At 41.4% G+C, this 52790-nt stretch overlaps 1 protein-coding gene across 1 annotated transcript; it reads right to left on the reverse strand.

The window, feature by feature from the left end:
* Positions 1 to 4160: 4160 nt before the first annotated feature.
* On the reverse strand, positions 4161 to 40543 carry LOC121555452 (protein phosphatase 1 regulatory subunit 14C-like). Its single transcript, XM_041869303.2, has 4 exons — positions 40223 to 40543; positions 7183 to 7266; positions 5606 to 5638; positions 4161 to 4820 (listed from the first exon to the last, which is right to left on the reverse strand). Exons 1-4 carry the CDS (start codon positions 40454 to 40456, stop codon positions 4746 to 4748), a joined length of 426 nt encoding a protein of 141 aa, XP_041725237.1. The 5' UTR covers positions 40457 to 40543; the 3' UTR covers positions 4161 to 4745.
* Positions 40544 to 52790: the final 12247 nt, after the last annotated feature.

A 52790-nucleotide genomic window follows, 5' to 3' on the forward strand; every position in this document is an offset into this window, starting at 1 on the left:
ATATAGTAGAGTTATGGATATAGAGTTATGGATATAGAGTAGAGTTATGGATATAGTGTAGAGTTATGGATATAGAGTAGAGTTATGGATATAGAGTAGAGTTATGGCTATATAGTAGAGTTATGGATATAGAGTAGAGTTATGGATATAGAGTAGAGTTATGGATATAGTGAGTTATGGATATAGAGAGGTTATGGATATAGAGTTATGGATATAGAGTAGAGTTATGGATATAGAGTAGAGCTATGGATATAGAGTAGAGTTATGATATAGAGTAGAGTAATTATGGATATAGAGTAGAGTTATGGATATAGAGTAGAGTTATGGATATAGAGTAGAGTTATGGATATAGAGTAGAGTTATGGATATAGAGTTATGGATATAGAGTAGAGGTATGGATATAAGTAGAATTATGGATATAGAGTAGAGTTATGGATATAGAGTAGAGTTATGGATATAGAGTAGAGTTATGGATATAGAGTTATGGATATAGAGTAGAGTTATGGATATAGAGTAGAGTTATGGATATAGTAGAGTTATGGATATAGAGTTATGGATATAGAGTAGAGTTATGGATATAGAGTAGAGTTATGGATATAGAGTAGAGTTATGGATATAGAGTAGAGTTATGGATATAGAGTAGAGTTATGGATATAGAGTAGAGTTATGGATATAGAGTAGAGTTATGGATATAGAGTGTATGGATATAGAGTAGAGTTATGGATATAGAGTAGAGTTATGGATATAGAGTAGAGTTGTGGATATAGAGTAGAGTTATGGATATAGAGTAGAGTTATGGATATAGAGTAGAGTTATGGATATAGAAGTTATGGATATAGAGTAGAAATTATGATATAGAGTAGAGTTATGGATATAGAGTAGAGTTATGGATATAGAGTAGAGTTATGGATATAGAGTAGAGCTATGGATATAGAGTAGAGTTATGGATATAGAGTAGAGTTATGGATATAGAGTAGAGTTATGGATATAGAGTAGAGTTATGGATATAGAGTAGAGTTATGGATATAGAGTAGAGTTATGGATATAGAGTTATGGATATAGAGTAGAGTTATGGATATAGAGTAGAGTTATGGATATATAGTAGAGTTATGGATATAGAGTTATGGATATAGAGTAGAGTTATGGATATAGAGTTATGGATATAGTGTAGAGTTATGGATATAGAGTAGAGTTATGGATATAGAGTAGAGTTATGGATATAGAGTAGAGTTATGGATATAGAGTAGAGTTATGGATATAGAGTAGAGGGTTATGGATATAGAGTAGAGTTATGGATATAGAGTAGAGTTATGGATATAGAGTTATGGATATAGAGTAGAGTTATGGATATAGAGTAGAGTTATGGATATAGAGTAGAGTTGTGGATATAGAGTAGAGTTATGGATATAATAGAGTTATGGATATAGAGTAGAGTTATGGATATATAGTAGAGTTATGGATATAGAGTAGAGTTATGGATATAGATAGAGTTATGGATATAGAGTAGAGTTATGGATATAGAGTAGAGTTATGGATATAGAGTAGAGTTATGGATAGTAGAGTTATGGATATAGAGTAGAGTTATGGATATAGAGTAGAGTTATGGATATAGAGTAGAGTTATGGATATAGAGTTATGGATATAGAGTAGAGTTATGGATATAGAGTAGAGTTATGGATATAGAGTTATGGATATAGAGTTATGGATATAGAGTAGAGTTATGGATATAGGTAGAGTTATGGATATAGTGTAGAGTTATGGATATAGGTAGAGTTATGGATATAGAGTAGAGTTATGGATATAGAGTTATGGATATAGAGTAGAGTTATGGATATAGAGTAGAGTTATGGATATAGAGTAGAGTTATGGATATAGGTAGAGTTATGGATATAGAGTAGAGTTATGGATATAGGGTAGAGTTATGGATATAGAGTAGAGTTATGGATATAGAGTTATGATATAGAGTAGAGTTATGGATATAGAGTAGAGTTATGGATATAGAGTAGAGTTATGGATATAGAGTAGAGTTATGGATATAGAGTAGAGTTATGGATATAGAGTAGAGTTATGGATATAGAGTAGAGTTATGGATATAGAGTAGAGTTATGGATATAGAGTAGAGTTATGGATATAGAGTAGAGTTATGGATATAGAGTTATGGATATAGTGTAGAGTTATGGATATAGAGTAGAGTTATGGATATAGATTAGAGTTGTGGATATAGAGTAGAGTTATGGATATAGAGTTATGGATATAGAGTAGAGTTATGGATATATAGTAGAGTTATGGATATAGAGTAGAGTTATGGATATAGAGTAGAGTTATGGATATAGAGTAGAGTTATGGATATATAGTAGAGTTATGGATATAGAGTAGAGTTATGGATATAGAGTTATGGATATAGAGTAGAGTTATGGATATAGAGTAGAGCTTTGGATATAGAGTAGAGTTATGGATATAGAGTTATGGATATAGAGTAGAGTTATGGATATAGAGTAGAGTTATGGATATAGAGTTATGGATATAGAGTTATGGATATAGAGTAGAGTTATGGATATAGAGTAGAGTTATGGATATAGTGTAGAGTTATGGATATAGAGTAGAGTTATGGATATAGAGTAGAGTTATGGATATAGAGTTATGGATATAGAGTTATGGATATAGAGTAGAGTTATGGATATAGAGTAGAGTTATGGATATAGAGTAGAGTTATGGCTGTAGAGTAGAGTTATGGATATAGAGTAGAGTTATGGATATAGAGTAGAGTTATGGATATAGAGTAGAGTTATGGATATAGAGTAGAGTTATGGATATAGAGTAGAGTTATGGATATAGAGTAGAGTTATGGATATAGTGTAGAGTTATGGATATAGTGTAGAGTTATGGATATAGAGTAGAGTTATGGATATAGAGTAGAGTTATGGATATAGAGTAGAGTTATGGATATAGTGTAGAGTTATGGATATAGAGTAGAGTTATGGATATAGAGTAGAGTTATGGATATAGAGTAGAGTTATGGATATAGAGTAGAGTTATGGATATAGAGTAGAGTTATGGATATAGAGTAGAGTTATGGCTTCTATACGTTAGGGCTGGGCGATATATCAAATGTATGTTTTTGCGCGGTATTCCAAATGCCTGTATCAAGATTTTTTTTATTTTGGGTTTTAATGAGCGTTTATGTCTGCTTGTTCTCGTGTTGTCATTCTGGTCTCGTCTCCTTCACTCCTTCTGTACTGTGCACCTCCCCATTTACACCAGAGATCTGGTCTCCTCTCCTTCACTCCTTCTGTACTGTGCACCTCCCCATTTACACCAGAGATCTGGTCTCCTCCCCTTCACTCCTTCTGTACTGTGTACCTCCCCACTTACACCAGAGATCTGTATATAATGATGAGATGCTCATGTCTCTGCTCTAACAATGGGAGTCGTTGTCCCAAAGGTGGGAAGGCAGCTTAGGTTCAAAATAAGCGCATAGAAATGAATTGGGCTTATTTTGGGACAGATTTTTGTCGAGTGTGAAACCTCTCGCTACGCCTCTTTCTCCCAAGCCCCTCCCCCTGCCACTCACAGCAACAAAGTTGAGAGATAACTTCTGCCTCTCCGACAAACGGTTTCAACTCACTATTTGCATTTGAGGTTTGGTCCAACAGAAATTGGTCATATGGACACCGAAACACAGAGACATTATTTTACTGTAATAGAGGAGAAGTTAACCTTTCAAACCATACCCTGTATATGTTTGTCACGCCCTGACCTATAGATTATATATACCTATAGATTATAGTTTGGTCAGGGTGTGAATATCGTGTGTGTGTTTTCTATGGGGACATTCTATGTTTGTATTTCTATGTTCGGCCGGGTGTGGTTCCCAATCAGAGGCAGCTGTCGCTCGTTGTCTCTGATTGGGGATCATACGTAGGCAGCCAGTTTTCCTGCCTGGGTTGTGGGATCTTGTTTGTGTTCGGTGAGTTTTGGCTTGTTAGTGTATAGCCTTCCGACGTCACGTCACGTCGCCTTTTGTTGTTTTTGTATGTTTATTCAGTTTAATAAACATGTATGCATTTCACGCTGCGCCTTGGTTCATCAACGACCGTGACAATGTTTCAACTCCTCAAACGTAGAGCAGACACTCATATAAACAGATGTACCAACGAACATTCATTCATGAAAATTTATGCTCAGTTTGTCATGCGCGCATTACGGTACCACATATCGGTACCGCTAGCAGTATTTTAGCCAAAGACTGTTATACTAGCTGGACAGTGGTGATGTATCTCAGCTGGACAGTGGTGATGTATCTCAGCTGGACAGTGGTGATGTATCTCAGCTGGACAGTGGTGATGTATCTCAGCTAGACAGTGGTGATGTATCTCAGCTGGACAGTGGTGATGTATCTCAGCTGGACAGTGGTGATGTATCTCAGCTGTGCAGTGGTGAGCTGTGTAATTTTAAGCAATGCTGTAGTATTGTGTAGAGCTATTGCTTCTGATTAGCATGTTAAGTTATTGTATGTTAAGTAATCCATAAAGTAATGTTGTAAAGTGACTCAGGGCTAATGGTCACTAAGCTACTGGGTAGCTAATCCATGTTGACATGAGCGGTTGCGTTGCAGTAGAGTCCAGTTTGACTTTGACTTGTCTATACTTGTACATTTGCCGTCCAGCTGCAGTTGTTATGGTTGAATTGCAGTTGGGTTATGGCCGATCCACAGTAGAGTTGTGGTTGAGGTGGGCAGACGACCATTATAGGCCCTTCTTGGTGGGAGCACTGAGTTTCATCATTCCTCTTATCCTCCTTAACAACTCCCTGACAAAGACCTGCAGAGAGAGAGAGAGAGAGAGAGAGAGAGAGGGAGAGACAGAGAGAGACAAAGAGGGACAGAGAGTGACAGAGACAGAGACAAAGAGACAGAGCGACAGAGACACAGAGAGAGAGAGACAAAGAGAGACAGAGACAGAGAGAGAGAGAGAGAGAGAGAGAGACAGAGAGACAGAGACACAGAGAGACACAGAGAGAGACAGACAGAGAGAGACAGAGAGAGAGAGACACAGAGAGACACAGAGAGACGCAGAGAGACAGAAGCACAGATGGTGTTCCTTTAGAGTGTACAGTCAGAATGCCTTGTGCAGAGGTGGGATTTATGTGTGTGTTCTCTTTTATCACAAAACAGCTTAACCCAGTCACACCCAAACACTCAACACCTAAACACACACACACACACACACCAAGTCAACTGAGAGATTTTCTCACACAGCGTGAGCTTTTTGATGTTATGTATGGTTAGAGAGGGTGGGTTCAGTGTGTGTGTTACCCATTCAGCATATGTGTGTATTCAGGTCAGCAGAGAGAGAGGCTGTGTCTGGTTGCCTGAGCCCTACATCCACCCCCGCCATTAGCCATCAGGCCCCCAGTGTCTGGTATTAGCGGTGCCAAAAGTTGTTCTTATTATGATCAAATTCTATTTTTTTGGTGCCATTCAGCATTCATGCGCCATCGGGAGTTTTCCACAGGAATACGTGGATAACGTCAGCGCCATCACACACACACACACACACACACACACACACACACACACACACACACACACTATGTCACTACTCACCTCCGTGGGTTTATAGCAGTCTATTAAGGATTCCTAGAGAGAGACAGAGTGAGAGAAAGAGGAAGAAAGAGAGAGGGAGACAAAGAGAGAGGGAGGGAGAGGGAGAGGGAGAGAGAGAGAGAGGGGGCAGAGGGGGGGAGAGAGGTAGAGGGAGAAAGGGAGGTAGAGGGAGAGAGGGAGGGAGAGAGATAGAGGGAGGGAGAGGGAGGGAGAGGGAGAGAGAGGGAGAGAGAGGGAGGGAGTTGTAGATTGTTTACAATGTAAGTGATTTACCATTCCATATCAATAAAGTTTATTGAACTAAATAGAGAGAGACCAGATATTAATGTACGTCAACTGCTAGGCACCAGGTGATTTAAAACTTCATCAATTGATTCTATCCAGGCTGTATGTTGATTGAACAAGTCCTACAGAAGGAGAGATCTGCTCAACATCTACTTCAACGAGAGAACAGGACGGTGTTTCACATTATTAAACCACACATCAAATCGAAATGAAGAGTTATCACACACCTAAACACAGTGTAACACACAGTTCTATGAAGTTACTATAAATTATTATAATGTTTTATTAAGTGTTATTAAGATCTTATGAAGTATTATGAAGGTCTTGTGAAGTGTTATTAAGTATTTTAAATTGTAATGGTTTAGCAGATCATAAGAAAAGACGATCAGTATTTACCTACTAAGAGAGAAGGAATATAATATCTATTGTTTACAGGAAAGTCATTCAACAAAAGGACTGGGGGGGCGACATATACTTCTCCCATGGGCAAAGAAATAAAAAAAGGGGTGATGATATTAATTAACAGTAATTTCGATCCGAATGTGCAAATTGTCCAAACAGATCCTCAAGGTAGATGGATTATTTTAATTATGTTATTGGACCATAAACAGATATGGCTCATTAAGCTTTACGGACCAAATAATGATGATCCACGCTTCTTTGACAATATATATAATAAATTATCAACCCTACAAGCAATTCAAGACTATTATTATGGTGGGAATTATAATACTGTTTAATAAAAATAGCTCAATGGACCGTAAAGGAAATCACACTACACACTATCACCCTCTTAAGGAAATCATGAATGTCATGGATACATTAGAACTAGTGGATATATGGAGGCTGAAATATCCTGACCTAGTGAGATATACATGGCGGAGGCTCAATCAAGCTAGGCGTCTTGACTTCTTTCTTATGTCATTCTCTCTGGTACCAAACGTTTTTAGAAAGTGTTGGTAGGGGACAGAATGTAGTCGGACCATCACATAACTTGCATATACATTACTCTTAAGAATAATTAATATTCTTATTAATTATTTGATTTCTACATGATTCCATGTGTGTTAGTTCATAGTTTTTATGTCTTCACTATTATTCTACAATGTAGAAAATACTAAAAATAAAGAAAAACCCTGTAATGAGTAAGTGTCTCCAAACCTTTGACTGGTACAGACTATTTTTACCAAAAAATATATATACGGGGGATTGGAAATGAAGCAGACAATTACATTGATGGAAGCTACAATCATTATGCAATATTACCCACACAAAAAAATAAAATGGTGTACCTGTAATTTGACAGCTCTCTCATCTTCACTGTTGACTTCCAGCAGGTCATCAATATCAATCTCTACCTCCGGCATCTCCTCTTCCTGCAAGATCACACACACAGTCAGAGATACACACACCAGAAATTATTACATATGGAAATCAAGCACGACAATGGGCCTCAGGATCTCATCACGGTATCTCTGTGCATTCAAATTGTCATCGATAAAATGCAATTGTGTTCGTTGTCCGTAGCTTATGCCTGCCCATACCATAACCCCACCGCCACCACGGGGCACTCTGTTAAAAACTTTGACATCAGAAAACCGCTCGCCCCCACACCATGCCATCTGCCCGGTACAGTTGAAACCGGGATTCATCCATGAAGACCACACTTCTCCAGCATGCCAGTGGCCATCAAAGGTGAGGATTTGCCCACTGAAGTCGGTTACGACGGCAAACTGTTGTCAGGTCAAAACCATGGTAAGGACGTGCACGCAGATGAGCTACCGAGACGGTTTCTGACAGTTTGTGCTTGTTGTAGCCAACCTGCCGCTAGCTAGCTTCACTGATAAACACATGGATGTAATGTTAGCTAGCTAGCTAAGGATGTTTGGTACTGCACTGATAAACAGCATGTAAATTGTCACTTATTTAGGATAGTTTGACAGCTTTCTGATGAAGTTGTGGACATGTTACCATCATCAGTCAGTCCGTACTTCAGCATGTTTCCAAAGCACCAATCGCTACGTTGTAAAGTTGGGTCAACTAATTGCGCAGCAGCAGAATTATATGTCTGCACAGCATTGTCTTCATCTTGTCTTCATCTTGGCAGATTCACTTGTTTTGTTTTGCCCCTTTCTTTCTTCTCAGGAACCTAGGCAACGACCCACACTGTTCCTAGGCAACGACCCACACTGTTCCTAGGCAACGACCCACACTGTTCCTAGGCAACGACCCACACTGTTCCTAGGCAACGACCCACACTGTTCCTAGGCAACAACCCACACTGTTCCTAGGCAACAACCCACACTGTTCTGTTCCATAAAGTCAGCCAGAGTTGGTACCAAGATTGATGTGGGTCATCATTCAAAAAGAGATGCCTCCCTGGCCACCAGTGCATATTTCCAAACCATGTTCGCATATAATGACTATAAAATCTCTAAACTATGCTGGTATTGTTTTGTCAATTAGCTTATTTCATTGTTTATTATATTCTATTAGTAGTAGCCATAATTAATAAATGGAACCAATTTTGGTTCAGTGAAGAGGAACCGATATTGGTTCAGTGAAGAGGAACTCTAGGGTCTGGTCGTGAAGAGGAACTCTAGGGGTTCTATATTTGGTTCAGTGAAGAGGAACTCTAGGGGTTCTATATTTGGTTCAGTGAAGAGGAACTCTAGGGGTTCTATATTTGGTTCAGTGAAGAGGAACTCTAGGGGTTCTATATTTGGTTCAGTGAAGAGGAACTCTAGGGGTTCTATATTTGGTTCAGTGAAGAACCCCTAGAGTTCTGATCAAGGAACCCTACAAAAGGGTTCTATATTGTCACGATCGCTGACTGATGAAGCGGACCAAGGCGCAGCGTGATATGCGTACATTCTTTTATTGCAGTACACAACACGAACCAAAACAACAAAACAAACGATACGTGAAGTCCTGGGTTAAACAACAAACCTTACGCAGTGATTATATGAGGTCTGTGGGGCTGAGGACATGATGATGAAGATAATGATGATGATGATGATGATGATGATGAAGATGAGTAATAGGAGGAAGAGCGGGCGTTAGGAAATCTCAAAGCTCAGCTCTCTAGAAGATCCCTCCCTCCTCCCCATTGAGACAGAGAGAGAGGATGGAGGACAGAGAAAGGTTGAAGAGAGGAGAGAATGTTCAGGACAGAATCTCCCTCCTCTCTCTCTCTCCCCATAATCTCCACTCCCACACAATTTCTCAATATTCATCTGTTCCCTTTATAAATCCAGTAGATGTAGTGTTCCTTAGCTGGATGAAGGGATTCAGTGAGCTGGGGAATGAAGAAACAGCTAAGTGAAGGGACACAGTGAGCTGTGGAATGAAGAAACAGCTAAGTGAAGGGATACAGTGAGCTGGGGAATGAAGAAACAGCTAAGTGAAGGGATACAGTGAGCTGGTTAATGAAGAAACAGCTAAATGAATCACACTGAACAGGATTAAAGAACAGAAAGAAAGAGAAGACTGTGCATCTTTAAAATAATGGTGTTAATGTTTATAACCCACAAAATAATGGTGTTAATGTTTATAACCCACAAAATAATGGTGTTAATGTTTATAACCCATAAAATAAGGGTGTTAATGTATATAACCCACAAAATAATGGTGTTAATGTTTATAACCCATAAAATAAGGGTGTTCATGTTTATAATCCATTCAAAAGTTGTCTTAAGTCTAAAGCTGAGATTGTATGAATCATTTATAGTCATCCGTCATGTAGATCCCTCAGCATCAGGACACATCTGCAGGCCTCAATTTCAAATGAATAGGCACCAGCTAATTTGACACCGCAAGACTGAACTATCGCTTAAACTATGGTGTTAATTTTCAGTTGCAATCCGTTTTGCTACAGTGTGCTCTAATGAACACTACCCTGCTCGCTGAGCCGTTAAGAGCAGCATCCTATGTGCTGAACACCATGTCAACAACAGTAAGGTCCCGAACAGTCATGAGACTGATAGATACACTGACAATCCATTCAACACTAAAATCAGGAAGGAATTCACACACACACACACACACACACTTTGGGCTTGAACATTGACACACTTGTGATGATTTTCCCTGAGAGGCAAATGTGAGTCAGTGGTTGCATGTGGACTGGCTGGCCTGACAATACACCGTCTCTCTCTATAGTTATGTCTCTATAAAGGGTTTTAGCTTCCTCTTCTTTTCCTCTGCTGGTCTCTCTGGGGAAGAGGGGAAGATAAAAAGGACAGGAGAGATAGAGAGAGAAAGAGAGAGTCACAAAGGGAGAGAGAGGAGGGGGGGGAGAGAGGACGGGGGGAGAGAGAGGACGGGGGGGAGAGAGGAGGGGGGAGAGAGGAGGGGGTGGGGGGAGAGAGGAGGGGGTGGGGGGGGAGGGGGGAGAGGAGTGGGGGGGAGAGGACGGGGGAGAGGAGGGGGTGGGGGAGAGGAGGGGTGGGGGGAGAGGAGGGGGGAGAGGAGGGGTGGGGGAGAGGGGGGAGAGGAGGGGGTGGGGGGGAGAGGAGGGGGGGGTCTAAACAAGCTTTTCTCCTTGTTTTGAGTCAGACATATTTGGCACCGGGCTATGTGTGTTGTGATGTACCATGATACATCATCAGTTCCACAACACAGCAGAGGTGTTGACGAGCACGGATTAAATCCTGACAGATGTTCTTATCTGTGTATGTTCTCTATTCCAGGCAGTATCTAGCAGTATCCAAGTTTCCATCCAATTGGCGACAGATTTTCTTGCAAATATTCTGAAATCCGCATTAAAAGAAAAGATGTGCATTTTCCCACTAAGTGTTGTTTTTCCACCAAACGGACTGGTTGAGGATGACGTGGTGCAAACAAAATGTACTTTTTACCGCTGAAGTTGTCATGTTCTGAAGAAAAATCTAAAGTTGTGTGTTTCCATTGCAATTTCAACTCTACCGATAGTCGTCACAAAAAAACTGTTGTGTTAAATAGCAAAATGTGGTCTGGCTCTGGTCTCGCAGATACAGTGCGAGCCGGCTGTGTGGGTAGGCTAGTCTAAATGAGGTTATTTTGGATAAGAGCGAGTCAAGCTTCGATCATCATGTCACCGGAATAAGACCCTCTATGTTTATTGGAAAGGAGCATCAAGCTGTGAAGTTAAATCAGAACTTATTTCATCTGTACCCTAATGAACTGCATAGTTTCCCTAGTTGTATGGAGTTGATGTTGGAACATTTCCACTAGACGTTGGAACAATGCTGCCGGGACTTGCTTCCATTCAGCCACAAGAGCATTAGTGAGGTCGGGCACTGATGTTGGGCGATTAGGCCTGGCTCGCAGTCTGCGTTCCAATTCATCCCAAAGGTGTTCGATGGGGTTGAGGTCAGGGCTCTGTGGAGGCCAGTCAAGTTCTTCCACACCAATCTCGACAAACCATTTCTGTATGGACCTCGCTTTGTGCACGGGGGGCATTGTCATGCTGAAACAGGAAAGGGCCTTCCCCAAACTAGAATGTTATTGTCTAGAATGTTATTGTCTAGAATGTAATTGTATGCTGTAGCGTTAAGATTTCCCTTCACTGGAACTAAGGGGCCGAGCCCGAACCATGAAAACAACCCCAGACCATTATTCCTCCTCCACCAAACTTTACAGTTGGCACTATGCATTGGGGCAGGTAGCGTTCTCCTGGCCTCCGCCAAACCCAGATTCGTCCGTCAGACTGCCAGATGGTGAAGCGTGATTCATCACTCCAGAGAACGAGTTTACACCACTCCAGCTTGGCATTGTGCATGGTGATCTTAGGCTTGTGTGTGGCTGCTCGGTCATGGAAATCCATTTCATGAAGATCCCGACAAACAGTTATTGTGCTGACATTACTTCCAGAGGCAGTTTGGAACTCGGTAGTGAGTGTTGCAACTGAGGACAGACGATTTTTACGTGCTACATACTTCAGATCCCCTGCTGATTTTGTACGTTTGCCCTCTGACAAACACATGATCAGTCTATAATTTTAATGGTAGGTTTATTTGAACAGTGAGAGACAGAATAAAAACAAAAAAATCCAGAAAAACGCATGTCAAAAATGTTATAAATTGATTTGCATTTTAATTAGGGAAATCGCTGTTGTCTAGCGTTGCTTTAATTCAAGGTCGCCTTTGAGGTCATATGAAACCAGAGTTGACTTCTGTACATTCATTTTATAAAAACCAAGTCAACATGCCAGACCTGTTCAATCAATCCCAGAGACAGATCATATACATGCACAGACCAGACCAGGAAATCTGCTCCCAATCAAATGTATTTTATAAAGCATCAGCAGTTTTTTCTTTACATCAGCAGTTGTCACAAAGTGATTTACAGATACCCAGCCTAAAACCCCAAAGAGCAAGCAATACAAAGGCAAAAGCACAGTGACTAGGAAAATTCCCTAGAAAGACAGGAACCTAGGGAGAAACTAGGGCTGGGATGATACCAGTATCGTGAAAACTTTTCCATGGCAAAAATGAAAACACAAAGCAGACCAAACTCTTTGGTCCTTTAAAAAACCTGCTGTATGTAAAGTATTGTGTGCTATAGCATGGAAAATAAATACATGTGACTCTGGATGACAACATAATGATGTTTGTTTGCTATCTTTGTTTCCCAAAGAAGTGAAATCCGCTTTTGTGTTTTATTTCCTTGCCACGATACTGAGTATCGCCACACTGGTATCGTCTCAGCCCTAGAAGAAACCTAGAGAAGAACGAGCCTCACAGGGGTGGCCAGTCCTCTTCTGTCGGGTGGAGATTGTAAGAGTGCATGGCCATTTGCTGTCACAGTCACTAGCCCATTTAAGCTTAATATCCTTGTCATCTATCGCCCTCCAGGTTCCCTTGGAGAGTTCATCAATGAGCTTGACGCCTTGATAAGTTCCTTTCCTGAGGATGGCTCACCCCTCACAGTTTTGGGGGATTTCAACCTCCCTATGTCCACATTTGACTCATTTCTCTCTGCCTCCTTCTTTCCACTCCTCTCCTCTTTTGACCTCACCCCTCTCACCGTCCCCCTACTCACAAGGCAGGCAATACGCTTGACCTCATCTTTACTAGATGCTGCTCTTCTACTAATCTCACTGCAACTCCCCTCCATGTCTCCGACCACTACTTTGTTTCCTTTCTCTCTCGCTCTCCTCCAACACTACTCACTCTGCCCCTACACAGATGGTAATGCGCCGCCGCAACCTTCGCCTCTCTCTCTCCCACTACTCTCTCCTCTTCCATCCTATCATCTCTTCCCTCTGCTCAATCCTTCTCCCTCCAATCTCCTGATTCTGCCTCCTCAACCCTCCTCTCCTCCCTTTCTGCATCCTTTGACTCTCTGTGTCCCCTATCCTCCCGGCCGGCTCGGTCCTCCCCTCCAGCTCCGTGGCTTGATGACTCATTGCGAGCTCACAGAACAGAGCTCCGGGCAGCGGAGCGGAAATGGAAGAAAACTAAACTCCCTGCCGACCTAGCATCTTTTCACTCCCTCCTCTCTACATTTTCTTCATCTGTTTCTGCTGCTAAGGCCACTTTCTACCACTCTAAATTCCAAGCATCTGCCTCTAACCCTAGGAAGCTCTTTGCCACATTTTCCTCCCTCCTGAATCCTCCCCCCTCCCCCTCCTCTCTCTCTGTGGATGACTTCGTCAACCACTTTGAAAAAGAAGGTTGACGACATCCGATCCTCGTTTGTTAAGTCTAATGACACTGCTGGTCCTACTCACAATGCCCTACCCTATGCTTTGACTTCTTTCTCCCCTCTCTCTCCAGATAAAATCCTGCGACTTGTGACTGCAGGCCGCCCAACAACCTGCCCGCTTGACCCCATCCCCTCCTCTCTTCTCCAGACCATCTCCGGTGACCTTCTCCCCTACCTCACCCTCGCTGATCAACTCATCCTTGACCGCTGGCCATGTCCCTTCCGTCTTCAAGAGAGCGAGAGTTGCTCCCTTCTCAAAAAACCAACACTCGATCCCACTGATGTCAACAACTACAGACCAGTATCCCTTCTTTCTTTTCTTTCCAAAACTATTGAGCGTGCCGTCTTTAGCCAACTCTCTTGCTATCTCTCTCAGAATGACCTTCTTGATCCAAACCAGTCAGGTTTCAGGACTGGTCATTCAACTGAGACTGCTCTTCTCTGTGTCACGGAGGCTCTCCGCACTGCTAAAGCTAACTATCTCTCCTCTGCTCTTGTCCTTCTAGACCTGTCTGCTGCCTTTGATACTGTGAACCATCAGATCCTCCCTCTCCACCCTCTCCGAGCTGGGCATCTCCGGCGCGGCTCACTCCTGGATTGCGTCCTACCTGACCGGTCTCTCCTACCAAGTGGCGTGGCGAAAGCTGTCTCCGCACCACGTGCTCTCACCACTGGTGTCCCCCAGGGCTCAGTTCTAGGCCCTCTCCTTTTCTCCCTATACACCAAGTCACTTGGCTCTGTCATATCCTCACATGGCCTCTCCTATCATTGCTACGCTGACGATACACAACTAATCTTCTCCTTTCCCCCTTCTGATAACCAGGTGGCGAATCGCAGAGATGCAGACATATCAGTATGGATGACGGATCACCACCTCAAGCTGAACCCTGGCAAGACGGAGCTGCTCTTCCTCCCGGGGAAGGACTGCCCGTTCCATGATCTCGCCATCACGGTTGACAACTCCGTTGTGTCCTCCTCCCAGAGTGCGAAGAGCCTTGGCGTGACCCTGGACAACACCCTGTCGTTCTCCGCTAACATCAAGGCGGTGACCCGCTCCTGCAGGTTCATGCTCTACAACATTCGGAGAGTACGACCCTGCCTTACACAGGAAGCGGCACAGGTCCTAATCCAGGCACTTGTCATCTCCCGTCTGGATTACTGCAACTCGCTGTTGGCTGGCCTCCCTGCCTGTGCCATTAAACCCCTACAACTCATCCAGAACGCCGCAGCCCGTCTGGTGTTCAACCTTCCCAAGTTCTCTCACGTCACCCCCCTCCTCCGCACACTCCACTGGCTTCCAGTTGAAGCTCGCATCCGTTACAAGACCATGGTGCTTGCCTATGGAGCAGTGAGGGGAACGGCACCTCTGTACCTTCGGGCTCTGATCAGTCCCAAACGAGGGCATTGCGTTCATCCACCTCTGGCCTGCTGGCTCCCCTTCCTCTGCGGAAGCATAGTTCCCGCTCAGCCCAGTCAAAACTGTTCGCTGCTCTGGCACCCCAATGGTGGAACAAGCTCCCTCACGACGCCAGGACAGCGGAGTCACTCACCACCTTCCGGAGACATTTGAAACCCCACCTCTTTAAGGAATACCTGGGATAGGATAAAGTAATCCTTCTACCCCCCAAAAAAAAAGTGTAAAGTGGTTATCCCACTGGCTATAGGGTGAATGCACCAATTTGTGAGTCGCTCTGGATAAGAGCGTCTGCTAAATGACGTAAATGTGCCCTTGAGCAAGGCACTTAACCCTAATTGCTCCTGTAAGTCGCTCTGGATAAGAGCGTCTGCTAAATGACTAAAATGTAATGTAAATGTAGGACAGATCGTTCTTCAAAACGGTCAAACGTTTATAGATAACCAGCAGGGTCAAATTATAACTGCAGTGGTTATGTATGAGTAAATGTCCGTTGGCTTTTCCCATTCCTTCAAGGACAGGGTATTCTGTGTGTAATCAGTAGACTGTAGCCACAGTAGAGGGACAGTCTTCACAGTACTGTATAACATAACCCTAACCCTAACCCTAACCATACTGCTAACCACACTGCTAACCCTAACCACACTGCTAACCCCATCCCTAACCACACTGCTAACCCTAACCACACTGCTATCCTCATCCCTAACCACACTGCTAACCCTAACCACACTGCTAACCACACTGCTAACCCTAACCACACTGCTAACCTCATCACTAACCCTAACCTTAACCACACTGCTAACCTCATCCCTAACCACACTTCTAACCTCATCACTATTCCTAACCACACTGCTAACCTCATCCCTAACCCTAACCCCACTGCTAACCACACTGCTAACCCTAACCACACTGCTAACCTCATCACTAACCCTAACCTTAACCACACTGCTAACCTCATCCCTAACCACACTGCTAACCTCATCCCTAACCACACTGCTAACCTCATCCCTAACCACACTGCTAACCTCATCCCTAACCACACTGCTAACCTCATCCCTAACCCTAACCACACTGCTAACCCTAACCACACTGCTAACCCTAACCACACTGCTAACCACACTGCTAACCCTAACCCCACTGCTAACCCTAACCACACTGCTAACCCTAACCACACTGCTAACCTCATCACTAACCCTAACCTTAACCACACTGCTAACCTCATCCCTAACCACACTGCTAACCTCATCCCTAACCACACTGCTAACCTCATCCCTAACCACACTGCTAACCTCATCCCTAACCCTAACCACACTGCTAACCCTAACCACACTGCTAACCCCATCCCTAACCACACTGCTAACCTCATCCAGGGTCAAATTATAACTACAGTGGTTATGTATGAGTAAATGTCCGTTGGCTTTTCCCATACCTTCAAGGACAGGGTATTCTGTGTGTAATCAGTAGACTGTAGCCACAGTAGAGGGACAGTCTTCACAGTACTGTATATGGGTCATTCTACAGATTCGGTGCCTTTTGTGATTGAGGAGGATGAAACAATGAACATTAAAATCTTAAGCTTTTTTTTATTTGATGTGACAAAGTAATGTGTGTACTTGATAGAAAATACATTTTCCCATCTCAATGTAGAGTATTAAGTTATTATTCTGTATTATTTTCTCAAACAAGTCCCAATTTAATTCAACCCCGTCACAGTCATTTTGTTATTCAACTATTCATTTTTCCAATAAGCTTGAGATCAGCTTCTGGCATAATATCACAGTTTAGATGTCCCTTGTAAATAATGGCATATTGTAATTAAAGAGAAAATCAAGAAAAACTGACCAGCACCATCCTTTCCAGTTTACGATGAAGACATTTCTAATCTAACTCCACATTTTCGCAAGAAATGTGCAAGAATGCTGCGTAATTCCTGACAAAATTGAAATAGCCTTATTTACCCTGATTTAATACACACAATAAAAACACTATTGATGTTATATTTTGTGTATTTAATACAAAAATGTAAAAAAATAATCTCGTAACAGGGATGAATGCACCGCAACAGGGTTGAAAATCATGTAACAGGGTTGAGTGAAAAGCATCACGTGTCATATGTTTTATCTTTTGAGATCACTAACATGTTGCCATTTTTTTAACATTTTAAACATTTTTAAACCTACTGTCAACATAGCTTTTAAAATCTAAAGAATCTAGATGAAAGCTAGACAGAGTAAAACACATTAATGAACTAATAACAGTAACAACATTTAATTGATTTCATAAAAATATCCATCTGATAATGGCAGGAGTCTGTTTGAACATTGAGCAAACATCTTAACATTGATAACCTATATAGGTCACATGTTGCCATTTTTTTACATTTTAAACTACTGTCAACATAGCTTTTAAAGTTTAAACAATCAAGATGAAATCTAGACAGATTAAAACACATTAATAAACTAACAACAGTTACAACATTTCATTGATTTCATAGAAATATCCAGAGTAATGGCAGGAATGTCTGTGTTGTTTGAATGTTTGAACATTAAACAAACATCTTAACATTAATAACCTATAGGTAAGCCTACAGTTTGTTCACCATTTTTACTGAGAGAGCCTAGCCCACACTTCCTTCTGTATTTCCATGTGCCTAGAAGTCACCGGTTTAGGGGGATCAATGTGTTCCAAGATGTCCTCAAATGGATACCACAGGATATCATCAAGAAGTGGCCAGAAGTACCTATTTGGTCCAGCACAGCACATGCATTTGACCTGCACATGGGATTCATCTGTGGCTAGAATTATTCCGGGATAGAAATCGTCATCATATTTGGCCACGCACCATTTCCCGCATATGTCTGGATTTGCCCAATCAACCTCCCTCTGTGACACGACTGATGTAACTTTAGGGGTAAATGTGAAATGTTGTGTATTGAAACACTGGCATTCCAGTTTCTTGTTGTGGACTGTGCACATACAGCTTACATCACGGTAGGCAATTTGCCTTGCAGCCACACAAACAAGTTGGTGGATCCGCATTGTGGATGGAACTACTGGCAAATTGGCTGGCATACCTTGGACGGCTTTCTCGATGGCCTCGTCTTCAATGAAGTAAAGCTTGATGGCAGTGTTGTTCTCCTCTAAGACCCTGTACAGAGTATGAGCATTTGGGATGTCACATCCTTGACTTATCAGCCTGTCTGCGGTTCTTTTTAGGGTTGCACCAACACCATCTGGTGCTCCCTTCCCATGCCCTGCTTCAAAGAAATTCCAAGACCCTGCCCTCAAGCCCCTCTTGGCCAGTTCTGTGCTGAACAGAAAGAAATTGCCTTTTTGCCTGTACTGGGTACAAGGGCCATCGCTGAAGAAGTGTACTGTTGATATGTTGGGGTGGGTATGTTGCAGGTCATCAAGCACAGGACTGAGGTGTGCCCAGATAGCAGGAGGAGCCTTATTCCTTGATGGAGAAATGGTGGTGAAGCAAGTTGGTTGCTGATTCTGTCCAACGTAGAGGACACCTGTGTGGAGGGACGGCCTGTTCATGAGATGAACCAAAGTGAACAGACTGTATCTCTGTCCCATATCTGCAGGTGAAGTTTTCTGAAAAATCAATATGGATAAGGCACTCATCTGCAGACATGTTTTTCTTGAGTTCGCGACAGTAAGCATACTGCTGTTTAATGTTGAAAAGATGTTTCCGAAACCTGAAGAGGAGCGTATGAAACAACTGTACTAGTTGTTCCTGCGTCATGTTTACCTCATCCTTCACAGTGACTTTTACTGTTTGACCTTCCTCATTTTTCTTTGCTTTTCTTTGACCGCCAAGGCAGTATACTGTATGTCTTTTTAGACTAGTCTTCATTTACATTCTCTAGTCTTTTTATGCATTACCAAATTATGCTTTAAAGCAACAAAACTTTATTTTCTGTTGATTGTGTGTCCATGACCACCACCACCTCGTGTCTTAAAGATCTTACATTTCCAGGAGAATTACCTGACCACCGGCGCGCGGATGTCCCTCACCTTCCTCTCTATGTGTGTTTCCTTTCTGCTGCTGTTTTTTCCATTGTTGAATCTGAAATTGTAGGTCAAGGTCAAGTCAATGACCTGCTTACTCTTCAAGACTAAATATTGTATCCTTTTAATCACTATGTAGTAAAATGAACATGAACTTGCAGATAATACTCCTAAATATGTCAATGTATATAGGAGAGAGAACAAATTAATTGTCACTTTTTTAAAGTTATTATTTTCAAAAATTCCTCGTACTTTTAGTTGATACTGTAAAACCGTAAACAACAAACATTCAACAAGAAAATATGATTGGTATTAAGCAATATACATTAAATATTGCTAAGATTTAACAGCTATTCAACCCTGTAACAGCCATTCAACCCCGTAACATTGAAAAATGTGATGGGGTTGAATGTGACAGGGTTGAAGATTTTGTGCTAATCTGTTGCTAATTCGGGATGCTAGCAGCTAGCAGTGTGCCACATGGCCTTATTCAACAAAAAGACATTGTTATACTTCATAGCTATAAAAACAATTATTGGTAAAATCTTAACTATGAATTCCCCCCCCCCAACAGAGTTGAATACCTGAGATTGACAAAGCCCATATGTGCTTAAAAAACATGAAATATTTATAAAAAGTGAGAGAGCAGCTTACCACTTGTCACACCAGGCTTCTCTGAAGACTTGTATGATGTCACTTCCTCATAAATGATGTCCACAGGATCAAACCATTATTTAATTGTGAGTGGGGTATTGTTGCGTTACGGGGTTGAAAGAAATACAAGGACAGGGGTAAAAGCCTGAATTTCTCAGAAAATAAAATGTCTTATGCTGAGAAAATGGATTATGCATAATAAGGGGGCATATACAATTAATTTAACAAAAAAAAAGCATTATTATTTAACACTGTGTACTCAAAATGAGTCACGCCATTTGCATGATGGTCAATTGGGACAGGCGAAATTCTTAATACTCCTAAGAAAAGCAAACATATAAGTATTGAAATTCATCTCTGTTTAAAATCATATTCTCTACTCCATATTAAAAACATGTAAAACTTTGAAATGTTGTAATTTAAGTGTAGTTTGATAAATGTTCTGACAAGTTATAACACTAGTACATCTTGGGACACTGACAATACTGAAATGTCACCGAATCTGTAGAATGACCCATAACATAACCCTAACCTTAACCCTAACCATACTGCTAACCACACTGCTAACCCTAACCCTAACCACACTGCTAACCCTAACCACACTGCTAACCCTAACCACACTGCTAACCCTAACCACACTGCTAACCCTAACCACACTGCTAACCACACTGCTAACCCTAACCACACTGCTAACCCTAACCACACTGCTAACCTCATCACTAACCCTAACCTTAACCACACTGCTAACCTCATCCCTAACCACACTGCTAACCTCATCACTATTCCTAACCACACTGCTAACCTCATCCCTAACCCTAACCCTAACCCCACTGCTAACCACACTGCTAACCCTAACCACACTGCTAACCTCATCACTAACCCTAACCTTAACCACACTGCTAACCTCATCCCTAACCACACTGCTAACCTCATCCCTAACCACACTGCTAACCTCATCCCTAACCACACTGCTAACCTCATCCCTAACCCTAACCACACTGCTAACCCTAACCACACTGCTAACCCCATTCCTAACCACACTGCTAACCTCATCCCTAACCACACTGCTAACCTCATCCCTAACCCTAACCTTAACCACACTGCTAACCCTAACCACACTGCTAACCTCATCCCTAACCACACTGCTAACCTCATCCCTAACCACACTGCTAACCTCATCCCTAACCCTAACCACACTGCTAACCCCATTCCTAACCACACTGCTAACCTCATCCCTAACCACACTGCTAACCTCATCCCTAACCCTAACCTTAACCACACTGCTAACCCTAACCACACTGCTAACCTCATCCCTAACCACACTGCTAACCTTAACCACACTGCTAACCTCATCCCTAACCACACTGCTAACCTCATCCTGAACCCTAACCACACTGCTAACCTCATCCTGAACCCTAACCACACTGCTAACCTCATCCTGAACCCTAACCACACTGCTAACCTCATCCCTAACCACACTGCTAACCTCATCCCTAACCACACTGCTAACCTCATCCCTAACCACACTGCTAACCTCATCCCGAACCCTAACCACACTGCTAACCTCAATCCTAACCACACTGCTAACCTCATCCCTAACCACACTGCTAACCTCATCCCTAACCACACTGCAACCTCATCCCTAACCACACTGCTAACCTCATCCCTAACCACACTGCTAACCTCATCCCTAACCTCATGCCTAGGGGAGGGTTTGGCCGGTGGGGATTTACTTGGCTCATTGCGCTCTAGCGACTCCTTGGAGGGGCCGGGTGCCTGCGGGCTGACCCTGGTCACCAGTTGAACAGTGTTTCCTCCGACACATTGGTGCGGCTGGCTTCCGGGTTAAGCCGGCAGTGTATCAAGAAGCAGTGCGGCTTGGCAGGGTCGTGTTTCGGAGGACACATGGATCTCGAATTTTGCCTCTCCCAAGTCCGTACGGGAGTTGCAACGATGGGACAAGATCGAAAATGGGGTAAAATAATAAATAAATACATAATAATAAAAAAAAATCAGTATTTGATGTGACCACAATTTGCCTCATGCAGCACGACACATCTCCTTCACATAGAGTTGATCAGGCTGTTGATTGTGGCCTGTGGAATGTTGCTGGATATTGTCAGGAACTGGAAGACACTGTCGTACACGACGATCCAGAGCATCCCAAACATGATCAATGGGTGATATGTCTGGTGAGTATGCAGGCCATGGAAGAACTGGGACATTTTCTGCTTCCAGGAATTGTGTACAGATCCTTGCGATATTGGGCCATGCATTATCATGCTGAAACATGAGGTGATGGCGGCGGATAAATGGCATGACAATGGGCCTCAGGATCTTGTCACGGTATCTCTGTGCATCTGGGCCTCCCGAGTGGCGCAGCGGTCTAAGGCACTGCAGTGCTTCAGGCGTCACTACAGATCCGGGTTCGATCCCGGGCTGTGTCGCAGCTGGCCGCGAATGGGAGACCCATGAGGCGACGCACAATTGGCCCAGCGTCGTCCGGGTTAGGGGAGGGTTTGGCCGGCTGGGATGTCCTTGTCCCATCCCGCTCTAGCGCCTCCTGTGGCGGGCCGGGCACATGCACGCTGACTCGGTGGCCAGTTGTACGGTGTTTCCTCATACACATTGGTGCGGCTGGCTTTCGGGTTAAGCGGGCAGTGTATCAAGAAGCAGTGCAGTGTTGTGTTTCGGAGGACACATGGCTCTCGAACTTTGCCTCTCCCGAGTCTGTACGGGAGTTGCAGCGATGGAACAATACTAACTACCAATTGGATATCACGAAATTGGGGAGAAAAAAAGGTAATAAAAATAATATATATAAAATAATAATAATAATAGTAATAATAATAATCTACTGGGATTCATCTGTGAAGAGCACACTTCTCCAGTGTGCCAGTGGCCATCGAAAGTGAGCATTTGCCCACTGAAGTCTGTTACGATGCCAAACTACAGTCAGGTCAAGACCCTGGTGAGGACGACAAGTGCACAGATGAGCTTTTCCAAGACAGTTTCTGACAGTTTGTGCAGAAATTCTTTGGTTGTGCAAACCCACAGTTTCATCAGCTGTCCGGGTGGCTGGTCTCAGATGATCCCGCAGGTGAAGAAGCCGGATGTGGAGGTTCTGGGCTGGCGTGGTTACACATGGTCTGCGGTTGTGAGGCCGGTTGGACGTACTGCCAAATTCGGCTAAATTCTCTGGCAACAGCTCTGGTGGAAATTCCTGCAGTCAGCATGCCATTTGCACGCTCCCTCAAAACTTGAGACATCTGTGGCATCGTGTTGTGTGACAAAAATGCACATTTTACAGTGGCCTTTTATTGTCTCCAGCACAAGGTGCACCTGTGTAATGATCATGCTGTTTATTCAGCTTCTTGATATGCCACACCTGTCAGGTGGATGGATTATCTTAATCCCTACCATTGTGTCTCTGAGTCATCATAATGCTTTAGCAAATGTACATTATCCCAGGGGCATTGGTAGACACAATGTAAGTAACCTAATTTATGTTCCTCTAACTGCCCTGAATGCCTCTGCTGATCCCACAGCTATTGAATGCAGCAATCATGTGACTTTGAACCATGCTGTATGCTGTTAGCACTGAGGAAGTGTGCCCTAGTAGGCAGTCCACTGTGTGCAGCTCACCCTGCACTAACATAAATAACATGAGAATATATTCTGCTAACCTTCCCAGTAAAGCAATGAAAACAAGCAAGCATCCCAGAAAAATTAGCCCACATTAACTTATGTAGCTTAAGAAACAAGGTTAATGAAATGAATAACTTGCTAGTAACAGATGACATTCATATTCTGACTATCTCTGAAAACTCACTTAGATAATACCTTTGATGATACAGTGGTAGCAATACAAGGTTATAACATCTACAGAAAATACAGAAATGCCAATGGGGGCGGTGTTGTGGTCTATATTAAGAACGACATTCATGTGAAGCTTAGAGAGGATCTCATGTTAAATACTGTTGAAGTAATATGGCTACAGGTTCATCTGCCTCACCTACAGTGGGGAAAAAAAGTATTTAGTCAGCCATCAATTATGCAAGTTCTCCCACTTAAAAAGATGAGAGAGGCCTGTAATTTTCATCATAGGTAAACGTCAACTATGACAGACAAATTGAGAGAGAAAAAATCCAGAAAATCATATTGTAGGATTTTTTATGAATTTATTTGCAAATTATGGTGAAAAATAAGTATTTGGTCACCTACAAACAAGCAAGATTTCTGGCTCTCACAGACCTGTAACTTCTTCTTTAAGAGGCTCCTCTGTCCTCCACTCGTTACCTGTATTAATGGCACCTGTTTGAACTTGTTATCAGTAGAAAAGACACCTGTCCACAACCTCAAACAGTCACACTCCAAACTCCACTATGGCCAAGACCAAAGAGCTGTCAAAGGACACCAGAAACAAAATTGTAGACCTGCACCAGGCTGGGAAGACTGAATCTGCAATAGGTAAGCAGCTTGGTTTGAAGAAATCAACTGTGGGAGCAATTATTAGGAAATGGAAGACATACAAGACCACTGATAATCTCCCTCGATCTGGGGCTCCACGCAAGATCTCACCCCGTGGGGTCAAAATGATCACAAGAACGGTGAGCAAAAATCCCAGAACCACACGGGGGGACCTAGTGAATGACCTGCAGAGAGCTGGGACCAAAGTAACAAAGCCTACTATCAGTAACACACTACGCCGCCAGGGACCCAAATCCTGCAGTGCCAGACGTGTCCCCCTGCTTAAGCCAGTACATGTCCAGGCCCGTCTGAAGTTTGCTAGAGTGCATTTGGATGATCCAGAAGAGGATTGGGAGAATGTCATATGGTCAGATGAAACCAAAAATATAACTTTTTGGTAAAAACTCAACTCGTCGTGTTTGGAGGACAAAGAATGCTGAGTTGCATCCAAAGAACACCATACCTACTGTGAAGCATGGGGGTGGAAACATCATGCTTTGGGGCTGTTTTTCTGCAAAGGGACCAGGGCGACTGATCCGTGTAAAGGAAAGAATGAATGGGGCCATGTATCGTGAGATTTTGAGTGAAAACCTCCTTCCATCAGCAAGGGCATTGAAGATGAAACGTGGCTGGGTCTTTCAGCATGACAATGATCCCAAACACACCGCCCGTGCAACGAAGGAGTAGCCAGTAAGAAGCATTTCAAGGTCCTGGAGTGGCCTAGCCAGTCTCCAGATCTCAACCCCATAGAAAATCTTTGGAGGGAGTTGAAAGTCCATGTTGCCCAGCGACAGCCACAAAACATCACTGCTCTAGAGGAGATCTGCATGGAGGAATGGGCCAAAATACCAGCAACAGTGTGTGAAAACCTTGTGAAGACTTACAGAAAACGTTTGACCTGTGTCATTGCCAACAAAGGGTATATAACAAAGTATTGAGAAACTTTTATTATTGACCAAATACTTATTTTCCACCATAATTTGCAAATAAATTCATTAAAAATCCTACAATGTGATTTTCTGGATTTTCTTTTCTCATTTTGTATGTCATAGTTGACGTGTACCTATGATGAAAATTACAGGCCTCTCTCATCTTTTTAAGTGGGTGAACTTGCACAATTGGTGGCTGACTAAATACTTTTTTTCCCCACTGTAAATCCCATTATTGTGGGAAGTTGCTATAGACCACCAAGTGCTAACAGTCAGTATCTGGATAACATGTGTGAAATTCTTGATAATGTATGTGATATCAACAGAGAGGTATATTTTCTGGGTGATTTAAATATTGACTGGCTTTCATCAAGCTGCCCACTCAAGAAAAAAATTCAAACTGTAACCAGTGCCTGCAACCTGGTTCAGGTTATCAGTAAACCTACCAGGGTAGTTACAAACAGCACAGGAATGAAATCATCAACATGTATTGATCACATCTTTACTAATGTTGCAGAAAATTTAAAGCATCCATCGGATGTAGTGATCACAATATAGGACATTTCTAGGAAAACCAAAGTTCCAAAGGCTGGGCCTAATATAGTGTATAAGAGGTCATACAATAAGTTTTGTAGTGAATCCTATGTTGTTGATGTAAATAATATTTGTTGATCTGTTGGTTTGTTGGTCTGTGGTGTGTAATGAGGAGCAAACAGACGCTGCACTTGACACATTTATGAAATTGATTATCCCAGTTACTAATAAACATGCACCCATTAAGAAAATGACTGTAAAAACTGTTAAATCCCTGTGGATTGAGGAGTAATTGAAGAAATTGTATGGTTGAGCGGCAAAAGGAATGGCAAATAAGTCTGGCAGCACAACTGATTGGCAAATGTACTGCAAATTGAGAAATCATGTGATTAAACTGATAAAGATAAATGACAAAGAATGATAGTAAAAAGCTTGAAATACTTTTTTAGAAAAAATGCCAACTGCAAAAAGGCAAACTCAGCTCCGTCATTCATTGAATCAGATCATTCATCACAAAACCAACTGATATTGCCAACTACTTTATTATTTTTTCATTGGCAAGATTAGCAAACTAAGGCATGACATGGCAGCAACAAACGCTGACACTACACATCCAAGTATATCTGACCAAATGATGAAAGACAATAAATATAATTTTGAATTCCGTAAAGTGAGTGTGGAAGAGGTGAAAAAAATATATTGTTATCTATCAACAATGACAAGCCCACCAGGGTCTGACAACTTGGATGGAAAATTACTGGACGGATGATATTGCCACTCCTATTTGCCATATCTTCATTTTAAGCCTACAGGAAAGTGTGTGCCCTCAGGCCTGGAGGGAAGCAAAGTAATTCTCCTACCTAAGAATAGTAGAGCCCCCTTTACAGGCTCAAATAGCCAACCAATCAGCCTGTTACCAACCCTTAGTAAACTATTGGAAAAAATGGTGTTTGACCAGATACGATGCTATTTTACAGTAAACTAATTGACAACAGACTTTCAGCACGCTTATAGGGAAGGACATTCAACAACCACAGCACTTACACAAATGACTGATGTTCGGCTGAGAGAAATTGATGATAAAAATATTGTGGGGGCAGTGTTGTTAGACTTCAGTGCGGCTTTTGACATTATCGATCATAGTCTGCTGCTGGAAAAACATATGTGTTATGGCTTTACACCCCCTGCTATATTGTGGATAAAGAGTTACCTGTCTAACAGAACACAGAGGGTGTTCTTTAATGGAAGCCTCTCCAACATAATCCAGGTATAGTCAGGAATTCCCCAGGGCAGCTGTCTAGGCCCCTTACTTTTTTCAATCTTTACTAACAACATGCCACTGGCTTTGAGTAAAGCCAGTGTGTCTATGTATGCGGATGACTCAACACTATACACATCAGCTACTACAGCGACTGAAATGACTGCAACACTTAAAGAGCTGCAGTTAGTTTCAGTGTTAGTCTTAAATATTTATACTAAAAGCATTGTATTTGGAACAAATCATTCACTAAACCCTGAACCTCAACTCAATCTTGTAATAAATAATGTGGAAATTGAGTTGAGGAGACTAAACTGCTTGGAGTAACCCTGGATTGTAAACTGTCATGGTCAAAACATATTGATACAACAGTAGCTAAGATGGGGAGAAGTCTGTCCATAATAAAGCGCTGCTCTGCCTTAACAACATTATCAACAAGGCAGGTCCTACAGGCCCTAGTTTTGTCGCACCTGGACTACTGTTCAGTCGTGTGGTCAGGTGCCACAAAGAGGGACTTGGGAAAATTACAATTGGCTCAGAACAGGGCAGCACGGCTGGCCCTTGGATGTACACAGAGAGCTAACATTAATAATATGCATGTAAATCTCTCCCGGCTCAAAGTGGAGGAGAGATTGACTTCATCACTACTTGTATTTGTGAGAGGTATTGACATGTTGAAAGCACCGAGCTGTCTGTTTAAACAACTAGCACACAGCTCAGACACCCATGCATACCCCACAAGACATGCCACAAGAGGTCTCTTCACAAGTCCAGAACAGACTATGGGAGGCGTACAGTACTACATAGAGCCATGACTACATGGAACTCTATTCCACATCAGGTAACTGATGTAAGCAGTAGAATCAGATTTAAGTCATGCATCATCAGATAACATTGGCAACAGGCTAGATTTGTTCCTACCAACCTAAGGATTCATTTGATACCCCCCATGTAGCTATACCTCAAAACAAATCAAATCACGTTATATTTGTCACATGCTCCGAATACAACAGGTGCTTACTTACAAGCCCTTAACCAACAATGCAGTTTTAAGAAAGAATACCAAAAAATAAAAAATAAAAAAATATAAAGAGCAGCAGTAAAATAAAATAACAGTAGTGAGGCTATATACAGGGGCTTCCTGTACAGCTGCAAAATTGGACAATTCATTCTGGAATGAGAACAGTAGCCCCTATCTGCAAAAGCAGGGTGTCTGCGGAAAGCTGACTATCTTGGCTATTGATCGGTGCCAATCTTTGGTATGACTTACTACCAAATATGGGCATACGAATTTATAAGGGCAGGCCGAGCCGATGACCTCATGGCTGCTACCTACATTCCGGTTAGCGTTATGAAGCATAAACGAAATAAACACGGACTACGTTGATACACACCGAAAGCCAGGACTCCACAGATCACGAGGATGTCTTATTTGTCTGCTTTTGACCGTTATTGATCCCCAGCCTCGTGAGTCAAAATGTTTATTTTACACAACGTTTTCAACAAACAGCAAACATCTTACAACGTAAGCTTTGATTTGGTCCTTGGTGTCCACATCACCAACAAACTAACATGGTCCAAGCACACCAAGACAGTCATGAAGAGGGCACGACAAAACCTATTCCCCCTCAGGAGACTGAAAAGATTTGACATGGGTCCTCAGATCCTCAAAAAGTTATACAGCTGCACCATCGAAAGCCCTTACTGATTAAAAATATGTACTTAATAAGGGCAAAACTAAATACATGTTGTTTTCAAGTTTTCGTCAGATTGTCTCAGATGGATTACATCTTCTCTCATCGGATGGTTCTATAAATCGAACAAGTCCCTGCATACAAATACCTTGGTTTTTAACGTTTAAAAAGCATACGAATGAGCTTGTTACGAAGCAAAGATTTAAAGTGGGCTTTTCTTATAGAAAAAGATCTTGGCTCTAGTCAGCAGGAAGCAGATTGTGCAGTCAAACTTTCTACTGTTTTTTGATTATGGTGACAATATTTATCAAAGTGCAGGTGCCACTACTCTTAACCTCTTAAGGATCTGACCCTTTTTTTCAATTTTCCCCTAAGATGACATACCCAAATCTAACTGCCTGTAGCTCAGGACCTGAAGCAAGGATATGCATATGCTTGATACCATTTGAAAGGCTACACTTTGAAGTTTCTGTAAATGTGAAATTAATGTAGGAGTATATAACACATTAGATCTGGTAAAAGATAATACAAACAAAAAAACATGAGTTTTCTATTTTTTGTTTGTTCCATCATCTTTGAAATGCAAGAGAAAGGCCAATATAATATTGCAGTGTAGGTGAAATGTAGATGTTGGCCACTAGATGGCAGCGGTGTGTGTGCAAAGTTTCAGATTGATCCAGTGAAGCATTGCAATACTGGACTATTTTGTATCAAGTCTGCCCAAATGTGCCAAATTGGTCAATTTATACATTTTCAAGTAGATAACTATAGAGAACATACAATAATGATATGGTAACACAAAATATAAAAGTTTACACACTCTCAGGAATGTCATACATGATGGATCATTAGCTTATACACTAACTTTCACACATCTAGATGGCAGGGCGGGCGGGGTGGGTGTGGAGCCAGAGACAGCAGGGGGTCAAACTGTAGAACCCAGTTCCTACATTTTAATATAAAAATTGATTTTATCAAACAAAACTATGCTACATTTTATCTCTGGGACCCTTAGGATGACAAATCAGAGCAAGATTACTGAATGTAAGTACATTATTTACCTTCAGAGGTGAATGTACCAAACCAGTTGCCGTGATAAGTGTTTTGTTGTTGTGCACTATCCTCAAACAATAGCATGGTATTTTTTAGCTGTAATAGCTACTGTACAATGGACAGTGCAGTTAGATTAACACTAATTTAAGCTTTCTGCCCATATAAGACATGTCTATGTCCTGGAAAGTTTGCTGTTACTTACAACAGTCATGCTAATCACATTAGCGAACGTTAGCTAAATCGTTCAATGACTTCCCTGTTGAAATATATATATATTTTTTAATTCAAGTCTTCGGTCATTGATCGAGACAGTTGTCTGTCATAATGACACAGCACTTTGGGGTGACAGAAGAATTGAAATAGACAAGATGGTAAAATTTGTTGTATTACTTCATGAAGCAAAACAATTATTTATTTTACTAATGGATCATTTTCTAAATGATCTCCTGCAACTAGACACAGACATTTTATGAGTCTCCGGTTTCCACGAATCGAGGATGAAGACTGCATCGCCATGCTAAGGTTGGTCGAAAATTCTCTGTGCTACACCAAACAGTACCTATCCTGTAACTTCCAGTAATGGATATAAAAAATATATTTGGTTAAATCACATTTCTGGTTTAACAATATTTAGCTACAGTTCTCTACACCTGAGACACACCGATCTGTACTACACTGTTTATACTGTATTTTAAGTATGTTACTTTTACCATAACATTCTTGTTGAATGCCCAGTTCACTTTCTTTTTTATAATGTTTTTTTGCATTTACCAATTAAGAACGTTCAAAAAAAATGAGACAGACAGACAACAATATAACAAAAGATTCTCCATAAATTACAAATTCTTAGATTCTTAAATTCTTAATTGTTAGAGCCAAATTCTGTAAAATGTCTCTGACTTGTTCCTCAACCAGTAAGTAATTGTCTCCAGTGGGATAGAACTAACTTCGGATAGCCACATTCCAATTGGCAGGGGGGTATCTGATTTCCATTTCACGGCAATACATTTCTTGGCAATAACGAGTAACATTTCTGTTAGCTTTACAGTGTGGCTTTGCCTAAGATTGGAATGAGTAAAGTCACCCAGTAGACAGACCTTTTGGTCTATGCAACCCCAATGAATTGAGGATATGGTAGCTTTGGACACGTGGAATGGATGTTCCTTAATCTGAGCCACATCTAAAACATAGAGAGGATATACCAGGGTTGAACTGCCATCTAGATGGGGTGATGAAAAGCTGATGGAGAAAGTTAAACTGGATAAATTTGTATCTGCAGTAACAACCATTGAGAATCTGATTTTATGGTTGATTGTGGAGGAAAGGGGTTGAGTGTGTTAGAGTATGTGTGTTTATCCCACTTCTGTTGCAAGGGGTTGTAAGGATGTTAGGGAGAATATAGGATGAACCACAATAATTGTTTGCTAAGATAATAATTCCTTGTCAAAAATGTAATGTAATGTAATACAATGGCAATCCGGGTTATAGTTAACAATCCTACGCATGAACTGCCTACATTATTACGCATATTAATTGATAATGATGGAAAATAAGATAAGCAAGATATTTGAATAGATATATATTTTTAAATAGTTATGTATATACATTTTTTTTTTTAACAACAATTTTGAGGTGAGAGCATTGGAAATGCTTTTGGCGGTTGACCTGCTTCTGTTTTGTGCGTGGCACTGTGTGCTGTTTTCGATGGATGGGTCCTGGCCTCTCGGGGCCCTAGGGATCCGGAGGGACATGGGTGGGATGCCGTTCACTGGGATGACGGCCCAACTTGGGATGGGGAGGGGCTTTAGCGGGGGGATTTGTGGAGAACAATTGAAGGGTTACTTAGTAGCAATGCAAATATCATGGTACAGCTATATGGACACTCAATCACTATGGTATTTTTTATTGGTAAATTTACAAACATATATAATGATAAATAGATTTGAAACTTGTATCTCATTATGGTATGTGATGAAATAAGTATAGCCAGTTATAATTGTAATGGCTTAGCTGATAATAACAAAAGAAGAACAATATTTACATGGCTCAAGGAGAAGGAATATAATATCTATTGTTTACAGGAAACTCATTCAACAATTCTAGATGAAGTTGCGTGGAAAAAGTAATGGGGGGACACTCAAAAGGGGTGATGATATTAATTAACAGTAATTTCGATCTAATGTGCAAATTGTCCAAACAGATCCTCAAGGTAGATGGATTATTTTAATTATGTTATTGGACCATAAACAGATATGGCTCATTAACCTTTACGGACCAAATAATGATGATCCACACTTCTTTGACAATATATATATAATAAATTATCAACCCTACAAGCAATTCAAGACTATTATTATGGTGGGAGATTATAATACTGTTTTAAATAGCTCAATGGACCGTAAAGGAAATCACACCACAAACAATCACCCTCATGCTCTTAAGGAAATCACGAATGTCATGGATACATTAGAACTAGTAGATATATGGAGGCTTAAATATCCTGATCTAGTGAGATATATATGGCGGAGACTCAACCAAAAGTTTAAAAAGTGTTGATAGGGGACAGAATGCGGTCGGATCATCATATAAAAAAAAGTTATATATTGGCGCCAGAGAAGATGGCTGCCGTTTTACAGCCCTCTAACCAATTGTACTATTATGTGTGTTTTTTCGCGTTATTTATAATTTATTCTGTACATAATGTTTCTGCCACCGTCTCTTATAATCAAAAAGAGCTTCTGGATATCAGGACAGCGATTACTCACCTCGTATTGGACGAATAATTTTTCTTAAATGAGGCGGCCGCAAAGGATATCCTACAGACACCCGACAAGGCCCAAATCCCCGTCATTCGCAGGAGAAAGAGACGGAGATATCGTGGACGTAGGTCGGGGTGCCTCGTAAAGATCCGACGGCGAGCGAGTAAACTGCCTCTTCCATCAATCCTATTAGCCAATCTTCAATCATTGGAAAATTAATTAGATGACCTACGATTACGCTTATCCTACCAACGGGACATTAAAAACTGTAATATCTTATGTTTCACCGAGTCGTGGCTGAACGACGACATGGACAACATACAGCTAGCGGGCTATACGCTACATCGGCAAGATAGAACGGCTGACTCCGGTAAGACAAGGGGTGGCGGTCTGTGTATATTTGTAAACAACAGCTGGTGCACAAAATCAAATACTAAGGAAGTCTCAAGGTTTTGCTCGCCTGAGGTAGAGTACCTTATGATAAGCTGTAGACCACACTATTTACCAAGAGAGTTTTCATCTATATTTTTCATAGTTATTTACCACCACAAACCAATGCTGGCATTAAGATAGCACTCAATGAGCTGTATAAGGCCATAACTAAACAGGAAAAACGCTCATCCAGAGACATCGCTCCTAGTGGCCGGGGACTTTAATGCAGGGAAACTTAAATCCGTTCTACCTCATTTCTACCAGCATGTTAAATGTGCAACCAGAGGGGAAAAAAACTCTAGACCACCTTTACTCCACACACAGAGACTCATACAAAGCTCTCCCTCGCCCTCCATTTGGCAAATCTGACCATAACTCTATCCTCCTGATTCCTGCTTATAAGCAAAAACTAAAGCAGGAAGCACCAGTGACTCGGTTAATAAAAAAGTGGTCAGATGACGCAGATGCTAAGCTACAGGACTGTTTTGCTAGCATAGACTGGAACATGTTCCCGGGATTCTTCAGATAGCATTGAGGAGTACACCACATCAGTCACTGGCTTCACCAATAAGTGCATCGATGACGTCGTCCCCACAGTGACCGTACGTACATACCCCAACCAGAAGCCATGGATTACAGGCAACATCCGCACTGAGCGAAAGGGTAGAGCTGCCACTTTCAAGGAGCGGGACTCTAACCCGGACGCTTATAAGAAATCCCGCTATGACCTCCGACGAACCATCAAACAGGCAAAGAGTCAATACAGGACTAAGATTGAATCGAACTACACCAGCTCTGACGCTCGTCGGATGTGGCAGGGCTTGAAAACTATTACAGACCACAAAGGGAAGCACAGCCGCGAGCTGCCCAGTGACACAAGCCTACCAAACGAGCTAAACCACTTCTGTGCTCGCTTCGAGGCAAGCAACACTGAAGCATGCATGAGAGCACTAGCTGTTCCGGATGACTACATTTTTTTACATTTTCGTCATTTAGCAGACGCTCTTATCCAGAGCGACTTACAAATTGGTGCATTCACCTTATGATAGCCAGTGGGACAACCACTTTACAATATTTATATATTTTTTAAATTGTTTTGGAGGGTGGGGTAAGGGGGAGTAGAAGGATTACTTTATCCTATCCCAGGTATTCCTTAAAGAGGTGGGGTTTCAAGTGTCACCGGAAGGTGGTGAGTGACTCCGCTGTCCTGGCATCGTGAGGGAGCTTGTTCCACCATTGGGGTGCCAGAGCAGCGAACAGTTTTGACTGGGCTGAGCGGGAACTGTGCTTCCGCAGAGGTAGGGGGGCCAGCAGGCCAGAGGTGGATGAATGCAATGCCCTCATTTGGGTGTAGGGACTGATCAGAGCCTGAAGGTACGGAGGTGCCGTTCCCCTCACAGCTCCGTAGGCAAGCACCATGGTCTTGTAGCAGATGCGAGCTTCAACTGGAAGCCAGTGGAGTGTGCGGAGGAGCGGGGTGACATGAGGGAACTTGGGAAGGTTGAACACCAGACGGGCTGCGGCGTTCTGGATGAGTTGTAGGGGTTTAATGGCACAGGCAGGGAGCCCAGTTCAGAATCAAGAATCCCCCAGTCGCTCTCTCCCTCTCCTCTCTCAAATTCAATATTCTGTAATGGCATGAAGGGTCAATGTTGCCAAAGCCAAGTGATACACATAACACATATGAAAACAACAGCAACAACAATAGTAAATATAATACTAAAGTAGTAATATAATAAAGAAAATAACTAGGTTCTTTTTTCCAATACACACACACTGCCCTCAGACAGGTCCTCACCATACAGACTCCTATACAGAATGGGAATAATAATAATAGGGAGAGAGACAGAGAGACAGAGAGAGACAGAGAGAGACAGAGACAGAGAGACAGAGAGAGAGAGAGAGAGAGAGAGAGAGAGAGAGAGAGAGAGAGAGAGAGAGAGAGACAGAGAGAGAGAGACAGAGAGAGAGAGAGAGACAGAGACAGAGAGAGACAGAGACAGAGACAGAGACAGAGACAGAGACAGAGACAGAGACAGAGACAGAGACAGACAGAGACAGAGACAGAGACACAGAGAGAGACAGAGAGACAGAGAGACAGAGAGACAGAGAGACAGAGAGACAGAGAGACAGAGAGACAGAGAGACAGAGAGAGAGAGAGAGAGAGAGAGAGAGAGACAGAGAGAGAGACAGAGAGAGAGACAGAGAGAGAGAGAGACAGACAGACAGACAGACAGACAGACAGACAGACAGACAGACAGACAGACAGACAGACAGACAGAGAGAGAGAGAAGAGAGAGAGAGAGAGAGAGACAGAGAAGAGAGCCAGAGAGAGAGAGAGAGAGCCAGAGAGAGAGAGAGAGAGACAGAGAGAGAGACAGACAGAGAGACAGAGAGAGAGAGAGACAGACAGACAGAGACAGAGAGAGAGAGAGACAGAGAGAGAGGCCATGTGTTGTTATGAACCATGATGATGTAGGATGCCTGCAGGCCACTGGCTCCATTTGGTCACAACACAACGACCCAGATCACATCGTCTCCCTCTTGTGTGTGTGTGTGTGTGTGTGTGTGTGTGTGTGTGTGTGTGTGTGTGTGTGTGTGTGTGTGTGTGTGTGTGTGTGCAGCACACAGAGAGAAAAGGCTTGTGTTTTTCCTAATGCCATCAATCGACTGACTCTCTCTCAGCCATGCAGACTATTTCTAGCAGTATGCTGGACTCCTAACCTTAACCTCAGCACTGAACATAGACAGCTCAACACAGATAGTAGGCTACTTAACACACACAGACCACAGACAGCTCCACACAGAGCCCACAGACAGCTCCACACAGAGCCCACAGACAGCTCCACACAGAGCCCACAGACAGCTCCACACAGAGCCCACAGACAGCTCCACACAGAGCCCACAGACAGCTCCACACAGAGCCCACAGACAGCTCCACACAGAGCCCACAGACAGCAGGGTCTGAGCTCCACACAGAGCCCACAGACAGCAGGGTCTGAGCTCCACACAGAGCCCACAGACAGCAGGGTCTGAGCTCCACACAGACAGACAGATCACTGAGCTAGAGAGGAGTAATGTTGGGGAGAATTTCTCTCCTCTCTCTCATTCAGTTTCTCTTTCTCTTCCCCTCTGTGTGTCCTGAAAAGAGCAGAGTCCCACAGGAGACGGGAGAGAATCTCTGATTATGTAATACTATGCCCACAGAGAGGGAAGAGGAGAGACAGGAAGGAACGAGAAAGGAAAAGAGAGATGGAGTAAGAAAGGACATAAAGATGAAGAAGCTAAAGAGTCGTACAAAGATGGAGGGAGGAGAAGTAGAGAGAGATAGGAACAGGAGGGTGACAAAGATGGAGGGAGGAGAAGTAGAGAGAGATAGGAACAGGAAGGTGACAAAGATGGAGGGAGGAGAAGTAGAGAGAGATAGGAACAGGAGGGTGACAAAGATGGAGGGAGGAGAAGTAGAGAGAGATAGGAACAGGAGGGTGACAAAGATGGAGGGAGGAGAAGTAGAGAGAGATAGGAACAGGAAGGTGACAAAGATGGAGGGAGGAGAAGTAGAGAGAGATAGGAACAGGAGGGTGACAAAGATGGACAGAGAGAGGGCAACGAGAGGATTATGATTGACAAATGGCACTCTGTTCATTTGTGTTTGTTTGGTCATTATAATCATCTTGACTCTTAGTACACTAGAGAGTATTCTGCTCTGGAGTGAAAAGTTCAGATTATTTTTCATTATCATATAAACTGGTTACGATATTCTTAATTCCCATGACGACAGACGAATAGATGGTTACGTTGTGATTGGGGTTTAATTAACTGTCTGGCACACGCATGCACACCCTGGTCTGTCTATCACCGTAACTGAGTAACAGGAAACAGAAATACATTTCTCTGAAGTGAAGTGACCCATTCTCTACTCTATTAAAACACACACTGCTCTGTTCTGTGCACTAGTATCAGGTTTTCATATGAAACCGATACCGAGACGGACCTTAAAGCCTTGCCGATTCAGCAACACAAGCATTTGTACATAAAAAAAAAAACACAGTTAGTCCCTTCTAGAACTTCTAGAACCTTCTAGACTTGAACCAGTCTAACCAGGTCTTGTATCTTGAAGTCTCCTAGGCTAGGTAGTACTAGCCAACTTCTTTCGCCAGTTAACTTCAGCCGGCTGGTGTGCGACCATGGCAACGGATAGCCTATCTCTGGGGATAGTTAGGGACCGTCAATAAATTACACAATGTAAATGAGACAATATTTTCATGTTGCACATCTTTTAGTTGTCTCATTAAATGCTTTTAATATTTATACATGAATTTCTACAATTTAAAGTTGATTTTTGGTTGTTAAGTCACTGAAATGTGGAGCTATTTACACTTTAAAAATATTGTCCCATGAACATTGTGTAATTAACTGATGGTCCCTAACTAGCCCCACAGGGATATCAAATGTCAAACCAACTTGCCCTTGGGGAATGTGCAGCTGCACTTCGAATTGATGATTACTTGGGTGCTGTCAGCTGTGGGCAGGATTCAAATAAACCCAACACAAGGAAAACTGTTACAGTACCTTTCATTCCACGACATGCAATTTCTTCCCATCATCTTGCAAATCTCAGGTTTTGGATTAGACTGATACTGACACTTCAGTCAATTTTGACACTAGAATAAACATCTGACTCACATCGATGCCACACGTAGGCCTTTTCAAAAGAAAAAGTTACTAGTTTAGGGGCAGTCGCTCTTTAACAGGTCCAGTATTTGGCATATAGGACGACACCATGCAGGCTGCAACAGAAGACCAGGGTTAACCAGGTGGTCCTCTGTAGCTCAGCTGGTAGAGCACGGCGCTTGTAACGCCAAGGTAGTGGGTTCGATCCCCGGGACCACCCATACACAAAAATGTATGCACGCATGACTGTAAGTCGCTTTGGATAAAAGCGTCTGCTAAATGGCATATTATTATTATTATTATCATTAACCAGCTAAGCCAGGAGGGACCGGCATGGCTACAGGCCATTATAACCTGTCAGTTTAGAAACGTTCAGTCTTCATCATGCAGGTATCAGGGGGGGACGTTTGAATACAGAACGCGTTCGTTACATTGTCACCAGAGATGAGTGAGAGAAGAATGCATTGGGATATAGCTAATTCAGTTCTTATCAGTCTGCATAGGGTATGTACAGTGAGGGAAAAAATAATTTGATCCCCTGCTGATTTTGTACGTTTGCCCACTGACAAAGACATGATCAGTCTATAATTTTAATGGTAGGTTTATTTGAACAGTGAGAGACAGAATAACAACAAAAAAATCCAGAAAAATGCATGTCAAAAATGTTATAAATTGATTTGCATTTTAATGAGGGAAATAAGTATTTGACCCCTCTGCAAAACATGACTTAGTACTTGGTGGCAAAACCCTTGGCGTAGTGTGTTAACAATTGTTTTCTTGGTGACTATGGTCCCAGCTGCCTTGAGATCATTGACAAGATCCTCCCGTGTCTTGGCCATGGTGGAGAGTTTGGAATATGATTGATTGATTGCTTCTGTGGACAGGTGTCTTTTATACAGGTAACAAACTGAGATTAGGAGCACTCCCTTTAAGAGTGTGCTCCTAATCTCAGCTCGTTACCTGCATAAAAGACACCTGGGAGCCAGAAATCTTTCTGATTGAGAGGGGGTTAAATACTTATTTCCCTCATTAAAATGCAAATCAATTTATAACATTTTTGACATGCGTTTTTCTGGATTTTTTTGTTGTTATTCTGTCTCTCACTGTTCAAATAAACCTACCATTAAAATTATAGACTGATCATGTGTTTGTCAGTGGGCAAACGTACAAAATCAGCAGGGGATCAAATACTTTTTTCCCCTCACTGTACCCCTGGAGCATAGTACTACCCTGCTTCCCTCATGTCATTGTTTAACCCACTGCCCTGCTTCCCTGTCATGTCATTGTTTAACCCACTGCCCTGCTTCCCTGTCATGTCATTGTTTAACCCACTGCCCTGCTTCCCTCATGTAATTGTTTAACCCACTGCCCTGCTTCCCTGTCATGTAATTGTTTAACCCACTGTCCTGCTTCCCTCTCCCCCTCTATTCCCCCGTGTCCAGCTCTGGCAGCATCCTTCATGATATGGAGAGAACACACACTGTTGAGATTCTCTCAGCTCTTCAAAATGTTAAAGAATGTACCGACCATCACCGAGCGCGTGAGAACGCATTTCAATGTCTCGGTCAATACGGTCTACCAGGGATAGAGCCAGACTTGCCTGGGACCAGAAGGGTTAAGAATGTTCCGAATCACCACATCACAGGCAGAAGGTAACATGAATGGACTCTCATACCAGAGAACCAATCATTATCTAGACTAGCAGTTTCCCCTTCCTTCAAGCATTTATTTTGAATCAATAGAAAACACAAGCTATTCTGGCTGACATTATGAATTAATGAAACAGATGTTATGCGTATTCTGGTAACGGGAGCTGATTATTTAATGCCTTTCCGGGGGGGACAATGTTTGTCTATCTGTAGGCCTATAGACAAATCACCCCTCAATAGCGGACTGTAAACGCATTCTCAGCAGTTAAAGAAGATTGTACTGGGCTACAAAAGGAGTCTAACGTTTTAAGCGCAGCTGTGCGATGTGTTTTACGACTTCAAAACAGTAATTCCCCACTGGGAAGACTTCAGTTCAACGACTACATTTGGTTGAGTTGTCAACTAACGTGAATTCAACGTGAACTCAACAAATGTCACAATGTAATTGGATTTAGGTTACAAGTTGGGTGGGAAAAATATGTAATGCCCTCACATTGATGGCTTTTTGCCAATCCAATCTGTTTCCCACGTTGATTAACGGCATCACACACACACACACACACACACACACACAATATATATATATATATATATATATATATATATATATATATATATATATATATATATATATATATATGGTTGAAATAACGTGGAATCAACGTTGATTCAACCACTTTCAACCCAGTGGTTCATCTGTTCTGTCCCACCCTCACTGTAACGCTGCCTGCCCAGGGGAGAGACAATGCAGCCGGGGAGAGAGGGGACCATAGACCGGCGTGACCCGGGGAGTTACACGGGTAACCAAACCCCCTCCACGTCCCCTTCCCCGGGCATTACGCACCACCACTGCAAAGATACTAAAACACACTCCAAACTCTAAAGACAACATTTTAATCACGGATTTTCTTGGCAATTAATGATTCCCCTGGAATCCTCCTAGAACAAACGACCCAAAGCGCCCATTGAAAGTCCGTTGTGAGTGGGAGATCTTCAGGGTCAGACCGTATCGATTGCACATCATTTATAAGCCTCGCTATGATAAAAGCGCATCCGATTCCGACCCACTATTGTCTGCGTTTTGGTTTACCTCCCCTCCTCCTCACCTCACAGTCGTACAGATCGCTGAGTTGTTCGATGATCCACTCCTCCAGTATCAATCTTTTCCGCAGCTCCTTCCTGTCGTATTTCACCGTCACTTTCCCCTGCTTCCTCTGGACCGGGTCGTCCCGCGGCATGGGGCCGGAGCCAGCGCACCCAACTCCAGCCGGCGGCTGGAAGAACACCCGGCTGGTGGCCGCGGGCAACGGGGCGCTCGTCTCGGTGCTGGCGGCTGACATAGCGTGTGTTTGTGTGTGTTCGAGAGAGAGACGGAGAAGGCAGGCCTACAGTACTGACTGGCTGAGCATGAACAATTTTTTAACATCTGCTATTTAAAGCGCAACGCCTGCAGTGGAGGACAGCCGAGGGGGCTGGGCGTGCCAGCCGAATTCCCTCAATGGATCTGTAGCCCTTTCCTCTCTGTGAGATGATGTGTTTGGTGCTGGGATGAAATGAAAGCCTGCTCTTTAATGGAGGTGGCACCACAGGTTCAAAAGTTATGTTGCAAAATTAGGACATATTTTCCTGGAGATTTTCCTGATCTCATGACCTGGTCAGGTAAAAAAGTCTTATTCATAGGCGATGACAAAATATAATGATTATAGAATGAAAAGGGAAGCTATGACTCTAGGGCTGGGGATTTTCTTGTCGGTGAATTGGAATTACTCCTGGCCTAAGGTGGATCAAACTCTTTCAAACTACCACAAACCTTGTTAATAATAATAATATAATATGCCATTTAGCAGACGCTTTTATCCAAAGCGACTTACAGTCATGTGCGCATACATTTTTACGTATGTTGTTACTATTCATTGATATCAAAAGAGCCAGAGACAAAAAATTCAATGGAGAACCTACTGTGTAGTTTAGTGAACTACATTATTAGGGCTGGACAACATACTGTGTAGTTTAGTGAACTACATTATTAGGGCTGGACAACCTACTGTGTAGTTTAGTGAACTACATTATCAGGGCTGGACAACATACTGTGTAGTTTAGTGAACTACTATAGCAGGGCTGGACAACATACTGTGTAGTTTAGTGAACTACTATAGCAGGGCTCTATACAGTACAGTTAGCAGTTAAAGGACCCTATTAGATACAGCGGCTTGTGAAAGTATTCACCCCCCTTGGCTTTTTTCCTATTTTGTTGCCTTACAACCTGGAATTAAAATTGATTTTTTGGGGGGTTTGTATCATTTGTTTTACACAACATGCCTACCACTTTGAAGATGCAAAATATTTTTTATTGTGAAACAAACAAGAAATAAGACAAAAAAACAGAGAACTTGAGCGTGCATAACTATTCACCCCCCCCCCCAAAGTCAATACTTTGTAGAGCCACCTTTTGCAGCAATTACAGCTGCAAGTCACTTGGGGTATGTCTCTATAAGTTTGGCACATCTAGCCACTGGGATTTTTTCCCATTCTTCAAGGCAAAACTGCTCCAGCTCCTTCAAGTTGGATGGGTTCCGCTGGTGTACAGCAATCTTTAAGTCATACCACAGATTCTCAATTGGATTGAGGTCTGGGCTTTGACTAGGCCATTCCAAGACATTTAAATGTTTCCCCTTAAACAACTCGAGTGTTGCTTTAGCAGTATGCTTAGGGTCAGTCCTGCTGGAAGGTGAACCTCCGTCCCAGTCTCAAATCTCTGGAAGACTGAAACAGGTTTCCCTCAAGAATTTCCCTGTATTTAGCACCATCCATCATTCCTTCAATTCTGACCAGTTTCCCAGTCCCTGCCGATGAAAAACATAGCCACAGCATGATGCTGCCACCACCATGCTTAACTGTGGGGATGGTGTTCTCGGGGTGATGAGAGGTGTTGGGTTTGCGCCAGACATTTTCCTTGATGGAAAAAAAGCTCAATTTTAGTCTCATCTGACCAGGGTACCTTCTTCCATATGTTTGGGGAGTCTCCCACATGCCCTTTGGCGAACACCAAAAGTGTTTGCTTATTTGTTTCTTTAAGCAATGGCTTATACCAGACACTACCACTACTATAACCAGTCACCACCATTACTACTGTAGTCACCACCACTACTATAACTATAACCAGTCACTACCACTACTATAACTATAACCAGTCACTACTACTACTATAACTATAACCAGTCACTACCACTACTATAACTATAACCAGTCACTACCACTACTATAACTATAACCAGTCACTACCATTACTATAACTATAACCAGTCACTACCATTACTATAACTATAACCAGTCACCACCATTACTACTGCAGACACTACCACTACTATAACCAGTCACTACCATTACTATAACTATAACCAGTCACTTCCATTACTACTGTAGACACTACCACTACTATAACCAGTCACTACCACTACTATAACTATAACCAGTCACTACCACTACTATAACTATAACCAGTCACTACCATTACTAGTGCAGACACTACCACTACTATAACTATAACCAGTCACTACCACTACTATAACCAGTCACTACCAATACTATAACTATAACCAGTCACTACCACTACTATAACTATAACCAGTCACTACCACTACTATAACTATAACCAGTCACTACCATTACTACTGTAGACACTACCACTACTATAACTATAACCAGTCACTACCATTACTATAACTATAACCAGTCACCACCATTACTACTGCAGACACTACCACTACTATAACTATAACCAGTCAATACCACTACTATAACGATAACCAGTCACTACCACTACTATAACTATAACCAGTCACTACCACTACTATAACTATAACCAGTCACTACCATTACTACTGTAGTCACTACCACTGCTATAACTATAACCAGTCACTACAACTACTATAACTATAAACAGTCAATACCATTACTATAACTATAACCAGTCACTACCACTACTATAAATATAACCAGTCACTACCACTACTATAACTATAACCAGTCACTACCATTACTACTGTAGTCACTACCACAACTATAACCAGACACTACCACTACTATAACCAGTCACTACCATTACTACTGTAGACACTACCACTACTATAACTATAACCAGTCACTACCACTACTATAACCAGTCACTGCCATTACTACAACTATAACCAGTCACTACCACTACTATAACTATAACCATTCACTACCATTACTATAACTATAACCAGTCACTACCATTACTACTGTAGACACTACCACTACTATAACTATAACCAGTCACTACCAATACTATAAATATAACCAGTCACTACCACTACTATAACTATAACCAGTCACTACCATTACTACTGTAGACACTACCACTACTATAACCAGTCACTACCACTACTATAACTATAACCAGTCACTACCATTACTACTGTAGACACTACTACTACTATAACTATAACCAGTCACTACCACTACTATAACTATAACCAGTCACCACCATTACTATAACTATAACCAGTCACTACCATTACTAATGCAGACACTACCACTACTATAACTATAACCAGACACTACCACTACTATAACTATAACCAGTCACTACCATTACTACTGCAGACACTACCACTACTATAACTATAACCAGTCACTATCACTACTATAACTATAACCAGTCACTACCATTACTAATGCAGACACTACCACTACTATAACTATAACCAGTCACTACCACTACTATAACTATAACCAGACACTACCATTACTACTGTAGACACTACCACTACTATAACTATAACCAGTCACTACCATTACTACTGCAGACACTACCACTACTATAACTATAACCAGACACTACCACTACTATCAACCAGTCACTATCACTACTATAACTATAACCAGTTACTACCACTACTATAACTATAACCAGTCACTATCACTACTATAACTATAACCAGTCACTACCATTACTAATGCAGACACTACCACTACTATAACTATAACCAGTCACTACCACTACTATAACTATAACCCAGTCACTACCAATACTATAACTATAACCAGTCACTACCACTACTATAAATATAACCAGTCACTACCATTACTACTGCAGACACTACCACTACTATAACTATAACCAGTCACTACCACTACTATAACCAGTCACTGCCATTACTATAACTATAACCAGTCACTACCATTACTACTGTAGACACTACCACTACTATAACTATAACCAGTCACTACCATTACTACTGCAGACACTACCACTACTATAACTATAACCAGTCACTACCACTACTATAACCAGTCACCACCACTACTATAACTATAACCAGTCACTACCATTACTACTGTAGACACTACCACTACTATAACTATAACCAGTCACTACCATTACTACTGCAGACACTACCACTACTATAACTATAACCAGTCACTATCACTACTATAACTATAACTATAACCAGTCACTACAACTACTATAACTATAACCAGTCACTACCACTACTACTGTAGACACTACCACTACTATAACTATAACCAGTCACTACTACTACTATAACTATAACCAGTCACTACCACTACTACTGTAGACACTACCACTACTATAACTATAACCAGTCACTACTACTACTATAACTATAACCAGTCACTACCACTACTATAACTATAACCAGACACTATCACTACTATAACTATAACCAGTCACTATCACTACTATAACTATAACCAGTCACTACCACTACTATAACTATAACCAGTCACTATCACTACTATAACTATAACCAGTCACTACCATTACTAATGCACACTACCACTACTATAACTATAACCAGTCACTACCATTACTACTGTAGACACTACCACTACTATAACTATAACCAGTCACTACCACTACTATAACCAGTCACTGCCATTACTATAACTATAACCAGTCACTACCATTACTACTGTAGACACTACCACTACTATAACTATAACCAGTCACTATCACTACTATAACTATAACCAGTCACTACCATTACTATAACTATAACCAGTCACTACCATTACTACTGTAGACACTACCACTACTATAACTATAACCAGTCACTACCACTACTATAACCAGTCACTGCCATTACTATAACTATAACCAGTCACTACCACTACTATAACTATAACCAGTCACTACCACTACTATAACTATAACCAGTCACTACCACTACTATAACTATAACCAGTCACTACCACTACTATAACTATAACCAGTCACTACCATTACTACTGTAGACACTACCACTACTATAACTATAACCAGTCACTACCATTACTAATGCAGACACTACCACTACTATAACTATAACCAGTCACTACCACTACTATAACTATAACCAGTCACTACCATTACTACTGTAGACACTACCACTACTATAACTATAACCAGTCACTACCACTACTATAACTATAACCAGTCACTACCATTACTACTGTAGACACTACTACTACTATAACCAGTCACTACCACTACTATAACTATAACCAGTCACCACCATTACTATAACTGTAACCAGTCACTACCATTACTACTGCAGACACTACCACTACTATAACTATAACCAGTCACTATCACTACTATAACTATAACCAGTCACTACCACTACTATAACTATAACCAGTCACTACCACTACTATAACCAGTCACTACCACTACTATAACCAGTCACTACCATTACTACTGTAGACACTACCACTACTATAACTATAACCAGTCACTACCACTACTATAACTATAACCAGTCACTACCTTTACTACTGTATAATAATAAATATAAATATAATATGCCATTTAGCAGACGCTTTTATCCAAAGCGACTTACAGTCATGCGTGCATACATTTTTTTTTTGGTGTATGGGTGGTCCCGGGGATCGAACCCACTACCTTGGCGTTACAAGCGCCGTGCTCTACCAGCTGAGCTACAGAGGACCACACTAGACACTACTACTACTATAACCAGTCACTATCACTACTATAACTATAACCAGTCACCACCATTACTCTAACTATAACCAGTCACTACCATTACTAATGCAGACACTACCACTACTATAACTATAACCAGTCACTACCATTACTACTGCACTACCACTACCACTACTATAACTATAACCAGTCACTATCACTACTATAACTATAACCAGTCACTACCACTACTATAACTATAACCAGTCACTACCACTACTATAACTATAACCAGTCACTACCACTACTATAACTATAACCAGTCACTACCACTACTATAACTATAACCAGTCACTATCACTACTATAACTATAACCAGTCACTACCACTACTATAACTATAACCAGTCACTACCACTACTATAACTATAACCAGTCACTACCACTACTATAACCAGTCACTACCATTACTATACCTATAACCAGTCACTACCACTACTATAACTATAACCAGTCACTATCACTACTATAACTATAACCAGTCACTACCACTACTATAACTATAACCAGACACTACCACTACTATAACTATAACCAGTCACTACCACTACTATAACTATAACCAGTCACTACCACTACTATAACTATAACCAGTCACTATCACTACTATAACTATAACCAGTCACTACCACTACTATAACTATAACCAGACACTACCACTACTATTACTTATTTCACAACCATACATGCTTTAAACAAGCTAGGAAGCACACCACATTTCCTTCAGCAAATGTCCTTTTCAGTGATCACCATTAGCTTAAATAGTTAATGTATGAGATAGACCTACAGCTAGCTATCAGTTGGTCTACATTCAAACCTAATCTACATAGTTCAACTACCACAAAAATACTTTTACAGAGCTGTCATCACTAGATGCACCATTATATTTCTCTTCCCAAATAAAAGCCTAAAACTTTCTAATCATTACATTACTTTTTAAACTTCTACCATTATGACAAAAATACTTCACTAGACAGAGCTGTTTTAGTAACCCATCAACTGCTCTCTTTATAGATGCAGTAAGTCACCTCAAAATCTAGCAGATACATTAGTTAGAAACAACAGCTGTACATTCCAATAAAACGACATCACGTTTTGAAGTTCAGTTTCCTTGCTTTGTCTAACAACACTATCATGAATCTAGCAAATACGTTTTGTGGGTCAGAGTGCAGTATTTGTTCCATTTCAAAGCACAAACGTTTGTAGCATGTTTCTCACACTGGCTTTAGCCTTCAAAAAGGTTCACCCTCTTCACATTTCACCCGATCACTGTAGTTTAGACACTGACCACAACTACTGACCACAACCACACAACTACTGACCACAACCACACAACTACTGACCACAACCACACAACTACTGACCACAACCACACAACTACTGACCACAACCACACAACTACTGACCACAACTACACAACTACTGAAACACAACCACTGAAACACAACCACACAACTACTGACCACAACTACTGTGCCCAAGAAAGCGAAGGTAAACTGCCTAAATGACTACCGCCCCGTAGCATTCACACCGGTAGCCATGAAGTGCTTTGAAAGGCAGGTCATGGCTAACATCAACACCATCATCCCGGAAACCCTAGACCCACTCCAATTCGCATATCGCCCCAACAGATCCACAGATGATGCAATCTCAAATCGCACTCCACACTGCCCTTTCACACCTGGACAAAAGTTAACCTATGTGAGAATGCTGTTCATTGACTACAGCTCAGCGTTCAACACCATAGTGCCCTCTAAGCTCATCACTAAGCTAAGGACCCTGGGACTAAACACCTCCCTCTGCAACTGGATCCTGGACTTCCTGATGGGCCGCCCCCAGTTGGTAAGGGTAGGTAACAACACATCTGCCACGCTGATCCTCAACACTGGGGCCCATCAGGGGTGCGTGCTCAGTCCCCTCCTGTACTCCCTGATCACCCACGATTGCGTGGCCAAGCACGATTCCAACACCATCATTACGTTTGTGACGACACAACAGTGGTAGGCCTGATCACCGACGATGATGAGACAGCCTATAGGGAGGAGGTCAGAGACCTGGCCGTGTGGTGCCAGGATAACAACCTCTCCCTCAATGTGAACAAGACAAAGGAGCTGATCGTGGACTACAGGAAACGGAGGACCGAACACGCCCCCATTCTCATCGACGGGGCTGTAGTGGAGCGGGTCGAGAGTTCCATGTTCCTTGGTGTCCACATCACCAACGAACTATCATGGTCCAAACACACCAAGACAGTCATGAAGAGGGCATGACAACACCTTCTCCCCCTCAGGAGACTGAAAAGATTTGGCATGGGTCCTCAGATCCTCAAAAAGTTCTACAGCTGCATCATTGAGAGTATCATGACCGGTTGCATCACCGCCTGGTATGGCAACTGCTCGGCCTCCGACCGCAAGGCGCTACAGAGGGTAGTGCGTACGGCCCAGTACATCACTGGGGCCAAGCTTCCTGCCATCCAGGACCTCTATACTAGGCGGTCATTATTGTTATTTTATTGTGTTACTTCTTATTAAATGTTGTACTTTAGTTTATTAAGTCAATATTTTCTTAACTCTCTTTTCATAAAACTGCATTGTTGGTTAAGGGCTTGTAAATAAGCATTTCACGGTAAGGTCTACACCTGTTGTATTCGGTGCATGTGACAAATAAAATGTGATGTGATTTCACTCAACTACTGAACACAACTATTGACCACAACTCCTGACCACAACCACACAACTACTGACCACAACTACTGACTACAACTAGAGACCACAACCACACAACTACTGACCACAACTACTGACCACAATCACTGACCACAACCACACAACAACTGACCACAACTACTGACTACAACTAGAGACCACAACCACACAACTACTGACCAAAACTACTGACCACAATCACTGACCACAACCACACAACAACTGACCACAACCACACAAGCAATTGCGTCCAGGGTTTATTTTGTAAATGAGCTTTTATTACACATTGCCCAGACATTATGGTTATCTCAGAGACCTACACTGAATAATTTGATTATGGTTAAGGACGTTGCCATTGCGGGCTACAACATTTTCAGATGTGATAGACTAAAACAAGGGGGAGGGGTGGCTATTTATTTCAATCTTCTCTTATGGCATCTCTTAGCATCTGGGGCGGCAGGGAGCTTAGTGGGTAAGAGCGTTGTGCCAGTAACCGAAAGGTCACTGGTTCTAATCCCCGAGCCGACTAGGTGAAAAATCTGTCGATGTGCCCTTGAGCAAGGCACTTAACCCTAATTGCTCCTGTAAGTCGCTCTGGATAAGAGCGTCTGCTGAATGACTAAAATGTAAATGTAAATCTCTGTCCCCAAAATGTGAGCTGTTGGTTATAAAAGTGTCCATAAGCCAAAATATGCATATATTTATTGCTGCAGTCTACCCCCCCGCCCCCCCAGCCAGCCACTTCGGCGGAGGCTGTTGGTATTATTTCAGATTATTTAAAACCCTTTCTGGTATCTGAACTGATCCTGAGGCCCATTGTCGTGCCATTTATCCGCTGCCATCACCTCATGTTTCAGCATGATAATGTACGGCCCCATGTCGCAAGGATCTGTACACAATTCCTGGAAGCTGACAATGTCCCAGTTCTTCAGTAATAGTATGCTAATGCTAATATAATTATGCTAATAATATACTCCTCTCTGTTGATCCTCTGTCCTCCTCTCTCCTCTCCTCCTTCTTCAGTAATAGTAATAATAATAATAATAATAATAATAATAATAGTAATAGTAATTATAGTAATAATAATAATATAAATAATATAATAATAATAATAATAGTAATAGTAATAATAGTAATTGTAATAGTAATAATAGTAATTGTAATAATAATAATAGTAATAGTAATTATATCAATATTAATAATAATATAAATAATATAATAATAGCAATAGTAATTATATCAATAATAATAATAATATAAATAATATAATAATAATAGTAATAGTAATAATAATAATAGTAATAATAGTAATATTAATAGTAATAATAATAGTAATAGTCATAATAATAGTAATAGTAACAGTAATAATAATAATAATAGTAACAGTAATAATAATAGTAATAGTAACATTAATAATAATAGTAATAGTAATAATAATAGTAATATTAATAATAATAGTAATATTAATAATAATAGTAATAATACAAGTAATATTAATAATAATAGTAATAGTAACAGTAATAATAATAGTAATAGTAACATTAATAATAATAGTAATAGTAATAATAATAGTAATATTAATAGTAATAGTAATAATAATAGTAATATTAATAATAATAGTAATAATACACGTAATATTAATAATAATAGTAATAGTAACAGTAATAATAATAGTAATAGTGACATTTAATAATAATAGTAATATAAATAATAATAGTAATATTAATAATAATAGTAATAATACAAGTAATATTAATAATAATAGTAATAGTAACAGTGATAATAATAGTAATAGTAACATTAATAATAATAGTAATAGTAATAATAATAGTAATATTAATAATAATAGTAATATTAATAATAATAGTAATAATACAAGCAATATTAATAATAATAATAGTAATAATAAAAGTAATAATACTAATAATAATAATAGTAACAGTAATAATAATAGTAATAATAATAATAGTAATAATAGTAATAATAGTAATAGTAATATTAATAATAATAGTAATAGTAATAGTAATAGTAATAATAGTAATAATAATAGTAATAATAATAATAGTAATAATAGTAATAGTAAGGGCTACAGCTTATCATGAGCTATTCTAACTCAGCAGAACCTTGAGACTTCCATAATATTAAGAGATTGAGCACCAGTTGTTGTTAACAAAGAGACACACTCTACCTCCTCTGAGCTCCTCTGACCATACGCCACCATTCTTGTCCTGCTGATGTATAGAAAAACCAGCTAGATTTATATTTACATTACAGTTCATCAGATCACGTTAATAGGATAGTCTCGTCCAGAGCTCATCCAGTTTATTCTCCAGTGATTGATGGTAGAGGCGATTTATCCACTCTCATCAGGCATGTCAGCCTCTATATCACAGTCTCCTCCTTCTTCGAGGTGTCGGGGATGTGGGCCTGGTCCGGGATAATCAATATGTCTATCGCCTCTGACTCATTGAAGTAGAAGTTCTCGTCCAAATCTAGGTTAGTGATAGCTATTCTGAAGTCCAGAAGCTCTTTTAGGTCATAGGAAACGATGGCACAGTTGGTCAGGAGTAAAGCGGTCGCTATTCACTGCAGCACCATTCTCTCTACTTCCTTTTCAACTTAAATTTTAGGAATATAAATGTAACTTTCAATATTAATTTCCCAAGGTAAAAACTGCTGAATTAGTCCAAAAACGTGCTGTGATTTATTTATTTTGATAATATACCAGAAATCACCAAAACTTTTGTGAATAATCACCAGCAATGGAAATAAAATGATATGCCAACATTACTGGACTAACAAACTGGCCAACTAACCTTTTCAGGAACATCAGTATCTCGGCTGTGGGCTTGGGTAGCACCAGCAGATCGTTTCATCTTCTTTATCCTGTGTCAAACACATTTATTCAGTGAGTCTAAATTATTAATATTAGCTGCTGGCTGCATGATTGCATCAACCTAGCTAGCTAGGTTACTAAAGCTAATGTTAGTATACTGAACAAAAAACCAACGCAACATGCAATAATTTCAACAATTTTACTGAGTTAGAGTTTATATAAGGAAATCAGTTAATTGAAATGAATTCATTAGGCGCTAATCTATGGATTTACAGTCGTGGTCAAAAGTTTAAAGAATGACAAGTATTGGTCTTCACAAAGTTTGCTGCTTCAGTGTTATGAGATATTTTAGTCAGATGTTACTATGGTATACTGAAGTATAATTACAAGCATTCCATAAGTGTCAAAAGGCTTTTATTGACAATTACATTAAGTTTATGCAAAGAGTCAATCAATATTTGCAGTGTTGACCCTTCTTTTTCAAGACCTCTGCAATCCGCTCTGGCATGCTGTCAATTAACTTCTGAACCACATCCTGACTGATGGCAGCCCATTCTTGCATAATCAATGCTTGGAGTTTGTCAGAATTTGTGGGTTTTTGTTTGTCCACCTGCCTCTTGAGGATCGACCACAAGTTCTCCAATGGGATTAAGGTCTGGGGAGTTTCCTGGCCATGGACCCAAAAGTTCGATGATTTGTTCCCGAGCCACTTAGTTTCCTTATGACATTGTTCGTCACCAAACTGTTCTTGGATGGTTGGGAGAAGTTGCTCTTGGAGGATGTGTTGGTACCATTCTTTATTCATGGCTGTGTTCTTAGGCAAAATTGTGAGTGAGCCCACTCCCTTGGCTGAGAAGCAACCCCACACATGAATGGTCTCAGGATGCTATACTGTTGGCATGACACAGGACTGATGGTAGCGCTCACCTTATCTTCTCCGGACAAGCTTTTTCCGGATGCCCCAAACAATCAGAAAGGGGATTCATCAGAGAAAATGACTTTACCCCAGTCCTCAGCAGTCCAATCCCTTTTGCAGAATATAAGTCTATCCCTGATGTTTTTCCTGGAGAGAAGTGGCTTCTTTGCTGCCCTTCTTGACACCAGGCCATCCTCCGAAAGTCT

Source organism: Coregonus clupeaformis, unplaced genomic scaffold, assembly GCF_020615455.1.
Source record: "Coregonus clupeaformis isolate EN_2021a unplaced genomic scaffold, ASM2061545v1 scaf0953, whole genome shotgun sequence".
NCBI lineage: Eukaryota > Metazoa > Chordata > Actinopteri > Salmoniformes > Salmonidae > Coregonus > Coregonus clupeaformis.

Coding starts and splice junctions, on each gene's coding strand:
- LOC121555452 (XM_041869303.2), bottom strand. CDS start 40,456: ATGTCAGCCGCCAGCACCGAGACGAGCGCCCCGTTGCCCGCGGCCACC. Junction 5,639..7,182: donor AGAGAGCTGTCAAATTACAG/GTACACCATTTT, acceptor GTCTCTCTCTAG/GAATCCTTAATAGACTGCTA. Junction 4,821..5,605: donor ACTGCTATAAACCCACGGAG/GTGAGTAGTGAC, acceptor CTCTCTCTGCAG/GTCTTTGTCAGGGAGTTGTT.